Source organism: Tachysurus vachellii, chromosome 25 (assembly GCF_030014155.1).
Source record: "Tachysurus vachellii isolate PV-2020 chromosome 25, HZAU_Pvac_v1, whole genome shotgun sequence".
Lineage (NCBI taxonomy): Eukaryota > Metazoa > Chordata > Actinopteri > Siluriformes > Bagridae > Tachysurus > Tachysurus vachellii.
Window position 1 is genome coordinate 11,292,558 of NC_083484.1, and position 72,089 is coordinate 11,364,646.

The following is a 72,089-nucleotide window of genomic DNA, read 5'->3' on the forward strand; positions in this document are numbered from 1 at the left end:
GCCTTTACGGGGCATCGTGCACATGCATATGTTCCCCTGGGGCAATCATAGCTAATCCATCTGCTAGCATGATATGGAGGTTAAAGCATACAGACACGGTGAGACTATGAGCTACAAGATCACGATCAGACCTAGATTTCTAAGCTCTGAGTTAGCAATGCTACCCGCTGCACCACTGTGGTGCCAAGTCAGGTTTGTTTTCACTATAAATAAACCTACATGAGCAGGAACTTCTAAGTGGTTCATTGGTAAACATCATGAGTTTAGAGGCTTGTGTTGTGCTTTTTAGGATATGTGGTTACTCTTTGGTTAATTTTCTGTGTTAGAAAGCATAAGACTTTGATTTCAAATCTGAAAGGGACAATTTCCCCTTAAGGATGACCTTTATTATTTGGATGAAAGGCTTAAAACGAATAGACTTAACAGGCTGATGAAATATTATGTAGGATTCTTGAATCTTTGAATTCTCCGACCTTGCACCACATGTTTCTGGAATAGGCCTGGAGAATTCAACCTTGTCTAATAACAACAAAAGTTGTGTTCCTGGAATAGACCTGAATACATATTGTATATATATATATATATATATATATATATATATATAGAGAGAGAGAGAGAGAGAGAGAGAGAGAGAGTTCATTTTATGTCCACAGAAACAGACTGTAAAATGTATTTGCGTCTAATAAACAGTGAAGCGTTCATCTTCAAGCCCTTTGTACTGTTCTTCTTGGTTTCTTGATTGATTAATACAGGCAGACATGTTAAATTTTTTAGTTACTCACCACAGTGTTAGACAGATGCCCCAGAGCTATCAGGATGAAGACAGTTTAACAGTATTGGTGTTTTAAAGTGCTCCTATAAATAACTCCTACAAAAGATTTGCTGTTACGTCAAACCCAGGTTTACTGTGTGTACTGTTTCGAGTTAAATCTTTGTGTTCTGTTATTTTCTTATTTATACACATTCTGGTCAAGCTGTTCAGCTGTTGAAATTGTGAATTATTCCAGTGCAATTTTGAGATATAGAAATGGCAAATATTATTTCATCTTCATTAACCACTTCACCATATTATCCTCTAAAGAACATCATGGGAATGTTGGTGCAAGGTGGAAATTTACCCTGTAGGGGATTCCAGTCTATTACAGTGCACCATGTGCATATATATATATATATATATATATATATATATATATATATATATATATATATATATATATATATATATATATTCATACCTAGTGGCAATTTAGAGTCATCAATCCAAAGGCTTTGTATGATTACACAGAGTGTAACTTTACAGTCTGCAGCTGTCCAGTTATGGTGAACCTGTTCTTGGTTGACAGGATTGGAACCCATAGAACCATAGTGTTTGAGATGGATCATATGAGTTAATATTGACTTCTTGTCAGCTTAAATCATCCAGGCCATTCTGCTCTACCCTCTTATCAACAAGGCATGTCTGTGAAGTGCTGCTCGCTGAATATTTTAGTTTTCCTGTACCACTTTGTGTAAACACCTGCCACCGACATCCATTGAACAGCCACTGAAGATCCATTGAGCAGCCACCTAAGTCACTGAGATCCCTTTCTGACATTTGATGTGAACATTAACTGGAGCTTTTGATTCTCTGATCTCTGATGCACATACTGTACATACATACATTAGGCCACAGAATGTATTAATTCTTGCCCAGTGAGGGACACAAATCAGCTTGGCAGTCACTTTATGACATTTCTGCAAAGTATTCACAGTGTTAAATTCTATATGCATTCCAAAGTAAGTTACATTTAAAGTGATTGAGTAGAGAGCATCAGTTGTTGTCAATTTAAAAAAAAAAAAAACATTGAAGATGATTGCTAGGTTACATGGCTAATTTAATTAACTATTTCCTGAAATACTACATCAAGACATCATTCTAAATGATCAAATGAATGCAATCCAAATAAATGATTACTTAATAAGGATAATGAACAGTGACAGCTTCTGAGATTACTGTGACTGCTTAGAAACTCTAATAAATTTATATTGACTGAGAGTAATCATTTTCTCATTAGGTACTGATTTGTTTTTATTGACTTAGTCTTTCAGACCAAGTGCAACGCAACAGGGACGTGGTCAGGGTGCAGTTATAGATGACATAGAAGAGAACAAAAGAAAATTAAACGAATTCTCTGCCGAAGATTAAATGAGTTTGATTGATATCACTAAATTAAACTACTGAAGAAAGCTTTTTTTACACTGGTCATTGTTTAAATGTCACCAGGTAGCAAAAATCTTGCCTTAATGCCTGTCATAATGTATTGTTCTTGGAATGAGGACAGTGTAATAGAAGTATCGAACGTAAAACTAGCTGATATTCAAAAGGTCGAGTCGGTTGCTTCAGGCAAAAATTAGGTTGAAAAACATTTCAGACAGAAATATAAATAGGAATATTCTTGAAAGAACCATTCAGATACTCAAAGAAAAGGAATATGCTTAAACAAGAAGTACAACTTAGGGAGAATAATTGGTATAGTGCAAACTTTTACTGCAACACTTGAAAAAAAGAAGTGATGATTTTGGTGTAATAATAGTTATAGTTATAATAATCTTTTTTTCAACACTATATATTTGTCCAGTGATGTTTGATTTTAGCATCTATTTTCCCCCAACAGTCAAAACATCTCGCACTAGTCTGAATTCAATCTCTGCTTGAGAACATTGACTTTGGTCTCCCAGTGTGCTTTCCAGGACAACCTGATCTGTGTGAAATTCTAATATCTTGGTGACTTTTGAATAGAGACAAGAGGAAAAATGGATAAAAAAAACATGTGAAAGGCAGAGGGAGAAGAGAAGAAAGTGTTTTTGTTCAAAACAGAGTCGGCATCAAGCTCCTGCTATGCTTAGTGAGTCACATACACACGGTGTCAGCCAAGATCTCATCAGATTCAAATCAGACTTGTCACTGAAACCTTGGGTGTGTTGGGTTTGTGTCTGGGTTAGTGGCATCGAATGCTAGATGCATTCAAGAGCAATGCACTATACCACCTGGTAGCTCTTCAACTTCCACTTGAGAGCCTTTTGTGGTCTGCCAGATGAATCTTTCCTTTAAAATACCCAGTCAAAATGCACACATAACCATTGCCTGGACACTATCTGTATGTCTATCACCAGATGAGAACTACAACGTCTTTTTTTCGAGAGTCTATTGTATATCCATGTACTGTAGATATTATTCTCCCAATGTAAAGTAAGTAGAAATGGATCATTGGTAAAGACAAGCCAAATGGATTAATGAAAATAATGCTGGTATACAATTGCATTCCTTGGCCATCTTCCCATTGCTTTCTGAACCTCTTCTCATTTAGGATGAAAAATGAAGCTAAATTATAATGGATAACTTGTTTACTGCGTATATTTCAATAGGAAGGCCTGACTGAAGGGCCTGAATGCCCACATCTGTACTATAACAGGTTGGATAATTATGATATATCAACAGATACATAACTCTTTTTACCAGAAGCCAAAAAAATTTATTTAAGTTTTTGAAGTGTCGGTTTTTAGCATCAGTTTTTTTTGGCATGTCAGAATCCACTGTGTTTAATGGCTTAGATGAAAGTAGATATTTAGGGCTTTAAGAATTTGTAGTTTTTTATTACTATTTCTGTATTAACCAAGCCTACTAGGGGCAATTTTTTCATAAAAATATTCCCAAAAACAAAAAAATTAAATAATGATATCAATCCCATTTCTGTGTTTTGTGATTCCCTAAAATTTGAAGACATTCCACTAAACTTATCCAAAGTAACTTACATTTATCTCATTTAAACAACTAGGGGGGCTGGAGGATATGTCACACTTGCCTGTCTTCAAAACTTCAGAGCCCTGTTAAGGGCTTTGCTCAGGGGCCCACGAGTAGCAGATTGGTGTCCATGGGATTCAAACTCACTACTTTCTGATTAGTAATCCAATACCTTATCCACTGAGCTTCCACTTTACCACTTCTGTATAAATTTATCTGAAGAAGGTAAAATCCAAAGTAAAATCATCTCACACTGAAAGCCAACAGTGTGGAATGCCTGTGCATTGATAAAAAGAGTTTAATTAATTCTTTTTTTGCTGGCAGTATCTGTTGATTATTAGTGGCATCACTGAATTTTTGGTTGTCTTGGGTATTACAGGTAATATAGTACAAAGTTTTTGCCTTTTTTCTCATAAAAAAAAAATGCCAGATCTCTTCGGGACTATTTAGAATTTTGCTCATGGGGCTAACCAAGTATCCCCACAAAATCTAAACCATCCTATCTAAACCTTCCTATCATTCATTCATTCATTCATTCATTTATTCGTTTATTTAGTCATAACCAGCGGTGGGAGTAAGTCACACATGTGCAAGTCACAAGTAAGTCTCAAGTCTTGAATGTCAAGTCAAAGTCAAGTCAAGTCTTTTTTTAATTTTTGTCAAGCAAGTCTCAAGTTTTTGCGACTCAATTTGCGACTTTGAATTTGCGACTCAAGTCTGACTCGAGTCAAGTCATATGACTCGAGTCTCCCATCTCATTGCATCTTTTGTCCCTGGGCAATAAAGTTGATCATTAGCAGATAATACAGGTGAGGTCTGGCTCCATTAATAACATTAGTGAGTTTGGTAATTGCTTTTCAAAGTGATTTCAGCTCTGTCGTATGCAGCTGCTCAACAAGTGACATTAGTGACAAGTGACATCCTTTAATGAAGGACATTAAAATAAACTGTTTTCAGCAGTTAAAATTGATTTCAACCATGAACAGAGTACCATAAAATCTGCAACCATTTCCATATTTTTCAAAGGACATTAAATAATTGATATAATGGGGTTGTGATTTCAGTGAAATCCCATCCTTCATATTGGCAGAGTTCCTTGGATAAAAAAGGTTGTTTTTGAGAGTGGACAAATGTGAGGGGGAAACATATACAGAGAAAAAATATCAAAGATTTGTCAAAAGAACAAACATTATGTTTAATTATAACTGTGCAAATGAGAATCAATAGTGGCTTAAAACCCATAAAGTTACGTTAATCTGCTTCTCTCTTTCTACTGCTTCTCTCTTTCTACTGCTTCTCTCTTTCTACCCATCTCGAGGCATCCAGAAATTGTACAAGCTCCGATTGTCTTCTGTGCCATGAAAATTTTGGACCTCCACTGAGATGAGGCCGACTCTGTGAGGTTTACCAGCTCCAGTTGGACTCTGCTATACTAAAAAGGAGATGCCAACTCCATGTGGTCTTCGAGGACAACAATCTCCTCATCAATACATTTGTCGGACTGTATATTTATACTCACACCTCCAGTGTCACCCATATGAGGATGAAGTTCCCCTTTAAACCTGGTTCCTCTCAAGGTTACTTCCTTTACAATTCGAGGGAGTTTTTCCTCAACACAGTCACCTGAGTCACCTCAGACTTGCTCATTGAGGATAAATACAAACACATTTAAATATATCTAATATTAATCTTGAATTTTGTATTATATTAATCTTTATATTATTCTTATAATTACCTTTTGTTCTATGTTTACGTTGTGTAAAGCTGCTTTGAGACAATGTCAATTGTAAAAAGCGCTATACAATTAAATAAATTTACATTTGAATTTCAGTTATTTAAAATACCTTGATTAAGGAAAGTTGGACAAGCATTCCTTGTACGTGTGATTTCGAGATCATCAGTTTTCGAAATGTTTTTTATTTTAAAGGCGATCTGTGTGGGTTGAGTACAGAAAAGATGAGCATCATGATGAATCAGACAGATCTGGAGGGTGAGAAGAGCGCTAGAAGTGTGTCAAGATCTGTCACTGGCACCATGTAAGACAACAACAGAAAGTATACAACACATGAGAGATAAAGAAAAAGAATGCATATATATACAAATATTCATGCTCTTACCACACTGTGGTTTAAAATAGTGTACAGTGAGACCACAGAGGAAGTGAAAAACTATCAAGGCCTTCCCTTAGGCAGAAATGCACTGAAAGAGGGAAAACTCTGTCTGAGGGTTTGCCTCTTTCTTCTGTTCCACCAGGCATACACCTCAGAGGAGAACATCCTACTGTAAATATCAGAAATTATGCAAATGCGATTCTAACATTTGGTGCCTACACAGATGGACTGCAATAGCTGACCGTAACCTTGGATAAACCATCATCTTGATCTTGGTTGTGCTCCTTCCAGGTAAGTATGAATTGTTTTGTCTTTATTCAAAGACCCTTTGCAAGGCTGCAGAAGCATCTTGTATTGACTCTCAAAGTAAACACCCTTCCATGTGATTCCTTCTCAGGCTGAATGCTGAAATGACAAGTCTGCAGACAGATTGCCTAAAAAAAAAGTCAGGACATGCCGGTTGGGCCATAAGGCATGGAAAGGAAAAATGTCACATTTCACATTTTAGCAATACCCTGTATGTTGTCAAGACTGTCTCAAAGCTGTCGTTCAGAGCTATTGATTTAGAGATTATAACTGTGTTGGGAAGTAGCTTTTTTCTGTGAAGATTCTGCTGTAGATTTGGTTTCTGAACGTGACACATCAACTATGCAGTATGCAATTAGGATGTAAGCAATTCCCACATGATTTTATATCTTTGTATATCACTGACAATCCAGCACTTTTCTGAGGAGTAAAAAAAAACAGTAAAAGAAAAATGTCATTAGAGCTATTAATTTCCTTCCATTTCTCAGTTCCTTTTTGAAGAAGCACCACACGCCCAACTCCAACTTGCAGTTCTGCCTCATTAAACCTAAGAAGCAATTTATAGCTAAAAGTGTCTAATCATGGGAATGGGCCTTTCACCACTGTATAAATCATGCATCAGGACGTGCTTCCATTTTCCACCAGTCCCAATTTTCTCTTCTTTTTATGCACATGCTTTTGTCCTTTCTTTTCCACCTACCTTTCACCTTCATGTTTGTTGTTCCTCATGTAATTTCCGTATGCTACAAGCCCAATATAATCACTTTCTTTCTCACATCATCTCTTGAAAAGTGTCTGTTTTCCGGTGCTTCGGTTGGTGTCCTGTTTTCTTTGACACTGTGTAAACATTTTACTCTGTGAAATTGAATCATTTGTGTTTAAATCAAAGGGAAAATTATAGACATGAAATAATAAGTGAAAGAAGAGAACATGGTAGGAGAGAGTTGAAGAGCGGGCAAATTTTCACAAGTAAAATAAATATAAAACATTAGTAGGATGGGAGAGGAATAAGTAGTCAGGTGGTCATATGGTAAACCTTATGGAGACCATTATTTAAAGCAATTTTATAGGCATTGCACACAAATCTCTACATCCGGTTAATACATTTAAACTTTTCTATACCAAAATAAGTCTACCCAGTCATTTCCACTAATCATTAATTACAGTCAGATTGATGCATTCAAATTAATTTACTGATTTAGTCTCAAACCTGGTTGTTTCTCTAGACCAAGCATTATTTTCTGGAGATTGGAGACTTGATTATCTTAAAGAACAGCATTTGTGTTCTATTCTAGTTTCAGTAGGGATTAATCAGAAAATAAGACCGACACAAAACGTTTTATACGGTTTCAATTTAATACTGACATTTGGACTAAATTTAAAAAAACATAGTCACACTACCCTGGTTTGATGCTTAGTTCATTTCCTTATCTCATTGAACTGAGTCAAACGAACATTTATGTCAGCTACTGCACATGGTTTTATCAATAATCTTCCAGAGTTTTCGACCTTGATTAGATCACCCGCTGACCTGACAGAACCTACTGTAATCTGGTGAAAAACAATAAGAGAAAAAATATAGCACCGTTGTATAATGATTAAATGTGTACCTTAAAACAAATGACTTGGAAATTAGAATGTAAATGGTATGAAATTAACCCGGAAGTAATTCAATTAGCTTGAAAGCAGAGTCCCCTGAGCTATAGAAAGGCTCTTATCACTGCTAACTCAGCATACCTCTCCATCCTAATAGACGATTAATCTTAGATCCGTATTTAATATTGTAGTACATTGAACTAGGAATAAGAATTCAAGAGAAGTTAACACACGATCGGTATACATTAACAAAGACTTTATGAATTGTTTTGATGACAAAATTATAAATAAAGTAAAAAAAAAAAAAACAACCAAATTATATAAATGTAGATCATTTAATAACAGACAATGTTATCAGATTATAAAAGCAATTTGAATGCTTTACTTCCCTTCAGGTTACCAAATTATTTTCCTTTATTTCTTATCCAAATCAACTTAAACAGATACTCCCAGAAATAATTAAAACCCATTTAAAAAATCAATAGGACTATTAACAAAAAAAATCTTTAAACAAACAGTAATCAAATCCCTGATTAATAAACCCAACCTTGACCCCTATCAGCTGTCCAGTTATAATCCTTCATCAAACCTCCAAATTTCTTAAAATATTTGTAGTTCTGTAGTTATGCTCATACTTACGTACACATAAAATTCATGAAATTTAGGCCTCGTCACAGTATTGACAAAGCTCTGGTTAAAGTTATAAATGACCAAGTATTGGGTTCTGTTCAGTGCTGTGTCTCCTTACATGTGTTCCTAAGACCACAGACAGCTACAGGAAAGCTTTCTGATTACTTGTTAAATCTGTATAGCCTTTCAGATGCATCATGTGCAACAGTAAAAGACCTTTGTGCATGCTCATGCATTTGTTACCTTTACATTAGTTGTTTATACTGATGGATGTTCCAGGAGGTGCATAAACAATAGAAGTAGAAGCCTTTTTTGTCACATTACAGCACAGTGAAATTCTTTCTTTACATATCCTAACTTTTTTGGAAGTTGGGGTCAGAGCACAGGGTCAGCCATGATACAGCAACCCTGGAGCAGAGAGGGTTAAAAGCCTTGCTCGGAGGTCCAACAGTGACAGCTTGGCAGTGCGGGGCTTGAACCCCAATCATCTGATCAACAACCCAGAGCCTTAAACGCTTGAGCCATCACTGCCCAATCAGAATTTATGCAATTAAGATTCTTGCATTTGGGGAATTCGTAAAAGGTCAAGCACAGCTGAGCCTCATATTGGGCAACAACCTTCTTGATCATGGTATTACCCCTGCCAGGTAAGTATAAACAACCACCAGTTAGTCCAGAATGCAACAGCCAAAGACTTTACTAGAACCAAAAAGAAGCTACATCTTCCCTTTCTTATGCATGCTGCCATATCTCCAGTTAAATGTCACATTGATGATAAAATACTACCTTTGACATAAAAACAACAGAATGGACTCGTACAGTGCCTGGGTATTGTAGTGCACAGTAACTGAGCACAAATTTTCAGTCTTGTATGATCCGCAACACCTGCTTGAGGCTCATTGTTGCTTCCTTGAACAATGGAGAGAAAAACAGAAAGCAAAGCTTTCACTTCTAAAGCTTCTGGCACCCCCTCTTATTCATGCAGTCATAACTAGGTTTGCCAGAATCCCTGCATGCTGTGAGCAATGTACATCATAAGTTATTGCAGGACAAGTACCCCATCTCTCTCTCTCTCTCTCTCTCTCTCTCTCTAAACATTACTCCTGAGATATAAGTGATCCTGACTCCCTATGACTGCTAGACCTGCCTGAATCAAAATTATATTTCTACACCCAAGTGCGCTTAATTTTGCAAACTTGTTTCAATACAGTTCTTCCTGACATCACTGTCTACACTGTAATGCCTAATAAGAAACAGTGAAGCCTCTTATTTTTCTATCTTTTATAGCACATTTCATTTTGCATTTTTAAGTCTAAAAAAACAACTCAATGTTAGTAGGCATTGTGTGAGTGGGAAGCTAACATCTGTTATTTACTGGCACACTATTTCACCAAGTCTGTTTGATATGCAGTCATGCAGAGTAAGCAAGCTGCACTAATTTCTCAAGCAGAGTGCCAGCATTTGAGAATGGTGCATATATACTGCTGAGGGCAGTAGACCACTGAATACATTGAAGCAATTACTGAAAATCCAAATGGGAGCTTATCAGGTAGTGGAGGCAAAGGCAGATGCAAGTGTAGAATATGTATCAATTGAGGGACTAAAAGTAAATAACCATAAATGGGAACAGTGGATATAAGGCAAAAGCATCCAGACTACAAGCAAGACTTTGAATTTACTCTACAGTATATGGTGGTGAAGTGAGACAAAGGTGAGAGTGATTGAGATATATGACATGCTGGAGCTGATGGGTATTTCAATTCTCTGTGAAACAAGAGAGTGGGGCTATTTACACCTAGAAGTAGGATGAAGGATCAGTACCCTTAGTGGAGATAGGACAGTAGAGCAATGTCCTCCACAGAGCAAGTAGGTGGAGCAAGGTTCTCAGCAGAGCAAGAAGATGTGGATGATGGTTCTAGCTAAGTATGGAATCCCCTCCTTGAAAACTTTCCTTACATGGCACATGGCATGGCATCTCCACTGTTGCTTCCACATCAGACAGTTTTCCCCAAGAGGAAACCACAGCTCATGTTATGTACCAGAAGTTAGGTACACTAACAATAAGAAGGACGAATTCTGGGATAGCCTCAACCCATCAACCTCTGAGCCAACGTAAATGGCCACGTCAGGAAAAAAGCACTTAAAAGCACAACTAAGTACATTTGAATAGATTTAGTAGATTTTATTATAATTTAAATATACTTGTCCTAAGCTGTCCCAAAATAATAATAATAATAATAATAATAATAATAATAATAATAATAATAATAAGGGGGCATGGTGGCTTAGTGGTTAGCACGTTCGCCTCACACCTCCAGGGACGGGGTTCGATTCCTGCCTCCGCCTTGTGTGTGGAGTTTGCATGTTCTCCCCGTGCCTCTGGGGTTTCCTCCGGGTACTCCGGTTTCCTCCCCCGGTCCAAAGACATGCATGGTAGGTTGATTGGCATCTCGGAAAATTGTCCCTAGGGGTGTGATTGCGCGAGTGAATGAGAGTGTGTGTGTGCCCTGTGATGGGTTGGCACTCCGTCCAGGGTGTATCCTGCCTTGATGCCTGATGACGCCTGAGATAGGCACAGGCTCCCTGAACCCCGAGGTAGTTCGGATAAGCGGTAGAAGATGAATGAATGAATGAATAATAAAAAACAACATTACTGTGTGAAAAAGGTTTAACATACTAAATAAACTTTGTTTAAAAGTATGTTTATGTACACCTGTCTTTTACAAGGGACCTCTCATCCATTTTCATACATCTTGTCTTGTGTCTAGTCCTAGAAGAATAATAATCCTCTAATTAAAGTATCGCTAATGATATGCAAAAGATGTTTGCTGGGTACTTACTGAAGGAACTTCAATCAATTTGCCATATAACCAGAGGTTACAGAACAAATTAAAAAGAGTAAATTTATTTACTCATCTGCGAAAATGAATAACTTTTATGGGTTTGAGAGTTCTGTAAGACATATAAGTTGATTACAGAAACATCAATAGTCATTGACATTCTATTCACACCCTGTTTCTTTTTGATATGTTTCTGCTACAATTGCTGCTGGGATTGAAGATTATAAAATCTGCACTTGTTCTACTTCTCTTATGGATGATGTGCTGTTGGTATGGATTTCTGTGCTGGTGGTGGATTTCCATAGGCACAAACAAACTTCATTACCCCCAGTGATCATTCAGGGAAAGGACATTGTGAGAGTGGACTCTTACAAATACATGGGTGTTCATCTGAACAGCAAACTGGACTGGACAGACAATACTGCGGCAATATATAAGAAAGGACAGAGCAGACTCTTTCTGCTGAGGAGACTAATGCCCCTTTTCCACTAAAAAGAACCGAGTGCTGGTTCAGAGCTAGTGCTGGTGCTGGTTCAAAGTTGGTTCCACTGGCGAACCTTCTAAGAACAGGTTTGTCTTTCCACCGGCTATGGAGCCATCACAGAGCCGAGTCTGACGTCACTGTATACGTGTCACGTGTGCCAGCAACGTTAGCGCAGCAGCGGCAAACACAAACACATCAACAATGGAGGATCCAACGTGTACGTGCAGCTCCATGTAATCTGTATAAACGGAGGTTGTAATCGAGAAAGTACATAACATTATTTTATCATTAACACAGAAAAAAGCATGTAGCTACTTACTATCATGTTTGCTGATAATGTATCATATCGCGGTAAAGTAAAAGTGTATTAAACATTAGTATACTTAAGGTACATGTAAGGTACAGACCTTTTTGACTCTGTGGTGGCCTCAGCTGTATTCTATGGTGTGGTGTGCTGGTGCAGCAGCATCTCTACTGCACAAAGGAAGAGACTGGACAAGCTAATCAGGAAGGCCAGTTCAGTCCTGGGGATTCCTCTGGACACTGTACAGGAGGTGGGAGAAAGCAGGATGGTAGCAAAACTATCATCATTGCTGGAGAACGACTCTCACCCCCTTTATGAAACAGTTTCATTTCTGAGCAGCTCCTTCAGTGATAGACTGTTACATCCTAAGTGTCTGAAGGAGCGATACAGACGGTCTTTTCTCCCTGCTGCTATTAGACTTTACAATCAAAGCTTCTTCTAGTGAACCAGTCACCATAATTACACACTGTTATTACTGTTTAACTGCAATAATAACAATAACAAAGTATTTTAAACAACACATGCAATAACAGAAATTTAAAAAAACATGCAATATTACCTGTGTGCAATATGTCTGTCTGTATGTAACTACTTACTCGTGGTCTCTTTTTTCTTCGCTGTATTTATACATTATGTTGTGTTGTGTATATACTGTATATTATATTATGTCTTTCTTTTATTTATATATTTGCATTTCTTTCTTCTTGCTGCTGTAACAGAGAAATTTCCCCAGTGTGGGACAAATAAAGGTATAAAGTATCTTATCTTATTTTATCTTATCTTATCTTATCTCTTATTTGTCTGTCTATTCTTATGAAGAGAAAGTTTTGTCAGTGTTGATATGTAAACAAATCCAACTGTCTAGTCTATTCTGTATTTCTCAGATTAGCTGAGACACAATTAAAGCACTCACTCACTCATCTTCTACCGCTTATCCGAACTACCTCGGGTCACGGGGAGCCTGTGCCTATCTCAGACGTCATTGGGCATCAAGGCAGGATACACCCTGAACAAAGTGCCAACCCATCGCAGGGCACACACACACACTCATTCACTCACGCAATCACACACTACGGACAATTTTCCAGAGATGCCAATCAACCTACCATGCATGTCTTTGGACCGGGGGAGGAAACCAGAGTACCCAGAGGAAACCCCGAGGCACGGGGAGAACATGCAAACTCCACACACACAAGTCGGAGGCGGGAATCGAACCCCCAACCCTGGAGGTGTGAGGCGAACGTGCTAACCACTAAGCCACCGTGCCCCCCTCACAATTAAAGCAGTAAATAAAAAAAATATACATGTTTTGCAATCATTCTAATGTGTGTGATGAAATGGCAAGCAAGCAAGGCATATCAAGGCACATTATGCTGGGTTAGAAAGAAGTGTCCAAAAAAATTACTGTTTCTCAATATAGTTTTATTTTACTGCCTCATGTATTTTCCCTCTTAAACCTCTGAGTAATCAAATGTACTCAAGGCTTTGGGGAAAGAGGTCAAATGAAACTGCTGCAGGCTGGTAACAAACTGTATTAAAAAAAGAAATACACCAACATATAGAAACAAATCAGTGCTCTCAACTGTTTCATGGGTGCATACTGTATAATAGGAAGCTTTGGTTGTGGCAGATCTCTGGCCATGTTACAGTATTGATTAATATGAGATATAGAGTCACCACTCAGATCTAAAAGGCCCATTTCTTTCAAAATACCTTATATATATGGGGTCACATTAAGCGAATATGTGGTCCAAAGCTGATAAAAATATGGGCTCTGTCTCCACTACACCACTATATGAAAGTGTCTACATGGAGTATTTAAAGTTCAGTACACCTTTGGTATCCCACATTTGATACCAGATTAATCTTACTTATCAGCACAAAGTTTTCTGCACCATATACCAAAGGAGCATTTACTGAAAAACTATATGGCCAAATAATGTAGATCCCTGACTATTACAGCCATATGTGGGCCATATATTTTTATGATGTAGCATTATGATATCCCTTTACTAGAGACGTAGCTCGAGCCTGTTCCAGCATGAAGCTGTGCACAATGCAAGGTCCATAAAGGCATGGTTTGCCAAGGTGTGGTGTGGAACATATCAAGTGATCTGAATGATGCCCTCAACACTCCGTTGGGATGAATGGAAATGCTGACAGCACCTTAGGCCTGTTAGAGCAGCAAAGAGGGATATGGGAAGTGGCGTCTCAGTAGATCTTATTCTAATGACACTAGAGTTAAATGACTCGGATGGTGTTTCTTTTTTCAGTTCTGCCCCACTGTTCAAACTCCACTGTCCAATTTGCATGTTTTTTTGAGTACTGTTTATCTTTAGTGACATATTAAAAAAAGCACTTATTTATTTATACATATTTGCCATTTTTTTCACAGTTTTAATGAGACTAATGTCTTACATTATGTGATGCAGTGGTGACAGTCACCATGTTTGGGAGCATATGTCTGGCTTTAATGCAACTTTTGTTGCAGGTATATATAGTGGTAAAATATGGATAAAATTACTCACCTTACTTTGCAAGAGAAATCTTTAATAAAGCTGATAAAATAGGTTATAATCCATTTGCACTTTACCCTGAACTGCTGACCCAAGTAACTTTGTCTTTGCATGAACACATGGGGAAAATGCTGGGCACTTAAATTGGAACCATTTAACTCCATAATTCACACTGAGCTTCAGTGAGTGAAAATTCTGAGGGTAAAAGGTGCTGTGTTCATGAGAGAGGTCAGAGGAGATTAACCAGACTTCTTTGAGAAGACAAGAAGGCTATTGCCACTTAAATGACCACTCTTTGCAACCTTGGTGAGCAACAAAGGATGTCAGAACGCACAACATGCAATGAAACATTACCACAGATTTAACACATCTATGCCTCTTGCATGTCTCCCTCAAAGACATATTCTTTTTGTGCATATATTTTGGTATCTGCTATATCTGTTCTTTTTGAAGGTTGTGTTAAGGTTTCTTAAACTAAATGACAACTTCATAATACAAGAGCTATTACAAATCCCAGAGCAGTTCCTCTCCCCCTAGAGTTCTGATGTTCCCTGTAATCCCAAAATTCCGGTATTTTTTGGTAAATTCCTCTTTTCTACCCATCCCGAGGTATCCAGACATTGTACCAGCTCCAATCGTCTTCCGCGCGATGAAGATCTCGGACCTTCACTGAGATGAGGCCGACTCTGTGAGAATCCTGAGACATCTACAGATCTACCAGCTCCAGTTGGACTCTGTGATACTAAGAGGAGATCTGAACTCCATGTGATCCTTACACCAATACAGCATTTGTTTGACTGTATATTTGTAATCACACCCTCTAGTGTCACCCATATGAGGATGGGCCCCCGTTTGAGTCTGGTTCCTCTCAAGGTTTCTTCCTTAAGGGAGTTTTTCCTTGCCATTGCTGCCTGAGTCACCCCAGACTTGCTCATTGGTCATAAACACACATACATACATACATACATACATACATACATACATACATACATACATACATACATACATACTGTGAACTATATATATCTTGAATTTTTATTATATTAATTCTTTATACTTCTCCTTATGTTTACCTTCTGCTCTATGTTTATGTTCTGTAAAGCTGCTTTGAGACAATGTCCATTGTAAAAAGCTCTATACAAATAAACTTGAATTGAATTGAATTGAAATTAGGGCTGTCTGAGAAAAGTCTATTACCAAAGAAAAGGAAGCTGTGACAGGGTTTCTGATATAAGAGCAAGATTTGTATCTAGCTTTATCTTTTCCTCCAGGAATATTGAGAAACACAAGCCACTAGAAAACAAAACGTTCTTGATCTGAGGTCAAGTGTGACAAGATGTCTCATGAGTCTCCACTGAAGAAGGCAACATGAGCATCTGTTTTTTTAAAACTGGAATGCAAGCAATTATCCTCACTTCTAATTTTATTTACAGTTTTGCTTTTCATCTGAAGCCCTTGCTGAACTTCTGCTTCATGCATCTGTGCTTCATGAATCTGCGATTGAATCTTGAATTCAAAGCATCATCTGCCAGGCATCTGGGAGAATGCATCTGTGATAGGTCTCTTTCCCACCTGGTGTTTCCTGAGAGCATCTACAGTAAATTGGCTAGTTTAACATTAGGAAGACCCTTTATTTGATGCCTCAGTTGGTTCCAAGGTGCCACAGATATCTGTTGTATCTGTTCCAATGCTTTTCTCTTTGTCTAATGTGCATTTGAAATGTTTTTAGAATTTTATTATTATTATTATTATTTTTTTTGCGCAATGGTCTTGCTGAGAGGCTTTGTAATCCCAGTATTCCAATATATTTGGACATTTAGGGTTACTCAACACCAAAAAAAATTTTTTACTGGACTGTAGTAGAACCAATAAAAACAAAACAAAAACAAAGGTAAAAGTAATACTGTCTTCACAGCATTGGAATTTTGTGGCGTTTAAGCTAAAAAAAAGAGGCTCTTTTATAGCTATGTCCTCAATTTTCCTATCTTCCTTAGATTCTAATTTCACAGTTATTATTTGATCCAAAGATTTTTAACTTTGGTCCTGGAACCTATACCGTTTTCCTGGCTTTGATTGACACACTATCTTTCATGTCACTGCAAATTCTGGTGCGTCTACGTATATAAAACTAACACCATTGCATGAATATGCTTCATATGCTTTACATTGAAATAATTGTTGACAGCTGGTTAATGAATAATTTTCGAGGCACTAATTAAATACATCCTTGCTGTTTTGTCCTGGCAACAGAAAAAAAGATAAAAAAAAAAAAAAAAGAAAAGATAAAAAAAAAATCTTTGAAAATCCATCTTTCATGTTGTGAGCAGGCAGCAGTTTTTGGTCTGTGATCAAAAGTATAAAACATACTTTAACATCACTAACACAAGGCCCTTCAAACAAACATCAATACATTTGTAATAAATGGTATCTAAAAGGTTAAGATGTTATGCTTGCAATCCTTTAAAGGCAATCAAGATATGCCTTTCTCTTTCACTTTGTACATCACTGATGATTTGTCCTTGATGGTGTGAATATGGGCTCGCGTTATGTGTAAAGCAGAGTACAGCCTGCATGCACACAATACAGTGACTGCTTATAACAGTCACTAAGTAAAGTTAATGAGCCAGCCTTAATCTCTCACTGAACTTCAATCTTTTATTCAGTTTTGCATGAAGAGTTTAATTAGTTCAATATTAAACCTGTGTTACAGTGAGTTGCAAAAGTATTCACCCCCCTTAGTGTTGGTTTTATTTATCTGCAGTACAACCTGGAATTAAAATTTATTTTTTTGGGGGTTTGTACCATTGGATTTACACAACATGCTTATGAATTTTTCATTCATTCATTCATTCATTTTCTACCGCTTATCCGAACTACCTCGGGTCACGGGGAGCCTGTGCCTATCTCAGGCGTCATTGGGCATGAAGGCAGGATACACCCTGGACGGAGTGCCAACCCATCGCAGGGCACACACACACACTCATTCACTCACGCAATCACACACTACGGACAATTTTCCAGAGATGCCAATCAACCTACCATGCATGTCTTTGGACCGGGGGAGGAAACCGGAGTACCCGGAGGAAACCCCCGAGGCACAGGGAGAACATGCAAACTCCACACACACAAGGCTGAGGCGGGAATCGAACCCCCAACCCTGGAGGTGTGAGGCGAACGTGTTAACCACTAAGCCACCGTGCCCCCCTGCTTATGACTTTGAAGGTGCAAAATATTTTTTAACTAATAATAGTCAAACAAACCCACTTTTCTGTGAAACCCCTAAACAAGATTTATTCCAACCAAATAACTAGTTTCATAATTGGTTGATTAAGGTCCTCTTATGTGCAATCAGTGTAAAATTGTGTGTCACAAGGAAAACTGCATTTTTGGTGCAAACCTAACACTTCCCATCGCCTTGAGAACACCATCCTCAGAGTGAAGCATGGTGGTGTCAGCATCGTGCTGTGGGGATGCTATTCATCGAGAGGGACCGGAAAACTAGTCAGGATTGATGGAAAAATGGACGGCACTAGAGACAGGGCAATTTTTAAAGAAAACCTGTTTCATTTTTCCGCTCAAGATTTGAGACAGGGACAGAGGTTTACCTTGCAGCAGGACAGTCTGCTAAATCTACACTGAGTAGTTTTTTAAAGAAACATTGAAATGTCTTAGAATGGCCTAGTCAGCACCCATACCTTGATCCAGTTGAGAATCTATAGCATGACTTGAAGATTGCTGTGCACCAACCCAAACCAAATAACTCGAAGGAACTGGAGCAGTTAGGGGCAAAATCCCAGTGCCTAATTGTGCAAAGCTAATAGAGACAGACCCTGACACACTTGAAGAAAACTTATGCACCCTCAAGATTTCTGTTTGTCTCTCTTAATTATTGTTAATTTTACACCAACAAATTTTAATTCTTGGTTGTATTGCAGAAAAACAGGACAAACGCCCAGGGGGTGAATACTTTTGCAACCCACTGTAAGTGAAAATTTGGTCAGATTATTATTACCTTTTTCTTTTAAATGGAGTAGTCTAGACAGCATATTTATTCTGTTTTGCAACTGACTTAACAATTATCCTACAGGTCTTTGCACATTTATTTTATTTATCTGTTTCTTTGATGGAAAACATGACCGCAATAAAAAATACCAGTGATAAAATATTTTATTAATTCATGTTCATCTTAACCTTGACACAATAGATATGTGTTACACCACAAAAATGTAAGCAGATTGTCATCATTCCCACCCAACTCTTTCCATTACTATGTATTTGATGCATCTGCACAAACCCACTTTCTCATCATACTTGACTCAAATCTCATCCAGGTACAATGCTGTTCAGTGCCTTTTTTACTGCACATATCATCTTCACAGACTCATACTGAAGTTTTCAACAGAGAGAGAGAGAGAGAGAGAGAGAGAGAGAGAGAGAGAGAGAGAGAGAGAGAGAGAGAGAGAGAGAGAGAGAGAGAGAGAGAGAGAGGAAGAGAGAGAGAGGGAGAGAGAGAGAGAGGAAGAGAGAGAGAGTGAGAGAGAGAGAGAAAGAGAGAGAGAGAGAGAGAGAGAGAGAGAGAGAGAGAGAGAGAGAGAGCGAGAGAGAGAGAGAGCGAGAGAGAGAGAGAGAGAGAGCGAGAGAGTGAGAGAGAGCAAGAGAGTGAGAGAGCGAGAGAGAGAATGAGAGAGAGAGAGCGAGAGAGAGAGCACGAGAGAGCAAGAGAGAGTGAGAGAGAGAGAGAGAGAGAAAGAGAGAGAGAGAGCGAGCGAGAGAGAGAGAGCGAGAGAGAGAGAGAAAGAGAGAGAGAGAGAGAGAGAGAGAGAGAGAGAGAGAGAGAGAGAGAGAGAGAGAGAGAAAGAGAGCGAGAGAGAGAGAGAGAGCGAGAGAGTGAGAGAGCGAGAGAGAGAGAGAGAGCGAGAGAGAGAGAGAAAGAGAGAGAGAGAGAGAGAGAGCAAGAGAGAGAGAGAGCGAGAGAGAGAGAGAGCGAGAGAGAGAGAAAGAGAGAGAGAGAGAGAGAGAGAGAGAGCGAGAGAGTGAGAGAGCGAGAGAGAGAGAGAGAGAGCATGAGAGAGCAAGAGAGAGCACGAGAGAGCAAGAGAGAGAGAGAGAGAGAGAGAGAGAGAGAGAGCGAGAGAGAGAGAGAGCGAGAGAGAGAGAGAGAACGAGAACGAGAGCGAGAGAACAATTTTAATAGACAGAGTTTTAAAAGCAGGTTGTTCTCTGGAATGAAATAATTATTATGCAAAGCTTTAATTTTTCAACTCTTCCTAATCCTAAAAGTATATGTAATTAGCCCTAAAGTCCTATTGTTTAAAAGACTTGTCAGTTTGACAGTTATGAGTACAATATTATGTTAAGGTTCTTTTTTTTTGTAAGGCTCGGATGCAGTCAGACACCAGTGGAGACATTCAGCAATGTTGACAGCTTGAATAATTTGGGATTTAGCTCTTATGACATTTACCTTATGTCACCCAGAGGTGCATTTACATCCGTTCTACTATCTGCAAACTCTGTTATCCTACATAGGTGCTTTATTCATATAACATATGTCTAATCATATCGTTTTAAAATTATAGTTTTAAATGATATATTTAAAACCAATCAATCAATATTTGCACTTGTTAAAAATGCAATAAAACACTATATTATTATCAAATACTTCCATCAACAAAGTTCAAACAACCCATTGACCCCCTAATAAAGGCATTTAAAACAACACCTTTTTTATTATATAAAATAAATAAATAAATAAATAAATAATATATTGTAGATGTGTTTCTTTATCCAAAAAAAAGTGCCTTCATTACTTATATTAATTTACTGTATTTATCTAAGGGGTTTAATAAAGATATGGGGAGTGTTTTATATGCATATTTATGCATATTAATATTCATATTTATACTGTTGTTTATTGTTTTAACTGTTTATCACTGAATGGTCTTTATCTCAAGGACAGCATTAAATATCATCCTAAGTATACAATTAAATCTCAGGAGACATGAAATGCTTATTAGATTATTTTTATGCAAAATTAATGAGACTATAAAAGCAGTCAAGAATAAAGTATCCTGCTCACTGGGTCAGTTGTGGCTCTCTGGCTGTCCTGGGATTTTATCTCTCAGTCTTACTGTAAAATCACTAGTTCTGTGCTTCCAAAGGTTATTTTTTAATGATGTTAAATGTGATATTAAAAAGTAAAGAATAAAACAAACTTTAAAATACAATGAAAAAATAATGAAGTAAATGGATGTTTATATGAAACTATGATGTAGTTTTATACAAACTTAAATGTAGACGGAACATTTAGACATAATGCATGTGGGTGTAAAACAGGGGCAGAAAATATGGGTTGAGTTTTTAAATGTATGAATAGAAAGTAGGTACAGGTGAGAAGATTGGAAATGAGTTCCACACAAAAAGCCTGTCTCTTGTTTTGACAATATGAAGGGAAATCAAGAATGTGAAGAAGTGTCAGACGATCTGAAAGTGTGTGCTGGTGAGGATGGAAAAAGGAGGTCAAATAAGTCAGAGGTGGTTAGACCGTGCATGGAATTATTTAAGAACTATTTTACACTGTATACAAAAGCAAAGGGAGAGTCAGTGTAACTTGTTAAGTGTAAGAGGACTGGGAGTAAAGAACAGTATTGAAATAATACAGCCTGGAAGTAACAAAAGCATGGACAAGCATCTCTGCTGAACTGAGGGAAAGGGACAGAAAAGCTGGCACTGTTCTTAAGGTGAAAGTAAACTGTCTCGGTAATGTTATAAAAGTGTGAATTATATGATAACGTGACACCACGACTTCGAACCTGAGACAAGGTACAGTACATGTGATATAAATGAGAATAGTTGATGAGTGTGCTTTATTTTCTGTAGTATGGCTGAAGTCATGCAATCATTATAGGCTCAGATTTGTCATTGGTTTAGTATTAGAATTCATGTGATGAAATTCATTAAGTAATTCATTAAGTAATATATATATTTTAAATATATATATATTATATATATATTGTCGCTATTGGGTCGGAAACCTCGTATGTTCAAATCTTTCAATATTTTTTCACATATCATGCTATTGGTCAGTCCCCACGTGGGTCTGTTATTTTTTACAAGTTATTAACCAATCTAAAGTCTTGAAAATAGCTTGAGTGCAAATCTCTTAACGCCAATGGACACTTCAACTGTCCACCTCTTCTTCACTCTGCGGGAGAGTTTCACGGCATATCCTCAAGATTAAGAGTCGCAACGAATCAACACGTCTTCTGAGGTAAATGTCTTCAAAACACTGGGCTCAAAGAAAAAAAAATCTTGACCCCCGCTAGTTCTGGTGCTCGTCTGAGGACAGGAATTTAGCGCAAGACAATCCACTGCAACGCGGACTAAACCCTGTGTACTGCAGATAAGGTACAGCGTTTTTTTTAATTTCCTGAAAAATAACGGTTTTGGAGATACGAGGATTCCGCCCGACAGCGACGATATGTGAGGCAGTGTGTCAAGGCAGCATCAGGTCCAAAACAACCTGTATGTTCAGCAACGATCCCGTCAGATAAAATAAAGCGGTCATTTGTAACCCTGGGCAGTTTCTGTACTATAATTTGACCTAAAGCCAAACTCAACTCCTTTAGCAGTTTGTTGGAGGCCATGGCTTTCTAAGAACTGAAGTGATTGCGGCTAGTCGGTGTGAACAAAGCCAGAAATAGGTGAAGCATTGAAAGCTTTAGTTTTCGGTGAACATAATGAAGGATGACATGCCTTTACCAGAGAAGTGGGCATGGGATCCAGACAGAAAGTAATAGCTCTAGATGCCTTGATCAGCTTTCTGACAGAAATCTCCACAGGTATAAAAGTATGAACATGTCCATTAACAAAAGAAACTGAGACAACTGAAACTGAGAACTTCATTTGCAGGGATCAAATACATTTCCAAAAAAAAAATGTTTACTGAATGAAATGAATCAATATTTTCTATTTTGAAAATTCTATTTTCTGTTTTAAAAAATGCAGTGAAGATCTGGAGAAGGAGTCAGAAGAAAACTGCTATCAGGTAGTTTATTCATAATAATAGAGCTCTAGGATTTCTGAGGCCATTGCTAATGACAGTGGAGTAGTAATTCGTCTTTGCTTTCTTAAGTGCCTCCTTGTACTGTGTAACATATTCTTTATAGACAAGTGCATGCACTGTCAGGCTTGTCTTCCCGTTGAGGCATTTTAATTGGCACCCAGCTGCTTTCATACGCTGTAGTATCGAATACCCATGAACCAAGGGGCAGGATGCATGAAGGTCACAGCACATGTTTCTGAGGGGAGCAAGTTGATTAAGAGTAGTAGACAGGATATTATTGTAGTGCCTGACTAGGACCTTTAGGGATGGAGACTCAGGGATCGTAAACTGCTCAAGTATTCTCATTAAGACTGAAGGACTTATATATATATTTTTTCTTCAATTCTCAAAATGATGTTTCATTGTGTTAGGTTTTTGATTAATGAAGAGGAAAAACTATGGTGACTGAGGTTAAGAGCTGTAGTACCTAATGAGTACACAATATCCAAAGTGTGCCCTCTGGGTAAGGAAATTGATAATTAATTCAAATAACCAGAGGACATTTGGACACAATTAGCTGTAGCAACATGAATATTAAAATATCCTAAGAGGAGAATTGTACAATACATAAAACACAGAGATGGCTAATACTGCAAGGAATAGCTATTTCAGAGCCAATTTTCGCTTTGACAATGATGTGGGCCATACTTACAATGCTACTAGCATTTTGGTATAATTATTATGTACCTATCATGCTCTAGAGCTGAGATTTTAGCTGAAATGCTCTTTCATATCTAATACGTACTGTATCTGCAATGATTTTGAAATGCTATATCGCAGAATCTATGCATAATAGGATGAGACTAATCTCCATTCCAAGTTAATATTGGGTTTCCTTAGACGTATAGTGAATTTGGTGAGAATCGGATTTGGGGAAAATTTTCGGCCTAAAATTCGTTGACCCGCCGGGTTAGCCTTTTGAGTATTTTTTTTGACCAAAAATTTTTCATTGGCTGATCTTTTTACATTTTAACTATGTGAAAAGGGGGGTTAAAACTTGCATTTTGGTATAATAATTATGTACCTATCATGCTCTAGAGCTGAGATTTTAGCTGAAATGTTCTTTCATATCTAATACAGTATCTGCAATGATTTTGAAATAGTATATCGCAGAATCTATGCATAATAGGATGAAACTAATCTCCATCCCAAGTTAATATTGGGTTTCCTTATGTGTGAAAAGGGGGGTTAAAACTAGCATTTTGGTATAATTATGGGATGATTACATAATAGGATGAAACTGTTTCACCTTGTTTCGATGAAACATGATAGGACACAGTGTATTTATGTCAGAAATCTCGGAAGAAAGGGTTTATATTGTAATACAGTATCGGTAGTGACTTTGAAATGTTATATCGCAGAATCTATGCATAATAGGATGAAACTAATCTCCATCCCAAGTTAATATTGGGTTTCCTTACACCTATAGTGAATTTGGTGAGAATCGAATTTGGGGAAAATTTTCGGCCTAAAATTAGTTGACTCGCCGGGTTAGCGTTTTGAGAATTTTTTTGACCAAAAAATTTACGTTGTCTGATCTCTTTTACATTTTCACTATGTGAAAAGGGGGGTTAAAACTAGCATTTTGGTATAATTATTATGTACCTATCATGCTCTAGAGCTCAGATTTTAGCTGAAACGCTTTTTCATATCTAATACAGTATCGGCAATGACTTTGAAATGTTATATCGCAGAATCTATGCATAATAGGATGAAACTAATCTCCATCCCAAGTTAATATTGGGTTTCCTTACAGCTATAGTGAATTTGGTGAGAATCGGATTTGGGGAACCTTCAGCCTAAAATTCGTTGACCCGCCGGGTTAGCGTTTTGAGTATTTTTTTGACCAAAAAATTTACGTTGTCTGATCTCTTTTACATTTTCACTGTGTGAATAGGGGGTTTACAAATGGTATACAAATGATGCCGTATTGGTCACTGAGCAGCTTTTTTATAATGGAGATCCAATATGTATTTGGATAGATTCTGTATATTGATGAGCCTAATAAGAGTTTAGCAGCACCGTAGCATGTAGTCATACACCAAAATTCAAAAGTTACAATTCAGAACCTTCCGCTACACCCAGTCAATTCCAAGCAAGGGAAAGATGGTAAGAACCAAATATCATGAAGTAGAATGATTTACCATTAACCCATTTACCAACACAGACTAATAGACAACCCGTTAGCATGCTCAGAAAACATTACCATCCAGTGTTCAATACAAGAAACCAGTTAAGTTCACCTACCCAAGAGAGAACCAGAACAACACAGCAAAGTACCGTATTTTCCGCACTATAAGGCGCACCTAAGAGCCTTAAATTTTCTCAAAAATCGGCCTTGCGCCTAATAATCCGGTGCGCCTTATGTGTGCACTCGGTTCCAAAAATCTGTAAAAATGTTATTGTGCGACTTTGGTAAGCGCTCCGCTTGATTGACTGTCGGACCATTTCCTGCTGACACAGGGACGTGTCATACACTAATACATACACTACGTACGCTGGCAGCGATAAACCAATCAGAGAACATCAAGTAATACGTACAGTACGTACGCTTACCTCCGCCACGCCTACGGTAGGTATACTACCGGTATATTGCAAAACAACATTTGTTTCTTCCTAACCATTATGCGCTCCACAGTCCAGTCCAGTAGGTGGCGGTAAATGCACCTTAAGTTGGTTTGCCATCCGCCAATTAAAATCAGAAGAAGAAGACAACATTTGTTTGTCTAAGGACCCCCGAAAATGGCACCAGTGAAGAGACATGCTTACGAGGCACAATTCAAACTACAGGCTATCAGTTACGCGGTTGTAAATGGGAACAGAGCAGCTGCGAAAGATTTCAACATCAATGAATCTATGGTTTGAAAGTGGAAGAAGCAAGAAGATGAACTGCGTCAAGTTAAGAAGACACAGTAGATGGGGATCTTTAATGGATTTGTGGGAGAAGATTGATTAAAAAATAATGTGTGTGTATTGATAAATAGTAGAATAAAGTTGAACTAAACTCACTGTTACCTTTTTTGTAGACCGTATGTTTTAGCATGCGCCTTATAATACGATGCGCCTTATGTATGGGTTAAGTACAGAAATAGACCCCGTAATTGAGATTGTGCCTTATAATTCGGTGCGCTTTATAGTGCGGAAAATATGGCAATGACATTTTGGGTGCTTATATTAGGCCTGTAAATACCAGCCACTCTGTAATATAGAAATAATGTTTTCTAGAGCTCATCTGAGATCCATTTTGTGCAAAATGTAAGGCAGGTTGTGCTAGAATTGAGGTTGAAAGGTTAAGGGTAAGGGTGTTTCTGAAATTTGTCAAAGTAAGATCTGGTTGATTAGTGACAGCACACAGTAAAGTAAAGTAAAGTAAAAAAATAAATTCTATTCATTCTTATAGTAATTATATAACAAAACTCAATAGAAATGAAGAAAAGTGTATATCTGTATATATACCTCAAGAAAAGAAAAGGAAGCATACAGAGAGAAAAAACCTTTCATGAATGGCCCTGTGTGATTGGGTTTATGAAATATAGATGGGCCTAAAGCTCCTGTCTGTATTTCTTACTAAAATAAAAAATGAATAAGGGATTCCCTCCCAAATGGACTCAGGGTCTCTGATACTGCCTCTTGATTACCATTCTTCCACTTTGCTTCTTCAATATCTACTCTATCTGCCGTCTTTATTGCAATTTTCTGTCCCATTGTTTCTCTCTTAATTCCTCCTGTGATTTATTCTTTTTGACAGGATTTGCTTTCCTCTGTCATTTGTCTCTGTTTTTCCATCTTTCAGTGTGACTTTCTCTGTCTTTCTGTCCTTTTTTTTATTCTCATTTGTACTGAAGTGACAAAACACTTCCAGAAAGTGATGGACGGAAAGTCTCACCCATGAGTGAAGTGTAATGATAGGCCCACAAACCCATACTTCTCAGTCAATCCAGCTAAGTGACTAGAGACCGTGTGGGTGGTGAAATATGCATCACTATCCATCAGGATCTGACGATGCAGGAGGCAGAACCATTCCCTCACAGTCCAAAAGATCTACACTGCTGGCACCCACTACATTCTCCACAGCTGGATGAACTCCTGCATTGCTCCCTGGAGACTAGGTTTCATTCTGAGGTAATTCAACACCACTGATTGCATTGTATCCTCCATTTCACACATCCTGCTTTAATGAAATTCTCTCACTAGGCAGAAAAGGAAATTTAAATACATCATGAATCTTGATGAAGGCTTTCAGTCATGCAGCTCATTTTAAATTGTCTAGCAGTCTCATGAACATTTAGGGGTTTTTTTTGTTTCCCTTGCATTTGCTCTAGCTTTGCTCTGACCACTCCTTCCTGATTATTGTTCTCACGTGTCTCTTGTCCCTTGTGTAGATCTAAGGAAGTGTTTATATTTTGTATCAGGGATGAGCTAAAATATTAATTAGAATAAAATATTCAAATTGAACAGGTACAAGAAGAAGGGATAATTGCCACCAGGATGCATTATGGCAAGCCAGAGGAGGCAGTGTGATGCTCTTGGTCCTAGCTAAACAATATTGCAGACCATGTCCACCTCTTCATGGCAACCGTATTCTCAAATGGCTTTGACCTTTTTCACCAGGATAATGTGTGCTGCCATACTGTATAAATTATTCAGGAATGGTTTTGTCCTTTTCCTCGCATGTTGCTAAAGTGACACGCTCATGTCGGTTCCTTCTCTCTAACATTAGAAGGATTCGGCCATTTTTGTCCACACAGGCTGCTCAGGTACTTGTTCAGTCTCTTGTCATCTAAATACTGGACTACTGTAATTCACTGCTGGCAGGTCTACCTATGACCGCAATTCGTCCTCTACAAATGATCCAAAATGCAGCTGCACAACTTGTCTTCAACCTGCCTAAGTTCTCACACACCACCTGCTGCACGCATCACATTCAAAACACTGATGCTTGCCTACAAAGCCAAAAACGGACCAGATCCCTCTTACCTCAAAGCCCTCATCACTCCTCGCACTGCACCTCGCAACCTCAGAGCTACCAGCATTGCTCGACTGGTCCCACCGTCTCTAATGGTAAGAAGTAAGTATACAACAAAACATTTTTCTGTTCTGGCAACAAGGTCCGGACAGCTGAGTCACTGGCTATCTGTAAACAATGGTTGAAGACCTAGTTCTTCATGAAATACTTTAAGTATTAATACTTAGCACTTTCTCCCCTCTTTGTTGTATGTGTGTACTGTATAATAAATAAATAAATAAATAAATAAACTTTGAACAGTAATTTAGGCTCGTGGTATCTTAAGTCTGTAACCTAGTGAACCAGAGTTAATGTATTCAATGATATAGACTTAAAAGCACTTTTGTACATCGCTCTAGATAAGGGCATCTGCCAAATGCTGTAAATGTAAATGTAACTGTAAATGTAAATATAGAAAATGACAAGAGGAGGACATAAATAAAGAGTAAATAAGTACTTTCATCCATTACCCCTGCCTTCTCAGTCACTGCTGATAATGTAATGGATGCGTCATTGACATAGATGTGTCAGCAACTGGAGATCAGATCCAGGCGCCATTTAACTCTCTGTAATCACTTGACAGGACTGTCACTGGAAGCTTGTATAAATCATCATAAGAAAGAAATCAGCTCCAGGTTCTCACTTCTTCATACCACTCTCTGTCATTTTCTCATAATTGTGGTCCAGTCACATGTCTAAAATGAAAATGCCTAAAAATATTGTTATGCAGCAAATCATCTTCACTATCATATTTAACTATCTAAAACAAATGCTCGAATTGTGAGAAAATTACATTTAACAAGAAAGGTTTTCAGGCTTTATCTTTAGGCAGGCTAACTGCATTTGCCATCGCATCTTTTTAAACAAGCAAGGTTAAAAAGCAAGCTAAATAAAATGATCTCATTCATTTTGGTGAAATATAGCCACATTTTCTAAAATTAGAGATGACAAAGTAAATTGCTGGCTGAAAAACAATTTTACATATTTAGCCAGAAGCTTAGCTATGTTTTTCAAAAAACATTGTTTCAGAAGCATGTGACTTCTGAACTACTTCTGTCACTACAGTTTTTACTTTTGACTGTTTTCTGAATGTAAACTATAAATAGATTTAATGGGACATAGGACATAACCCAATCAAGTCAGCTAGTACCGCATGGAGATACACAGGACTGCTGTGGATAGACATTTGATGGCTTCAGCTCAAAGGAATTTAGGTTAAATCTATAATTAATTCAGAAATTATGCTGATGCTCATACATACAGTATTGTTGCTCAAAAGCACCTGGTTACACAATTCCACTGATTATATACAACTCTACAATTTAATCACACTATCTGCTGTCACCCAGATCAGGATTCCAGCTTCCCATTTGAAAGTCTGGTTCCTTTCATGGTTTCTTCCTCATATCATCTCAGGACGTTCTTCCTTGAGACCGTTGCCTTTGGCCTGCTCATTAGGGATACAATACAAGCTTTAAACATTGTCAATTTTATTCTGAATTATTATATTCATGTAAAGCTGCTTTTAGAAAATGTCTATTATTAAAAGAGCTATACAACGGTGGGTAAGAAAAATAATTAAAGGACAGAATTGTGCATAAGCTATCCTACAAACATGTAAAGGGTGGTTAGGGGTGGTGGGCAGTTAGGGGGTGGTGGTGGGGTAGGTTTTGGCCAATAGATAAAAATTGCATGCAGAAAAGAATATGTTTCATGGTAGAGGATCTCTGATGCTGAGATGCTGTTGTTTTCTCCAAGGTCCTGGCAGTCTTATTAAGATACATGGCATCATGGATAACATTTTTAAATGAAGATGATGATTGAATTAAATGAAGATGTTGCTTATACCACTAATAACTTGGATAAATAAAGAGGAAATAAGTAATAGAAGTGATAGCTCACGGCTTGTTCACAGTGAAAATACGTCTAAAGTAGAGAGTCCTTTTCATTTTTTTCATACACCTTAAAAGCACAAGCACTTTCATATAAATTCATGACGAGTGTATCACAAATGCCCCTGCAGAGGCAATGTGCTTCATTGATTTGAGCCCAACAGTGAGAAAAGGTTCCTCTCTCCACTCTTGTCTGTGGGAATCCATGTGAATCAAGGCAAGTTTAGTGTTCATGATAGGAGAAAGTACTGTTGAGATGCTAGACCACCTACTGTGTACCAGAGAGCTGCCTCATTGCACAGTCACGCAGAGGGTAGTGTTGCTGGCTCACAGCCCACACGGGTCTCTGATTTGATCCTGAGCTCTGTCTGTGTGGAGTTTAGCATGTTCGTTCTGTGTTCTCTTGGGTCTTTCTTCCTACCGCCATGCCCCTAGGTGGTTTGGCGATTCTAAACTGCACTAACACACTACTCTACACCTAGACATAGCTCTGTGTGCAGGTCCCCGGTGATGGACTAGCATCCCATTAAGGAAGTCTACCCAATTTACACCCATTGTTTGGGGAATAAGCTCCACATTCACCATGACCCTAATAAAGGGTTGACTGAATGAAAGCAGCTCTTTGCAGGTTGATATAATTTGTGATCTATTTTTACTTTTAGAATAAGAGAAAAAAAAGATGAAGAGATAGACAAAGAACATTCATTCATTCATTCATTCATTCATCTTCTACCGCTTATCCGAACTACCTTGGGTCACGGGGAGCCTGTGCTCAGGCGAGACAAAGAACAGTGTATGGAAATAATTGAGTGGCAACATGTTCATCCAATCTGACTTAAATGATGTGTCACTTTATGTCTCACCAATTTGAATAGCCATCTGGGTTCAGCTATGAAGAAGCTGATGACTACAGCATTAATGGATCTCCAGATGGAGCTACATCCACTCAAGCTCATACATGCATACACCCAATTACACAGTATTCAGGAAGTATAAAGTAGAGAGGGAGCCTGAGTGGTATATAATGGCACATTTTCCTTATTTTTGCAATACTCTGTCTGCGACCGCAGCTGGAATTTTCCATTGTACTGGCATGTATTTGCAGTTGGACGTGCTCACTGTCATGACATGTATCTGCAGTTGGACATGCTCACTGTCATGACATGTATCTGCAGTTGGACGTGCTCACTGTCATGACATGTATCTGCAGCTGGACGTGATCGCTGTCATGACATGTATCTGCAGTTAGACGTGCTCACTGTCATGACATGTATCTGCAGCTGGACGTGCTCACTGTCATGACATGTATCTGCAGTTAGACGTGCTCACTGTCATGACATGTATCTGCAGCTGGACGTGATCGCTGTCATGACATGTATCTGCAGTTAGACGTGCTCACTGTCATGACATGTATCTGCAGTTGGACGTGCTCACTGTCATGACATGTATATGCAGTTAGACGTGCTCACTGTCATGACATGTATCTGCAGTTAGACGTGCTCACTGTCATGACATGTATCTGCAGCTGGACGTGATCGCTGTCATGACATGTATCTGCAGTTAGACGTGCTCACTGTCATGACATGTATCTGCAGCTGGACGTGATCGCTGTCATGACATGTATCTGCAGCTGGACGTGCTCACTGTCATGACATGTATCTGCAGTTGGACGTGCTCACTGTCATGACATGTATATGCAGTTAGACGTGCTCACTGTCATGACATGTATATGCAGTTAGACGTGCTCACTGTCATGACATGTATATGCAGTTAGACGTGCTCACTGTCATGACATGTATCTGCAGTTAGACGTGCTCACTGTCATGACATGTATCTGCAGTTGGACGTGCTCACTGTCATGACATGTATCCGCAGTTGGACGTGCTCACTGTCATGACATGTATCTGCAGTTAGACGTGCTCACTGTCATGACATGTATCTGCAGTTAGACGTGCTCACTGTCATGACATGTATCTGCAGTTAGACGTGCTCATTGCCTCAGCCAATCAATCACCCGGACAAGTCCAAGACCAAGTAATGAAGCAGTTCTCCAAAATGCACATTGTACCAAAATGCAACACTGTTAGGTTGAAAACCAGAAAACCTTACAGAGACAAAATCTGGGTGGCTATATAAATAAATAAATAAATAAATAAATAAATAGTTAATAACTTAGCTTTTTAGCTTTTTAGCACTAAAATTTTACATTTATTGCCTCACTTCCTAGTACACAGTCTTGCCTAGCTCCACAGGTTTCAGCCTTGTTGGTATTTGATAGCCCACTGACAAAGGAAAGACACAAAATACACTGCCATTAACCACCCACAGGGGTGTAGAATCACTTATTACATGCTGACTCTACACAGCTGACATGTGGCCGTGCCTCTACTTCCAAACTCCTCCCACTGCTCAACTTATGCAGCTGTGTAAACCAACAACCTTCTTCACTTAATTATTTATGTACCTTCTGAATTTAAAGTCACTAGCTAAATTTTTTGGATTTTGTCATTTGAATGTGTGCCTAAAACATGTTTCAGGGAGGAATACTGTGGTTAAAATAAACAAGTCAGCCTGGTCAGTGTGGACAGCTTGGAGACACATGGGACTGACATTTGATGGCTTGAGCTGGAAGGAGTTTACGTAGCAATTGTGCTAATGATAAGTTGCTCAAAAGCTCCTGGGGTCTCATTTATAAAGCGTGCATACGCACAAAACGGGGCTGGAAACGTGCGTACGCCAGTTTTCGCGCAAAGGTTGTGATCTATAAAAAACAAAGTTGACGGGAAAATGTGCGCACCTTTAAGCAAACTTTGAGCACATTCTGTAGACAAAGGGAATTGGCGACACAGATGGTGAGGTCGTGAACTGAAGTTAGATTGTAGAAAATACATGCGAGAAGAACGATTATAAGAATTAATGACATTGAATTTTCACTCCATTTCATACGTTATATCCACATTATCATGAAGATTAAATCCAACAATGTTATTTGTGCCGATTGTTTTAGGCTATATACATCTAGTAAAATCCAAACGTAATTCAAATTGTATTAAAAATAAAATAATAATAATAATAATCAGCGCTACTCCATCCAGGGTGTATCCTGCCTTGATGCCCGATGACGCCTGAGATAGGCACAGGCTCCCCGTGACCCGAGGTAGTTCGGAGTGCCAACCCATCGCAGTGCACACACACTCACTCATTCACGCACGCAATCACACACTAGGGACAATTTTCCATCTGAAAATGAATTTGCTTATGTTAATAGAAAGCATGTGCATTCTATTAATGTGCAAATCATATGTGACTCCAACATGACCCTCACAAACATTGTGGCACGCTGGCCTGGTTCAACACATGATTCCTTTATCTTGACACATAACAGTGTAGGGAACAGACTAACAGTACGTGATGGCTGGCTTCTTGGTGAGTTTAACAATATTAAAAAGTAGAAACTGTAACAATTTTGTTTTTAATATAATTATAACTATGTTGCTTTTAATATAATTATAACCTGCAGGCGACAGTGGCTACCCCCTGAGACGCTGGCTCCTCAACCCATTTTTAAACCCGCAGAGCGCAGAGAAAACTCATTGTAACAAGGTCCACTCTCGTGCCCGCGCAGTGATTTGCATTGACTATTTATGGTTAAAAATGGGCGTGTACAGGGCGGGATTTCACGTACGCACATCTGTGGGTGATCTGTGATTTATAAAGGGAACATTGCTTAGAGGAGTGTTTTATAATATATATACGCACGGTTTTATAAATCGGAATTTTTTTTTGACGTACGCCATTTTTGGATTTTGGGCGTACGTAAACTTTTAGTAGGGATCCTACGCACAGTTTTATAAATGAGACCCCTGATCTGTGCATTGTTCTAAAATTGCCACATCTGTGGATATATAAGGGTCTTAGCAAAAAGTCTTTTTTTTGGCAAACAATTATGCTAGCTCAAACGAGGCAGCTTTGACTTCGACTGGCACTGTAATTTGATGCATCATTGTCCAACTTTGAGTAATCAGACTTGTTAAGTTGAATCAGCTGAATTGGGGGCTTTGAGTTTCTTATTAATTCTACAGATTTCAAAATGTCATCGTACCGGTGCCTTGAAACATATAACACACTGTGGACATGTTTATTTATTAGGATGCACATTTCATGACTTTTCTGACTTTTTGGTCCGCCAATAATAGATTTAGCAGCTGTCTGAGGCTCACACCACCCCAGGAAAGCGTCCTGCAAGTGGAAAATGCCAGCTGTTGGGTTTGAAGTTTCAGGCTTCTGATTATTTTTTGAGTAAAACAATGAGTGTTTGATAATCAGATGCCTAATTTAAGATACGACAAGTATTCCACAAAGATTCTCTTGTATTAAATAATACATATTTGATCACTCTATAGATACTATGTGCCTTAACATACCCAGCTGAAAGGAACAGACATTTTTTGGCCTGTTCTCTGGTACAATTATCACATTCAGACTACGCTATTTAACCCTGAGAGCAAATGTGATACCCAAGAAATCATATGAAAGAACACATAAGAGAGGCAGATGCTCTTCCATGAATAAAAAATGGAATAAATCAGATGACCAGCTGCTCTGAGATGAAGTGAACTCACAGGTCTGGAGTGTGTTAATAACTGTGAGACAGATGAAAAAGTGTGAGTATGTACACATTTCAAATACACAGCAATACATGGTGGATAATAATAGGTCAGGTCATTTTTCAGCAGAGGTAGTCATCTTCACATTTATTTAAAAAATTTTGTGTCCCAGATTTTTTTCCAGACTAAAAAAAATCGAAATAAAAAAAATCTAGCATAGTTCATTGTTCTTCCCCTCAAAGGGCACACAATTAATTATAAAAAATGTAATTAAAGACTTCATTCAGGTTGGCGAACAACCTAAATATTATTACTTCAACCCCTCAACCCTATTACTTTTCAAGCTAGTCTTAAAACGTATTATTATTCTTTACTTTGGATTCGTTTTGATTAATTATGTACTGACATTATTGTTGTTTATTTATTTTTTATCATTTGTTTTTTATTGTAAAAAAGCTTTAGGCCAACTCTTCAGTTAAATGCGCTCTAAAATAAGGTTTGATTTGACTTGACTTGACAACCCATCGAGTTCCACTAATTTAATTGGACAGGTGGTGTTCCAAGAGTGTTTATATTTAGCGTATCCGCATTAGGACGTTTCACTGTTTGTATCACACATAAAATTACAATTCTATCAACAGTCCTATTGAAACCGTTTCTACACTAGTGTTAGCAAACTTTACAATTTTCATGAATATAATTTCTGACATTAAATATATTTTTCAGACGAAAATGAAAACAAAGAAGGAAAGACAGATTCATCGGATGTATAGGGATTGTGAGAGATGTATAGGGAAGCTTGCTGATGGGCTGTGAGTGAGTGTGGCTTCTTTGGGATTTTGAAAATTTCCATTCATGGAAAATAAATAAACGTAGTTAACAAGAAATGTCAGACTTTTAATTGCACTGTTAAACGAGAAAAACAGCAGGAGATGTTGCTCATGTCTACGGAAATTGAGTAGTGAAATGGGATGCCAGAAAAAAAAAACAAAGAGAAGATAAAAGAAATCCAACACAAAAGATAAACATACACAAATAGTTTAGAGTTTAAGACAAAATTGTGTGCATTTTTAGATATTATCTTAGAAAAATACCATATGTTGAAATCTAGGGTCAGTTAAATTGTGATATTATGTAGGGCGCTCCTTTAGAAACCTCTTTTCTCTATTTCTTTGGACTAGATTCATTTAAAATTAAAACTTTCTATGTTTCCTATGCACAAACTATTCTTCCATAATATAGAAGGTTATATGAAATATAAAAGTTTCAACTTTTTTTTGCTAGAGTTTCAGTGGAAAGTGCTCAAAATGTTGGTGAATATTCATACAACCAGACTGCCAGACACTGTACTGTAGATGAATTAGGTAGAAAGAAATAGCACTTCCTTGGTCATGGAAGTTTTGAAACATTAGTAAAACCTCAGGTCCAGTGATGTTTCTTTCACACATAGGAAGAGCAGTAGACAGGTTAGTAAACATTCACTGATGAAGTCTCAGGGACTTACTAGTTATATACAGTGCTATCAGTTTATGACAGGTTTGCCAACCTAGAATATCTAGTCTCCATACATACTGTAAGGTATCACCTTATATTTTGTATTTTATAATTTTTTTTTTAGCAAAACCTAATTATTAACGAAACATCTTTTACGTTATTGACATTTTTTAAACAAACAACAGAGTCATTTCTCCCACTCATGGTGTTATGTATGTAATTGCTTGTCCATTACAATCTCACATCAGCGTCAAAATGCAGCCATGAGAATGAGTTCAACTCGAAATAGTAATAACGTCCATTCACATTTACGTCATTGGGCAGGAACCCTTATCTAGAAAAACTGAACAATTCGAGGGGTAAAGACCTTGCTCAAGCATCCAGTGCTGACACCATGGTGGACCTGGGATTTGAAACTATAATGCGAGCCCAAGCAATGACACTTCCTCTACTGTGCTTGGCTAAGTCAAATCTAAGTCAAGTCAAGAAGCTTTTCTTTCATTTCATCCATATATATATCTGACAGAACATAGTGAACAGAGACAACGTTTCTCCAGGTCCATGGTGCTACGTAGAACATAGACAAAGCCACATGTTGACTTGTTTTTCCATGCAGTTATCACAACATTTCTGTCAAAAGCTGCTGTTGTTTTTCCCTGGTTTAATTCTCAATGCTTGTGCAATTGCTCTGATCGAGTTTTTGATCTTTTTCAAATTGCCTTGCTTTTCTCCCATAGGCAGTTCTCTGGTCTTCATTTTGATTAATCCTTTTTAGAATCAAACATAGTCATCACAGGTGAAACCCAGGACTCAAACCAAGAGTAGATAGCTAGAGCTACAACTATAAATTGTTCAAAGAATCGACCTAGCACAGCACACCTAGTGTGAGGGATGTGGTAGCTTAGTAGTTAAGGCACTGGATTACCAATTGAAAGGTTCTGAGTTTGAATCCCATGACCACTAATCTGCCACTGCTGGGCCCCTGAGCAAAACCCTTAACCCTCAAATGCTCAGCTGTATAAAATGAGATAAAAATGTAAGTCGCTCTGGATAAGGGCGTCTACCAAATGCTGTAAATGTTAACAAGAAATCCATTTTCCAAATTCAAAAAGCAAAGTGCCATGTTCTGGTTTTGTTTGTTTGTTTGTTTGTTTTTTGTTTTTTTTTAACACATCTAGATGTAAATATCAGGAAATGTAAGCTAAAACATTGATTTATATTCAATATTGCCTTCTTGTTTCCTCTCTTAAATGAATCTCTTCTTAGTTACTTCCTTTGGAGAAGCAGAAAAATGGTGCATAGAATAGAAGTATAGACTAGAGGAAACAAACACAAATACATTTATCAAATAATATGTTCTTGTTTGTTGAAGCGTGACTGCAAATCAAACTTAGCGAATTCAATAACTGTTGACTAATTAAAATCAATTATGGATGACTAATTGCTGATATACAGTAGAACAATGATTATTGTTTAATGATGATCACACACTTATATGTTCATGTTTTTGCTTAAAAAAGATGATGCTCATTAACAGCACTTTAATTATAAGGCAAGGCATATAAATCTAATGCAAGGATTTTATGTGTACCTATTTTTCTTATAATTGCATCATTAATTTGGTCACCGATTAGTTTTTTTGGGAGCGGCAAAGCATTTATAGCAGTACAAAAAAAATACTTCCACATAAGTAACTATCCACACAGGCTGCTCAGGTACTTGTTCAGTCTCTTGTCATTTCAAGACTGGACTACTGCAACTCACTGCTGACAGGTCTACCTATGAATGCAATTTGTCCTCTGAAAATGATCCAAAATGCAGCTGTACCACTTGTTTGCAACCTGCCTAAGTTCTCCCATACCACCCTACTCCTGCGATCCTCCACTGCCTTCCGGTAGTGGCAGATGTCAGATTAAAAAAAGCCAAAAATGGACCAGCTCCCTCTTATCTCAAAGCTCTTATCACTCCACTCACTAAAATCTACCAGCACTGCTCAACTGGTCCCACCATCTCTCAGGGTAAGAGGTTGGTATACAGCAAGACTGGAGGTGTTGGAATGAACATCCAACAGATGTCTGAACATCTGAGTCACTGGCTTTCTTTAAACGACGGGTGAAATCCTACCGCTTAATCTAGCACTTATTTTCCCTGTTTGTCTTAAGTTTAGATTTTAAAAAAGCTTTAGGTTGATGGTATCCTAATTCTGTGACCTACAGTATTGAACCGTTGTTAGAGACTTTTGTACATCGCTCTGGAAAAGGGCGTCTGGCAAATGCCATAAATTAAAATTGGGTTTTGGGAGTTTGGAGCAAACAGATGGACATGAGGAGAACATTTGAAACAAAACACAGACAGTAACCTACCTCATGACCATGAAATGGTGAGGCAGGAATGATACCGATACACCCTTGATATTATACTCTGAAAGACTGCTAACTGCATCACCTTTTTGGTTTTGGTTTTATTTTCATTTTCAAAACTACCCAATCAGGAGTGTGATGTCACTGTGATTGATAGAACAGGAGAATAAAGCATCACAGGGAAAGAGAACAGTTTCGGTGAAGCTGAAGGTGGCGCAGATGTGAATGTATGGGTGTGGGCTGTGTGTACCTCAGGAGTCTGTTACTACATCTGTCTCACAAGCTGAAGACCCAACGGTGTTGGTGTAATGTAACAGGATATCATAAGAAGATACACATGGCACTTTAGGGATTGGAAAAAAAGGTAGAATATTAAAGAATACAGAGAAATAGGTCTGGAGAAGAATACTTGCAATCCTGGGTATAAAAAAGACAGACTTCCCAAAAAGATGCTAATAATTGGCTAAATAAAGATGGTTAGGTTGAGAATTGAATAAATATACTGAATAAACATCAGTTTTAGAAGAGAAAACAATTGATGACAATCCATTGACAATCCATTGATATCTGATCAAAGGTGGGATAAAGAAAAATAATCGGCATGTAAACCTTTGTATCAGTTACATTCAGAATATGCTGCATACCATGTGGCTAAAATGTAGTAATAATATTGCTGAACACAAGCACTACCCCTTTATTAGATAAGATTAGATAGACAACATTTGAATGACGGTTTGCCGATCATGCTATAATGCAGAGGTGGGAGTAAGTCACACATGTGCAAGTCTCAAGTAAGTCTCAAGCAAGTCCGAGTCATTTTTTGTGAGAGTCAAGTCAAGTCAAGTCACTGCTTTATGTCAAGCAATTCAAGTCAAGTCGTAGCATGAGTCAAGCAAGTCACTGGCAAGTCATACAGATGTTTGATGATTTAACTAAATGTATATATTAAAGTTTTTATGGACTATGAGAGTTTTATTTGCACCAAAAAATGATTATATGCATTTATTTTTAAAAGCTGTCCACATACATGTGAGTTGTGAATACAATAAAAATCTAAAAATGAATAAAAATCAAAACTACAAAGCCTAAGATGTAAATGTAACTGAAATAAGGCCAACATAAAAGCATGAAAAGTTTCAATATGCCTCAAACATGGCAGAAGACCATGGAAAAGTATCTAAAAAAGTACAATGGTTTCTATGCAACAAAATGGCATTTTTTGAACAGGCATTCCCTTTTAATGGGACATGAACACATCCTTAAATTAGATCCTTCCTTTTTAACAACAGAATAACAACAACAATCAATCACGTCAATCAAAAAATGTAAATTATTGAATCACACAAACCTTGAAGTGAATTAACTATTGGAGAGAGAGAGAGAGAGAGAGAGAGAGAGAGAGATGATTGGAGTGAGTGTAATTTATTAATATTAAAGGGATAGTTCACCTAAAAATGAAAATTCTGTCATCATTTTCTCACCATCATGATGTTACAAAACTGTATAAATTTCCTTGTTTACATGAACACACACGTAGATATTTTAAGGAATGTTTGTAACCAAACCCTTCATGAGCCCCATTCACTTCCATAGTGGGAAAAAAGAATACTATGGAAGTGAATGGGGCTCATGAAGGGTTTGGTTACAAACATTCCTTAAAATATCTTCCTCCGTGTTCATCAAAACAAAGAAATACAGGTTTGTAACATCATGAGGGTGAGAAAATGATGAAAGAATTTTTTTATCTTTGGGTGAAAGATAATGCGAGACAAGAATATGGCTGTGCTTGCAACTCTGAGGTTTTTATTTTAATATTTATATTTATGTTTTTTATATACATGTGCATCCCCATAAAAAATCCATACGCTTTTCACTCAAAGCCTAACACTGAAGACCAATTACAAGTGCTATTGCAAAAAAGCTGACATTTCCACATGAACAGTGACCAACCATTTACACTACATTGCACTTGAAAAAAGTTTATATGATAAAACTTTGTCATTCAATTGTGAGCGATGTGGTCGCATACTTCTGTTCTTCTCTTCTCATCTTGCACAAAATCCCGGTACCCGAACTTAATTATTTTTGGTGTAGCGCCTTCCATGTTTCGTCACGACTGTTAATCTTTATTAGTTAGTGCCCGCGCTCCCTCTGCTTGCCTGCTGCGTCACGTGGTATATTACGCTCTTGCGTGCGTTTAAAAACAGATTAAAAAAAACAAACAAAAAAACAAGTTGTTTCGAGTCATTTAACTCAAGTCCGAGTCAAGTCTCAAGTCATGAATGTCAAGTCAAAGTCAAGTCGAGTCTTTTTTTAATATTTGTCAAGCAAGTCTCAAGTCTCAAATGTGCGACTTAAGTCTGACTCGAGTCAAGTCATATGATTCGAGTCCACCATCTCTGCTATAACGTAACACTAAATTAATTAACATGTGACGATGCAGAACTCCATTGTTACCTGCTTTTAGCACTTTTTTGGTAAGGGTGACTGAAAAAGCCTTTCTTTGCGTGTGCATTATTTCAGATATGATTATATGTAATATGCAATCCTATGATTCATTTAAACAGTCCATTCAGAATCCATAAGGGAAAGGAATTTGTTTAAATTAGTGCTGGTTTCCCATCATGCTATGGGAAAGTTTGATTGAGTCTTTGTTTGATCTCCAGTGTCCAGTCTAAAGAACTGGCTGCATGCAGTTCCCTTGAACTGAAATTACTTCTGAAATGGAGAGAGCAGGTGAATGAGAAAGAGACTAATCTTTTCATTTCGTACTCAGGGACACTCTACCAGAAAGAATATACACACACATCACACACGCAGGGCCCTGAAATATCCTATTGACAGCCTCTTTTGAAACCAGATGCATTGCTCAAGACCAGTGAATTTCATGCTTTACGTGGTAGGCCAAGTGACTTATTCTTCTCTTCTATGAAACAAGGGTTAAGAGACGTGACTTGACTGAATAAGGAAATAAATCTGAAGTTTCCATCTACATGTTGTATGAAACATAAACAGCAACAGAGCTACAGTAAATTCAAGCCGGTTTATTTCATGTTCTGATTGCATTCGCAAAAACACAAACAAAGGGGCAGTGTGTAAAAGGTAGGGTCTAATTGGGATCAGCCTTTTTTTTTAAACAAAACCTGATGTGGGGGGCATGAGTGTGTGTGTGTGCCCTGCGATGGGTTGGCACTCCGTCCAGGGTGTATCCTGCCTTGATGCCCGGTGACGCCCGGTGACGCCTGAAAACCTGATGTAAACCCATTCAACAACACCAAATGTCAAAATGAGAGACCAAAGTGATTTATGAAGGTCAAAAAGGTGTTGAAAGCGACGTGTACAGGCAGCCTTCAAGTTTTCGAGGGACTAGCGGGTTTTGGAATACTGCGTGGAAGGTTGGGAGTTTTAATCCCCGGGCCACCTTTGGGCCCTTATGAAAGGCCCAGTAAATGTCTACCACAGATCTATGATAGGAGCTGAGAATGAGACAATGTGCTTAAACTGATGATAATCTTTAGGAGGCACAATGGTGCGGCAGGAACTGTCGTTGTCTCACACCTTAAGGGCACTATGTTTGATGGAAACCCATACAAAAAGTGTAGCATGGTTGGTTGTGGTAGCATCTTGTGATGTGGATGCTTTTCATCAATAGGGACAGCAAACAAGGAACTTACTATCCTACTATACAACCTACACAAGACAATGCAGACGATGAGATACAATATGGACAATATGTATTGTACAATATATAGCAACAGTTGTGTGTGTAATATATACAGATGATTGATGACTGACAGTCCTGATAATGCAGTACTTATAGATATGAAGCAGTGAATATAATTATGGTGAGTTGTTGATCAGGGTGATTGCCTGGGGAAAGAAACTGTTCCTGTGTCTGGCAGTTTTAGTAAGCAAAGTTCTGTAGCGCCTGCCAGAAAGGAGGAGCTGAAAGAGGATGTGTCCAGATCTATGTAATGTACTAGTCCAAATCTATGTAATTATGTTTGATTACCATTGTGAATAATTCCTTGTGCTTTTACCTAGCTGCATTTCTAAAAAAAACACTTGCATTTACTTTGATAAAATGGTTTGCTTTATTTCCAGTTTTTTCGTTGGTTGAAATCAACTTTTAATCCAAGCCAAACTCCAGATCAGTTTACTGGGTCTGTCTTCAAAGTGATTTGATTGGTTTTGTTGAAAACTTAGCCAGCTAAGGAGTGATTTGATTGGCTTCATATGCTCCATTCATAACAATAATTATTATATTAATCCAGAATCTATAGGTTGGTCTCAAGCTTAGTGGTTAGCACGCTCGCCTCACACCTCCAGGGTCGGGGTTCGATTCCCGCCTCCACCTTGTGTGTGTGGAGTTTGCATATTCTCCCCGTGCCTCGTGGGTTTCCTACGGGTACTCCGGTTTCCTCCCCCGGTCCAAAGACATGCATGGTAGGTTGATTGGCATCTCTGGAAAATTGTCCCTAGTGTGTGATTGCGTGAGTGAATGAGTGTGTGTGTGTGCCCTGCGATGGGTTGGCACTCCGTCCAGGGTGTATCCTGCCTGGATGCCCGATGACGCCTGAGATAGGCACAGGCTCCCCGTGACCCGAGGTAGTTCGGATAAGCGGTAGAAGATGAATGAATGAATGAAATCTACAGTATTTATGGACTATGAGTTTTATTTGCACCAAAAAATTATTATATACATTTATTTTTAAAAGGTGTCCACATACAGGTGAGTTGTAAATACAATAAAAATCTAAAAATGAATAAAAATCAAAACTACAAAGCCTAAGATGTAAATGTAGCTGAAATAAGGCCAACATAAAAGCATGAAAAGTTTCAATATGCCTCAAACATGGCAGAAGACCATGGAAAAGTATATATATATATATATATATATATATATATATATATATATATATATATATATATATAAAAGTACAATGGTCTCTATGCAACAAAACGGCATTTTTTGAACAGGTATTCCCTTTTAATGGGACATGAACACATCCTTAAATTAGATTCTTCATTTTTAACAACAGAATAACAACAACAATCAATCACGTCAATCAAAAAATGTAAATTATTGAATCACACAAACCTTGAAGTGAATTAACTATTGGAGAGAGAGAGAGAGAGAGAGAGAGAGAGAGAGAGAGAGAGAGAGAGATGATTGGAGTGAGTGTAATTTATTAATTAAAGGGATAGTTCACCTAAAAATGAAAATTCTGTCATAATTTTCTCACCCTCATGATGTTACAAACCTGTATAAATTTCCTTGTTTACATGAACACACACGTAGATATTTTGAGGAATGTTTGTAACCAAACCATTCATGAGCCCCATTCACTTCCATAGTGGGAAAAAAGAATACTATGGAAGTGAATGGGGCTCATGAAGGGTTTGGTTACAAACATTCCTTAAAATATCTTCCTCCGTGTTCATCTAAACAAAGAAATTTATACAGGTTTGTAACATCATGAGGGTGAGAAAATTATGAAAGATATTTTTTTTATTTTTGGGTGAACTATCCCTTTAAATTGAATGTGTGTGCGTGTGCATACGAGACAAGAATATGGCTGTGCTTGCAACTCTGAGGTTTTTATTTTTATATATATATTTATGTTTTTTATATACATGTGCATCCCCATAAACGATCCATACGCTTTTCACTCAAAGCCTAACACTGAAGACCAATTATAAGTGCTATTGCAAAAAAGCTTTCCACATAAACAGTGACCAACCATTTACAATACATTGCGCTTGCAAAAATTTTTATTTCATAGAACTTCAATTGTGTCATTCAATTGTGAGCGATGTGGTCGCATACTTCTGTTCTTCTCATCTTGCACAAAATCCCGGTACCCGAACTTAATTATTTTTGGTGTGGCGCCTTCCATGTTTCGTCACGACTGTTAATGTTTATTAGTTAGTGCTGCGTCACGTGGTTAGATTACGCTCTTGCGTGCGTTTAAAAACAGATTTTAAAAAACAAACAAATTTCGAGTCATTTAACTCAAGTCCGAGTCAAGTCTCAAGTCATGAATGTCAAGTCAAAGTCAAGTCGAGTCTTTTTTAATATTTGTCAAGCAAGTCTCAAGTCTCAAATGTGCGACTTAAGTCCGACTCGAGTCGAGTCGAGTCATATGACTCAAGTCCCCCATCTCTGTTGATTTGTCTAATAAACATCAAATCCGCCTACTAGCAGCATAGAGAAGTTTATGTATAAAAGTTTCAAAAGAAAAAACAAATCTTTTACACATATATTTAAAGTAAATAATGATATCAAACCCACTTCTGCTCTCTGAGATTTGCTCATAAGCATCTAAAATATGAAGGTTCTATTTTTAACCACTAAAATTCTCTTATCCCAGTAGACGTCTCACACTGAAAAATAATGATCGTTAGGTTATGAGAACGTTCAGGGAGGAGATAAATGCCTTAGTTACTCTTAATTAAGAAATCTGGTTTGTCAGTGTGTACAGCCATGTACTGTATGTGCACATTTCTATGCATAGAAAGTGTTTTATCAAGTTTTTCCTTGCGTTGAGGATGTGAATATATTTACTCACATTCTTGACCATGCGTATGCAAGAATAAAGTGTGACCGCGAGTAAACTGATTATGAGGCACACTCATCTCACATATCAATCATATCAGCATAATTACTTAGAGAGTAGTTACTTTTTTTTTTTTTTTTACAGACAGGTGACATGTGAAATGTAAGGTAAAATAGTATAAAGGCAATTTAACATATTCATTGGGATGATACGTTGTTTGAAGATTTGGTTCATGCATTTTTGCAAATGGATGGATGTGTTTTTAAGGAACGTTAAAAAAATCTGTGGTGACTGACGAGTGGATCACCAGTGGACTTTTTTTTATGCCCAGTGCAATTTCTGTTTATCTCTGTACTGGAGTTTTTAGCCACAAGCACATTTCAAAGGGAAATTGGAGATGGGTCTGGCATTTCCTATCCAACGATGAGTCAACTGATGACACGTTTTATATGCATTCATATTGCTCACACTAGAATGCGTTGCATTTCAACTGTAAACAAGGAAAAAGACAGAAAAAATGACAACTTTTTATACCATCAGTTGTTTTCTTAATGCAACTAAGGCAACAGAATGTAAACATACTCTTAAAATGTCAAAATAAATGAATAAACTACTTGTGATGTTAGTTTTAAGTTTGCTCTACTTTTACTGTTACAATTCTACTTCATTGTCACAGTCAGTGTTTACCATATATGGTGTTGTTTACCATATATGGTGATTTGTGGGAGTTTCTGTATGAAAATAATTGGTAGCTGTACCAGCACATCAATTCAGAATGTGTGAGATTTATCAATGTCCGTTGCATACAGCTGTTTACACACGTGATAAATTTACTTGTGTGTACCAGCAGAGCTTGTTCTATACACGGTTTGATTAACGAGACCCCTGATTACGATGCCATGGCAGTAGGGATGTGGTTAAGCACCGGCTATGAATGGGAGGAGTCATGAAGGATGAGCGGAATGATGAATGATGGTCTACACCTGTTTGTGGTTTATGGTAGCCTATTTATGTGCTTCTTTTTCTCCTCAGTAAGCTGCCAGATGCCTGAGAACAAGCTGGAGCTGACCATATCTTCTGCCCTGACCTGACATAGGCTGACCTGGATTAGAGCTGGACAGCAAGATTCTGCAAGTAATTAAAAAAATAAGTTGGTATGTGTGTGTGCATAAGAGCGCACAAAGGCATCGAGCTAAAAGCAGTCATTAATTATAATACTAATTAAAAATTCCATAGCAAAATTTACAAAAAACACCAATTCTGTGCTGCAGACCTCCCATGTTTTGTCCATCTGGTCCAACCTTGCCTGGTTTGCTTTGTGCATTGCTTGCAAAGCCAAATCATTAGATACTACTCCCTCAAATAAACTGGGGCCAAATTTGGAAGGAGTCGACCACAATCTAACTGAATCAAACACTATTCAAGGTACCAACCCATCACTGCTGACTAAAAGTTAGTGAAAACATTAGTGATTTTTCTCTGTTGTAATCTCCCCAGCTTTAAGGGAAATTTCAGGAAGTTTTCTCTTTTCATAAGGCACAAGTAATAGTAATCAGCACTTTAAGAGTACTAGAACTGTGGCAGCACATTAGAAAATACAAAAGACTCTTGGCAGTAGCATTCACGTTTAATGAAGTCTGAATATATTACACACTCAAGCGACAAACTGCACACTATACAAGTCATTCTATACTGCAGGATGAGAGAGAGAGAGAGAGAGAGAGAGAGAGAGAGAGAGAGACGGAAGACTAGAATTAGTCATTAGTCATTATTAAAGGTGGGGTGTCCGTTGTTTGAAAGCCAATGTTGACATTTGAAATTACCAAAACAAACACGCCTCTAACCCAAATGGGTCCCACCCCTGTATTGATAGCTCTGCCCACACATACATACGTAACCCAGGCAACTAATGGAAAGAAATGTGTCTTTATCATAGCTGAAGGGAAGAACAATACGATTGCAGATAAACAAACAAGCAAAAATCACACACAAGTATAATCATGCACTGAACGGCATATATTAGTTCTGTGAAACAAAGCAAAACCGTTACTAACCTATCAAGAAGGAAAAAAGCAACCTTGGCATCCCATCGCAGGCCTTCCTGCTCCTTCATTTCTCTCCAGCGCTGGAAAGCTGATCCTATATTAACACGGGTCCTACTTCTTGCCTTATCGTAAGCCTTTCTTCACTTTCTTTCTTTGTTTTTATCTGCCAAGTCAATGTTAAAACTGCTTTCTGCTAATGTCACACACTCTCTCCGCCCATATAGACAAGACCCGCCATTTCTGCTCATTGGTTACACATTAGTTTTGTTTTTGGTTTGTTTGGCATCCCAACACAGTTTTCTGAAGCATTTCTTAAACGACGGAGACACCACCTTTAAGAGGACGTATATTCAAGACTCATCACCCCGTTTTATCTGGAAGTGTTTAACGTGGCACTAGGGAAGACAACACAACTGACAATGTACAGTATTATCTAACTAATGGTACCTTATCTTATTTAATGGTACCTTATCTTATTTAACAAAATAAGAGATCTCCTCACAGTTGTTTCACTGTGATTCATCTGTAACAGGTATGAAGACAGTAACGAGAACAAAAATTAAAACATGAGAAAGGGTCAGATGAGAAACACAAGATAAATCAGGGAATAAATAAACAAATTAATACAGGACTCGAGAAAGGTGAACACGTTAGGGGAACCAATCAACTATAAGACAGGGGCAGATACAAAGGCATGTGACTAAACAACAAGATGCAATTTGAAGGTACTTAAAACAAATAAGACAATGTTCTGTCACTATTTTTATTATATACCAGAGATTGGGGACTTGAGTCATATGACTTGACTGAGTCTTGAGACTTGCTTGACAAATATTAAAAAAGACTCGACATGACTGTGACTTAACATTCATGACTTGAGACTTGACTCGGACTTGAGTTAAATGACTCAGATGGTGAACTCGACTTGACTCGAGTCAGACTTAAGTCACAAATTTGAGACTTGCTTGACAAATATTAAAAAACTAAAGACTCGACTTGACTTTGACTTGACATTCATGACTTGAGACTTACTTGTGACTTGCACATGTGTGACTTACCCCCACCTCTGTTATATACTCTGTTATAATAATTTCTGTATTTACTTAATATTCCATAGTATGTCCTGAGAATTATGCATGTATTTCAACTTATAAAGCTTGAAATATAAAAATGTTACCACATTTAGCACACTATTTAGACCCTTTCTACACTTTCTATACACTCCAGAAATGGCTTATTTACTATTAATAATGCTAGATATGAATTCCCACATTAGGGACATTAGGGACAGTAGGGACAGTAGGGCTTTCATCTACAAATACCACTGATTTAGGACCTTCAATCTCTTCCAGAGTGTCAGGTGGCACTTCTACAAGGCTAAAGGATTAACTGATATGATGGAGAAAGGACCAGACAAATGAAGATAATGCAATCTGAATGTCTGAGTTCAGATTAGGTTTGTTCTGTTAGACTGTAGAACACACACTGACTAAAATTAGGACTATTAGAATTCAATACCTGCGAGAACTTTAAAGTTGCTGATTAGCACAGCAGGTGCAATGATCTGTAATTGTTAATGTCTTCATAAGAAGTGAGACGTTTTGCTGAGATTTTTTCTCCCATCTGTTATATTTGAAATCATCATTAAAGATACACAAACGTAGAACACGCTAAGCTTTTTTTTAAACAACAGAATAAACATAACCATGCTGTGTGTGTGTGTGTGTGTGCGTGTGTGTGTATGTGCGGTTTGCTTTTTTTAACCCCTCACAGCACTGGACAGAAACATAAGATGGGTAAATCTCACTTTACTATTAGAGTCATTCATTCATCTTCTACCGCTTATCCGAACTACCTCAGGTCACGGGGAGCCTGTGCCAATCTCAGGCGTCATTGGGCATCAAGGCAGGATACACCCTGGACGGAGTGCCAACCCATCGCAGGGCACACACACACTCATTCACTCACGCAATCACACACTAGGGACAATTTTACTATTAGAGTCAGATTCATGAAATTATTTCTGGTGTCAAGAATATTTTTCTGAAAGTTTTTGTTAAATACTAACTAGTATTGAACTACTATCAAATAAATCTGACATTTTGATAAGCATTTGTCATTAAAGTATAGAAGTCTTACTTTTTTTTAACATATTCATAACAACACAGTGGAATTCTTTTCTTCGCATATCCTAGTTTAGGAAGTTGGGGTCAGAGCACAGGATCTGCCATGATACAATGCCCCTGAAGCAGAGAGGGTTAATGGCCTTGTTCAAGCACAAAACACAGCAGCTCAGCAGTTCTGGGACAAACCTTCTGATCAACAACCCTGATCCTTAATTGTTTGAGCCACCACTGACCTGCCGGAGCTAAGTGTGTTAGGTGTTAGGGATGTGGTTTATTGTAAAATCAAGGTTTCCAAGCAAAAACAAAGGAAACCTTCAGAAATCCAAGCACATTTAAATAAAGGATTCAAGATACTTACATTGTGAAAAATCCTTGTTATTTGACATTCATTGTGTACCAACAGAATTGGTCTGTTCAACATGCAGAGTTATATTACTTGATGGAAATACACTGGTGACGGTTCTCCACAGTGTACGTAGCTTATATGTTTTCTGTGTCTCATACAAGTAGCCTGATAGAAACATGTTAAGAGCACACCCCCTCCCCACTCCCTCCTCTTCACCCTCTCAACCACTAGGGGGTTCTCTAACACAGTGCAAGACACTCACAATCAGTGTTTTCCTTAATACACTGCAGCATTATAAATATCAGGCACTACACTCTGTTCTCTGTTGCTTTGGACTTGTACAAGGGATTTACCCTATAAAGCTTATCATCTAAGTTAATGTTGTCTTTCTGGCCTGCGGGTCTTTACAGATAGGACAGTTTCTTATCTTGCACCTAGATTTCATCCTTTCTATAACCTGTGGACTCGCTCCTGTTTTCCACTTCTGATTTTATCCTGTTTCTTAGCCAGTGTGTACCATGAATGTTATGAGATCATGAAGTGTTTAGGTTTTACTAAGGGCCCAGTCCTTTTTCACCAATTCTTTGTATAAAAGTGAACAATATCGATTCGAACAGTTTGAGCAGCGCTGTTTCAAATTTTTAAAATACAGCAACATAGCATTAGCATTGTATTTTGCACCAATGTATAACAATGACATAATCTAATTAGCTTCCCAAACAACGGCTTTTAACTATCAGGTTTAAACTTTTACCCCAAACTCTAATGTTGAGCTATAATATTACCATGATTACATTAACTGTGAACGTTTTTGGTAATTATGGTTAGTATAGAATAAATCGTAATACCACCAAATAAGGTTTAAACTGATATAGTATGATATCGATGATTAGTACAGTTCAATTCATGATTCTGCTCTGGTTGTATTATGGTGCATTATTTCTCTTTAGTACCACTTTTGTCCTAGTCAGATCACGGTGGTTGTGGAGCCGCTCCTGGGTACACAGTCATGGGTACAAATAAGGCAAATTCACTCTGGATGGAATGCCAAACTATTCATATGATGCTTTATACAGACAAGAAAAATATTCACCTTATTCTGCTGAGACACGCACCAAGAACGTACCAGATATGTCCATTTATCATATCTACTATTTCCCCCAAAAAAAGTGAACAGTAATATTTAGTAAAGAATAAAGTGACGGTTACAATGTTGAGTCTGGGTGCAGTAGTTGTTTAAAGAAAATCATCAGACTGGAGCAGCTAATTAAAACCAGGAATAAACTTGTTGACTACTAGTGTACAGTAAGGAAAGACAGCAACTGGGGTAGTAGCCAGGGTAAGAAACAGGACAGGAGGTAAACCAAGGTGCTACAGAGCAATACAAAGACATACCAACAAGGCACACAAGTAGGAGGATGGGGGATGAGATAAGGACTTTGAATGACAGAAATCTGTCAACAGAACATACTGTACAATAACTAAAACTATAATGGATCTTCAGCAAAGTTTGTAAGGACCTGGATGGTCTGAGAATCTAGTAGACCAAGATGCATGGAGAGGGGGGTAGATGTTACAGAACAGTGTACATTTGACAAAAAGGCTTAGGCAGTTTTGGAAATAAAAGCCATGGTTGAAGTGGACAGGCATTTTCAAGCAATAACCACCAAGATCATCTGCCCAGCAGTTCATAGTTTTGGTAGGACCTCTATACCATGAACAATAGAGAAAATCAGATCCATTAGCTCAGACAGAAGCTAAAACGCTAGCTAAGCTGATTCAAAGTGGAAAGGAAAGGATAGCTCACTATGAACTGTGCAGTTTCCTTCAGAAGAAACTGATGATCTTGAGAAGGGCAAAGTGGCATCAAAGACAGAGGAACTAGAAGCACAATAGACAGAGGAACTAGAAGCACAATCTCAACTGAAAGGAGATCAACCAGCATACCAGAACCTCCTTTGCCTTTTTTTTGGAGCCTTTTCTTTTCAGTGGCACTACAGTAGAAGCTGTGGCTATTACACATTGATACAGGCCAAAAAGACTGCTTTAGCATCATGCTGGAGAAAAACTTACAAAATATAACAGAGAACCATTAGGGCATGGTAACAACCAGCTTTTTCTCTGCATGCAGTCGACATTTTTGTCCTTCTACTGAAAAGTTGTGCACTAGGACTGATTGTTAGTAGTTTTATTTGTAGTCTCTAGCTGTGTACGTGTCCAGCAATATGCATGCTCAAGCTGTGTAGCCAGCAGTCAAGGGACCTGGTGCGTGAGAATGAGGTCTGACAATGCAATAGACACAAACAGCACTTTCATATACTACTATTTTAACACTTTGTATAGGAAACTGAAAGATGTCTCTTAAGCTTTCAGTGTGCTAATTGACTGCTTTGAAGCATGCAAGACATAAAAATGTAGAGCCTATTGATTAAAGTGTTAACTTAACCTTAACTTTAGTGACATCATGTCAACTCTATGCGCCTTGCCAAAATCCTGATGGTTACACCTTTATTGTTTATTGATTGTTCTGGCCTTAAATGAGGTTGTGTGACATCACCAATGAGTCAAAAACTGTAACAAACGCATGCACATACTGTATGTGGGTCTTCCCCAAAAGTTGGAATCTCACAGTGCGTCTTTATATGTTGTAGCATTGTGAATTCTCTTCCTAGTATGTTGTGATGTGATGTGATGTGAACAAAGTCCACAAAGCCAAGGTTGATTTGGACAGAGCACAGAGCCCTGATCTCAACCCCATTCTGAGCGCTCTAAAGCACTACATGCCAGGCCTCCTTGCCCTTCTTGCCCTCCATCAGTGCCTGACTTCACTAATGCTCTTGCAACTAGATGGCCAAATCCCCGAAGTCACATTCCCAAATCTTGTGGAAAACCGTTCTAGAAGAGTGGAGATTATTATAGCGATATGAAAAGTACATAATTTATGAAGCTGCCTTCTGATCACCATCTCTCACTGCTACTTTCAGATATAATATATCTGCATATATTCAGGTATAATAAATTGCATATTCATAAATCTTTTTGCAGCATTTATATAAGATGTTCGACTTTTCAAATTTTCTCTCGACCACTCAGTAGGTCATGTTTGGAGACATGCTTAAACACACCTTTCTCTACGGCACTATTGTACGTATCTCACTTTAATGCTTGTAAAGGCATGAACTATACAGTATGTGTGTGTATGGGTATACTGTGTAAATGCTAGATTTACAGGTCTCAAAATAAACATGAGTAAATTGAAACGGCAAATCATAGCAACAGCAGTTAATGCATGGAAAAAGATATAGAAAGGTCTAGGGCAAACACAAGCAATACTTTATATGACACAAGCTCTCAAAATGTTAATAATTATAATGTTAATAATAATAATCAAATCACAAACACCCTGTCTGTTTTTCACAGACCCCAATTTGAGCACTAAAGACATTTACATCATTTAGCAGACGCCCTTATCCAGAGCGACTTACTGTACATTTTTATAAAACTGAGGATTAAGGGCCTTGCTCAATGGCCCACCAGTGGCAGCTTGGTGGACGTAGGAGTCGAACTCACAACCTTCCGATTGATAGCCCAACACCTTAACCACTAGGCTACCACATCCCCTACAGACAGTTACATAAGGATCACCTGGGACTACCAACAACAATGCAAGGTAAATGCAATGCAAAGGTAAGGCAATAACCAAATATATGTCTTCTTAGGTTTAAGTGTAATTGCATATGACTTCCTTTAATGCAACAAGCCTCACAAAACTGTTACTCACAAGTCAAGTCAGTCTGTATGGTCATCTCAGCCATATACAATGTAAAGTATACAGTAAGATAAAAATATAACCTATGAGTATTTCTCAGATTTTTTTATAGCACTATTTGAGGAGGGAAGTGAACTTTTTATTTAGACTTAATTGAACAAACTGATTTATATACACTATTGTGCTTGTTACCTTTGAATCAACGTTGTTTGAAAGGCACAGTTATTTTCACAGTTTTAGTCAATATTGAACATATAGGAGCAGGAATTAACAGCCTTGGATACAAAAAAAGGGCACAATAACTCTTGGGGGAAAGAATTAAAACAACCTATAACTATATAGTTATATCTTAATAATTCAGATCACAGTAGTACAGAACAGGGCTCTAAAACAGCCCATTTATGTCTGTGAAAATGAGTTGTGTGAGTATTTATAGTTACTAAAGCCTAGGCACGATGTAAAAGTGCTGGTATAAATCAATGGGAAAATATGTCACTGCTTCTTATGCACATTGTCACATTGCAGCACTGCTAACTTTACATTCCTGTTCTATTATACAATTATTCTTTCTAAATCCCCTCAAACACACCTAGTTTTTCAGAACGTACAAGCAAATTAAATCAGACTGTAAGAGTTTAAATATAGTTTTAATCAGAATTCAAGTATAGAGAAGAGGCTTAGGGAATTTCAGTCTCAACAATATACTGTACTGTATATATACAGTATTATACAGTATATACCATATTTATATATATATATATATATATATATATATATATATATATATATATATATATATATATATATATATATATATATACTGTATTTGATTATCAGTTACATCTGCCATAATAATAATAATAATAATAATAATAATAATAACCTGGTCTTAGATAATTTTATACTCTTAAGCTAAAGAATTTTATTTGGTCAGTGACTTTTCTGATCAAATACTCATCGCATTATTATAACATACTGTACAGAGAGAGCGGTAAGCTGAAATAAGTGTAAGTGGTGTTGAAGGGCTGCGTTTGGCTTCAATGATTTTTGTAATATATGCAAAAATATTAATGAGGGAAGGAGATGAGAGCCTGGAAACTGTCATTCAGTGCTCCACAGCAGAAAGTGTGTGTATATGTGTGTGTGTGTGTGTGTGTGTGTGTGTGTGTGTGTGTGTGTATTTGCATTAACTTTGAGGCAACCCCACATTTACAACAGCTGTTCTTAAATTACTATCAAACCTGTCAACAGCTGTGACAGCTCCACCCCACTCAGCCTGCTAGTACTGTCAATCCAGTGGGATGAACATAGATAAAGAAGCAGTATGTGCATATATACGTGTGCACACAGGCTTACACACACACACATACACACACAGGTCCCACAATTAAGTTCTTGCATTGATTAAATACTAGAACAATACCAGCTAAATCCCTTTACAGTCGATGTCTTAATTAGGGCTTATATGCCAATAGAAAGGGAATTTTCTGGCTCTGTTATATCTGAAATGATGAGAGAGGTGAGGTGAGGTGAGATGAGATAAGAAGAGATGAGATGAGAAGTACCTTTATTAATGACCTGTAGGGAAAATTCAAATGGATCAAATGATTAAATGAGGAGCGAGCTGTTTTCACACATCATGGGCTTTCACTGAGATAGGCTGGTCTAAAAGTTCAGCATATCTACAATATCTATAATGATGCTATCTGTATTCCTAAATATGCACTGAAACTACACACACAATAATTCATATTTCCACAATCATATTCATATCATCAGTCATTGTATTATTGTATTCATTTTCTACAATTTGTCTATTTTTCTTTCCTTGTACAGTTTCATTCTAGAATTTAAATTCTATTTTATTTCATTTTACCCTTAGATTATTGCCTATTTTTTATTTTTAACTCTATTGTTTTATTTTATAACTCTATATTATTTGTATAACATTGTCAGTCATAAAAAATTATTTTACTGTATGTCGTGCTGGATTGAATCCGCTGGATTTCAAGTATGCGAAGTATGTGGAAGCTTTGTGATTAATGCATTGGACTCCTAATCGGGAGGTTGTGAGTTTGAATCCCAAATCCACCAAGCTGCCTCTGCTTGGCACCTGAGTAAGACCCTTAACCCTTAGGACACTGTAAATGTATTCTGTATTGATGATTCAGAGGTAGCTGGTATGAAATTCATGTGTGGAGCTTTAATATAATCCACAACAGAGTAAACAAATCCAAAATAGAAACAAGGTCAGTAAAAGCACAGAGAGGAATGTTTGCTAACAAAACAATCTAAGAAATGCACAAAATCCAGAAATGAGAAACAAAACAGGCCGGTGCAGTGGTGAATGATTGGTACATAGCATACACTAACAATTTTTGCATTGGTGCAAAGCGTGAGCTCAGGTTAAAAGTCCTAAAACCCCGAAATGAACTTGAACCTGAAAGTGCACAGAATTCAGAGGTAGGCTCTCTCTGGCATATATGAGAGAGAGTCGTCGCAGGAATTGCTACAATTTTATCATGTACATTCATGTACAAAATTAATCATGTACATTCACTGTACTTTTCCATTTCTTTACATGGTATTAGCTTTCACTGTTATACTGCATGTTTTAGACAAGCCAGATGTGGGGCAACAAATGTGGGGCAAACAAGCCAGATGTGGAGCTTAATAAATGTGTAAAGAATATTAGCCATCGGATGCTGAGAAACATCCTCCTATTTAATTCCAACAAAACAGAAGTACTAGGGCCACAGGCAGCAAAAAGCAAGCTTCCTGATTACATAGTAAATCTGGATGGCCATTCAATTGCATCATATACAGCAGTAAAAGACCTTGGTGTGATTATTGACTGCAGCCTCTCATTTGAAGCTCATGCATATAATACTATTATAGCATTTTTTCTTCAAATGAAATATTGCTAAGATAAGAAATAGAATCTCACAATTTAGTTCATCTTTTTGTGCAATGACTAGTTGTATAAACTGTTGTATAATGTTTCTAGTTAGTTCAGAGCCCTTACTAGAACCAGAAAACACCCATTTTTTTCACATTGCATTAGCCTCCAGTAAAATTTCAAAGTGACTAATAAATACTACTAGCGACTAATTAACATGTTACTTATGAACATGTTTATTATTATCCACAATTATTATCCACCATGCCTGCTTGCAATACTTCAAATAATGAAAGCTTCATGCACAGTCACGGTCCAAAGACAATAAGGGCATTATAATAATGTACTATATGATCAAATTAATAAATTACTTTCAACACAAAGTTTAAGTGACAGAACAATATTTTAACAGTGAGCACATCAATCAGTATAACAATGACAGTAAAAAAAATTAAATGAGGAAATGAGAGAACTTGATGTTCTTTTCCCAAAATCTCAAAGCTATTGCATCTTCCTGGTGAATGTGTGAATGGTGTGATATTCCATTTACTTTATGGGGTAAATGAGTTCAGGTAACCTGTTAGTGAATATTGTGGAACATTATTGTGGAAAAATTATTATTCTTTTTTTAATGATGTGCAAAGAGTCTTGAGCTTAATAATAATAATAATAATAATAATAATAATAATAATAATAATAATAATAATAATAAATCATTTAACACTGGTGTACTGTTCACTTTAAATATGCTCCCAAACAAAATAGAATATAGGGGGAAAAAAGTGCAATAGAGAGACTACAGGCTAAGCCTTGGCACAGAATATATGAGCCAATTTAATTGCGAGTGCTTGCCTAAGATTGCAGCACATAACAAATTCAGCTTTGCCCTAAGTAAAAAAAAAAAAAATTACATTTCAAGGCTTTAAATAATACAGTTCCTCCACTGGTTAGTGAATTTGTTTAACAGAAGCAAAAGACACCAATAACACATTCTATTAAGTTTCATTACATTTTCGTTTAACATAATTTAACTTAAAATAAAAATCAACTATAATATATCAAGCAGTCTCAGTGATTACACCAGGTCATTAGAAGGCAGTAGCGTTTCACATTTTCTACATCACTTGTTCTATCATTCTTTATCTTAGTTTTACTTGCTTTGTTCTCTCTTATTTGTCCATTGTATTATCTTACTACTTACTACTTGGGATTGAACCAAACACCTGCATTTTTGTTTTTATCATTAACAAAGTGCCTATAATGCTAAGTGGAATTGTTAGGTCTTCTTCTTCTTCTTTTTCTTCTTCTTCTTCTTTGCACTTAAACATACTGGAAGACAAAGGCTGTAAAAATAAGTTAATCAGATGGTGAAGAATTCTTACTCAGCTACTCAGATAAGTAAGGAGACACGCATCAACTAATAGGGTTAGTATAACACATGCATTCATGTTTTCCTGGAAGAAACCCTGATATCAGTGATGTGTAGAATTTATATCCATTGTACACAGAAAGCACACAAGGTGGCGAGGGCAGGGTTAAGAGCTAATGGAAGTGAATGGGAGGAGGAAGAACAAATAAGGAGCATGTAACAAGTGATTTCTTTCTTATAACTATGTGTAGAGCAAGAGAGAGAGAGAGAGTGAGAGAGAGCGAGAGAGAGCGAGAGACAGAGAGAGAGGTCGGTTTTCCAAAACGAGTTCATAAATTAGTCTCATAAAAGTGAGTGCTCTCAACACAGTAGTGTAACATGTACATATCATATTAGCCCCGGCTTTAAAGAATTACTCAGAATACTGTAGATATGAATATTGTGCCTTTACAAATTGTTGCCAGTACTGTAAACTAAACAAAAATGGATAAATGAAAAAGAATTCAGTTTGGTTTGCTGATTTAGTTCTCTGTTTTCCTGGGATTTTTAATATAAAAGTAGTGCTATGTGGATGTGGTTGCCTAGTTGTTTTAGTGGTTTTAACATGAAACGTTGTTGGACATCTGATTGGAAGGTTGTGAGTTCAAATCCCAGGTCTATCAAGGTGCCACAGCTGGGCCCTTGAGCAAGGCCCTTAACTCTTAATTTCTCAGTTATATAAAATATAAGTCACTCTGTGTCACTGAGTGTCTGCCAAATGCCTTAAATGTAATATTAAAAATGTAATATCCAAATTTTAACAGGTCTTACAAACACCTGTCTCTCCATGTTGTAAGGTCAGTGTGTGTACGAGCGTTTACATTCATTTGTAATCTTACACAAACTCAGAGTCCCCAGAGAAGTTAAATGTCTGCACATGTCGTGTGTAACTCGCACAGACAATGACAATTCTGAAATAGTAGAGAAGCCACAGGAGTGTATATAGGTGTCAAAACTGTGTTATGGGAACAAATTTAATATTTGCAGGGCCTTTCCCTTTCCCTCTTGGCTCTGAGAGGTGTGTCAAAACCCAACATACCCAGTGGCAGCAGAAGATTAATGTCTTCGTCAGGGAGAGAAAGAGACGGAACGATGGAGAGCGGGCGAGTCGAAAGCGCCTCACTGTACCACTAAAGCAAGCATAATACAATTTTAGATTGCATTGAAACTAGTAGGAGTTAATTATCTCTAAAGATGAGGGCATTTAATTAAGAAAAAAACCACTCAGGGCTATACACATACTCTAAACACAAATGCACACTTTCACAATCTAAAAACTGATTAATTCCTTTTGTGTTTTTTTTCTTTCTGACCACACATGCAAAAATGGCTGGGAACAGCATCTGTTGTTTTTTTCTTTAAATTTTCTACACTCTCACTCTCATGTATTTTACACACACACACACACGCACACACGCACACACACACACACACACACACACACACATGCCCACGCCCCTTGTAATCAGCCACTCTCTCATTATTTATCTTGAAATAACCAAAGCCCATGGTTAAGCTCCAACTTCCTCATGATTCTCGAGTCTGCAGTGAAAATTTGCAAACATGTATATCTAGATTTAAACATGTCGTTATTCAATCTGTGTGAACAGTTTAATTGTAATACAAATAACAGCATAGATTTCTGAATTTAGTATTATATAGTATGCTGTAATGCACTCAAACGTGCATGAACTCCAAAGGTTTATGCAAAATCTGGTGATCTCTGTTACAGTATCTCAGCATGATTTCACTATATTTCAAAGAGCACCTTGTGATGTTACCAAACGCTTGGCTTTCTGAGGAAAGTCTACGATGGTCAGCAATCTTTGATCTTGAATCTTGAATCTTTCTTCACATAGATGGAATAGCATGTTTCTGATGAATGGAGTGGTACTTTGTCAGGTTGTTGTTGATTCAGTGCAGGTCCCCGACTCCAGATTAGGCAAAACAGCCCAAGACTTAATTATTCCCACCAGCATGCTTCACTGTTGCCAAAAAAAAAACATTTTTCCCCCTAATCTGAAGTATGAACTGTTTCACAGTCAATTGTTAATGCAGAATATAGCAAAATACAGTGAATTTTCTTAAAATAAATCACACGCTACGAATAAATGAAATGAAATTGATGAGATGTCTTATCCACCAGCGTGACGTCAGCTGTCTTCGAATTCTTTTCTCATCCAGCATCAGAGATCAGCTTCTTCTTCTAGTTCATGAAGTTTCTGAAAAAATTCAACAAACTGTATTTTTCGACTGAATAAATGCATCAGCTGGCTATTTGGAGCAACAACCTTCTGACGAATAGATCAACTCCGCATGAGTGTCGACTGAGCAGATGATTCAATGGCTTAATTGCACAAATGTTCTTATTTGCTTTTCAGTTGTAACATTGCTCCTGCTTTCCACATACTCAATTTCCAGACATTTGTATGCTATTACTTTAACCACCCTATTAGATACCATTCATACCAAGTTATTTTATGGGGACTTTTTAAGACATACCTGGCAACTCTAGGCCATTTTTAAAAGATTTTTCAGTTTTTGTTGATTGACATGTTAATTAGCGTGTTTGTACAAAGAGAGTTTGTAGTCTCTCTTTAGGTTCTTAACCCTGTATAAACTGAATTATTAATAAATAAATAAATGATTAATAAATAAATGATTTATTTTACAGCCGTAAGTATGATATAAAATGAATCAGGACTCTGTTGGCTTTCAGTGTGACACGTGTGTTTTTCCCTCTGTTGGATAACCTTACATAGAATTTTTGTTTAGTAAAGATAACACTTTTAGATGCTTATGAACCAGCACCTGGGGCATCACAGAGAGCAGAAATGGGTTTGATATCATCATTTACCTTGAAGAAAGAAACATTTGTGCGAAAAAAAAGAAAGAAACGTATTTTTTTTGGAACTTCTGGAAAAAGAAATAAACATCAGGATTTATATATTTATATATTTCTGTATATATATATACTGTTTATATACTGTATAATTTTTAGATTGATCTGCTCGTCCCTACATGTGATCGATCTTTCATTACCACTTCGCACTCCAGTCTGGACATTACATTGATCACTCTCAGCTAATTACTGACTCCTGTTTCCTGTTACAGTCATTACACGTTTCCAGTGTCTTTATTTACGCTTCTTCTTTCACATCACTTCACTTCATTACAAGATCGTTGCAAGACACCTCAGTGTGTCTCTGATTCGCTTGCTTTTGTATTGCAAATAGTAAGTAATATTTTGTTTAGCCTACAATAACTTCCTCTTTCTAGGATGTTTGGGCAATCAAAGTACATTTATACGCATTTGTGGAAATCTATACCTGCTGTTCAGAATATCGACCGAATGGCGCACAGTTGTGAATAATGTGATATGATGGGCAAATCTTTCTGCAGAAAGCACTATTGATTATTTTCAGGCACATAGCCTCCAGATGGCTCTTCCAAATCACTGAATGATTGATTTTCACCCATTCTGATTATTATATTTAGGGTTTTTTTTTAATCTTACGTTTGATTGTCTTCTCTCTCTCTCTGTTATAAAATCCAGTCCATATCCCTGGAAAGAAATATAATGAAGTCCTCTATAATTAACATGGCCACGCATTCCAGTTTAATGAGGATGTGAGCAAGAGGATTAAAATAATTCTTTTGAAAAAAAGATAAAAGATTCTTTCTATTTAATATTGCAAAACCCTTCATTACTTGTCTCTCATGTCACAGTAGTGATAGCAGAAAAAAATCCAAACTGACTGACTGTAGAATTCCTGGATTACTTGATTCTAATAGAGACCCGATTCTGCTTCTCTGTCCACTTCGTGAGGTGACTCTCAGGATAGAAATTTAATTAATTTTTTTATATTATTATTATTATTATTATTATTATTTTTTTTTTTTACTAATTAATGTAAATAATTAAAGAAATACAATAATCTCTTACTAGTTGTGCAAATTATGTGCAAAGTACACACACATTTGACTTTGACAATGATGAAGGGCTGGGAAAAATAAATATTGGGAAACTTAACTCTAAACCTAAAACTTAGAGTTATTGTCTCACTCAAATGAAGGTATTTGTTTTCTCAATTCATTCATTAATAAACACAGACCTGCCCCGACCAGCAAATTTCTGAAAGGACTGATTTCTGTGAATCTCATATAAATTAAATATCAAATACAAGTCCTAAAAGAAGTGAGAGAAGATCATTAAGTGATCATGCTTTAGCTGCTTCTGGCTCTCCTGCAGAAATGGAACAATGATCCACTCCAAGTTTCGTATTGGTTGAAGTAATTTAGTGACACTTGTTTTCGGATTGCGTAGGAAACCCTTCCACAATCCCACTAAGGAATGTGTCCTAGATTGCACGGGTTAGTTTCCATCGTTGTCTTCTTTTAGTCACTCATATTTAAGTCTTTCAACTTTTTAACCAGCTCTTCAACTTTTTGTATTTTCACATCGATTTTCCTTTGTCTATTTGCCTTATGTCTCTCTTTTCTTTTCCTATTTCTGTCTGTCTTCTGACGGATAAGTTAACAATTGTTTAAGGTGCATCTTTGTATTTAATTGGGTTTGTTGGCTGAGAACCAGTATTGGAGCCTAGGAAGATTCTTGCAACTCCATCCTGTAGCTGCCAGGGTCTTACAAAATTGTATAAAATACATACTTAAGTTGAAATACCTTGGTATGTTTGTTCAGAAGCATCATGCAATGTCCTGGTATTATGGTGAACGGTTACAGAGGAATTTATCTGATGGAAGCGTTAAGAATTATGATGAGGTCTAATAAAAATGCACCAAAGAACGTTATATGTTGCGTCAGATATGTCCAGCTGGCATATGCAATTGTGCTAAATCTTTTAATGTGTAGTGTGTGTGTGAGTCTGTGTGTGTGTGTGAGAGAGAGAGAGAGAGAGAGAGAGAGTTTCAGACACTCTTGGTTAATCCGGATCGATCATTAGCTCTATTGTGGCCTATTCCTTTCATACATTCTGTATTATAAAGCTTTGTGATTGGAAACACGCACTGAATTGCTTTCAGAGGTATATTCCATGCACCCAGGCCAGAAGTGCATTTACCCCATTTACACATTAGCACAGCATAGAGTCAGTTCTCTCATTCAGCTAGGCTTGGACTTCCATTTACACCCAGTAATGCTTTCAGAATAAGTGACATGAAGTGTACAGTTCAGAGAAAAGGGACCACGTGTCACTAACAGTAGGCTGCTTTTTTTGTGCTTTTACACGCGGCATGGTAGTCAGATAGTTATGTAAAACTTCATGAGATTTCCAGTTCATACAGTATGCAGCTTTCAATTTTAAAACGCAACATGTGGAGATCTTAATGTGTGGGAATAAGGCATGGAGAATAAGATCATTAGGTTGAGAGAATGAGATAATTAAGTTGTGGACTTAGCTTAATCACACAAGGGTGCAGCCACCTATTAATAAGCCACAATTCTTTATTGTTAATTATTATATTCATTAATAATGCTTTTTTTTCTTCAGTAAAGTGGTTCTTTTTTTAAAAAATGTTTATCCTTTCATTTTTTAGCAAGAATCAAAAGAAAAGTGTAAAAGACAGTAGTGAGACCAGCTCTGCTGTATGGGTTAGAGACTGTAGCAGTGAGGAAAAGACACGAGGCAGAGATGGGGATGTTGAGGTTCTCTTTAGGAGTGACGAGGATGGACAGGATTAGGAACGAGCACATCAGAGGGACAGCTCAGGTTGGCTGTTTTGGGGACAAGGTCAGAGAGGCTTGATTGAGATGGTTTGGTAGAAGGAGGTTGGAGATGGAGCTGCCAGGTAAGCGGTCAAGACGAAGGCCAAAGAGGAGATATACTACTGTATATGGACGTGTTAAATGAGTACAGGAAGTTAATTGGTGTGAGAGTAGAGGATGCAGAGGATGGAGTTAGGTGGAAAGTGACGATTCGCCTTGGTGACCCCTAACAGGAAAAGCCAAAAGTAGAAGACGAATTAATGAATAAATAAACAAGCAAATAAATGAACAATTTAAACATCTTTTTTTCTTGACTTAATGATCTTGTGACCATATATTAATAAGTTATGCCACATGATTGTATTTGCAGGGTCCTCACCACCACCTGCTCAGATTTGGATTTTCATTTCTTATGGCCACACAAATAGAAAGATACTGAACCAATTGGGATAAAAATATTTGTGCACTGTAGAGAGATGGCAGCAGACAAAGTTGTAAAGCTCAAATGCTAATCAGAAGAGATAGAAAATTTTCTATCAGGCAACTGAACAAATGTTGTGGAATTAATAAACAGTTTTCTATTTAGTGAGCAGTGATCACTCAAGAATGACAAGGCTTCGAAGATGCTGTGGCTGACATTTCTGAGCAAAAATGATGACTCTTATTGAAAAGTGATGAGTTAGAGCAGAAAATCATCCTAGGAGTGTGTGTGTGTGTGTGTGTGTGTGTGTGTGTGTGTGTGTGTGTGTGTGTGTGCGTGGCTCGCCAGTTAATCAGGTGAGGTACAGAGTTGGAGTGGGAGGCTAAATCCTGCCACACTGCTTTAACCTGACACATAACTGCACTAATGAATTGTACGGCATCCTATTTTCCACTGCAATTCCCCACCATTTAAATATAGAGAGTAGTTTGTGGAAGCTTAGAGGTGTGGTACAAGTTGTCAGATTTTAATGGACCCTTTATTATGTATACCCTTTATTATCTGTACCTATACCCTTTATCCATTTTATCAATTACATCTGCTATAAATGTGCATTTTCTTTGGTGCACACAGCCTACCAATAATATCTGACCAATAGGATAAGTTATTATAATAAACTGATATTATTTAGGTGACAGATTACTCTCGTGATTCTCGTCACAGCGGTGACACTGACAGGGTAGTGGCATGTTAATGGATGTGGTGCTGGAAAGAGTGTCATATATGTACAACAGTGTTATTTTTCTACATCAGTGTCACTGCAGAGATGAGAAACTGACATTGATGTTCCTCAGCTTGCAACACGACTGCTGTTGGTTTTGGACAGTTTCTCAAGCTAAATATTTTTTTTAACCAAAATTCCATGTTTAAATATAGAAAAGGATAGTAAATTTTTATTAGTAGTAATAGTAGTACAGTAGTATTGTTGTTGTTGTTGTTGTTGGTGGTGGTGGTGGTGTTATTATAGGGGGCCAAGCACCAAAGGTTTGTACAGTAGGCACACTATTGTTATTCCAGAATGTTCCTCTACTCTTCTTCTTTAGTCTACGATAACCAATCAGTAAAAGCTTGTGATATATGGAACACGTATCCATATTCATGGAACAAGGAACCAAGTATCCAAGGATACATTCTGACCAAATTTGGGCCAAGTGTCAACAACACTCTAGTGCCACCATCAGTTCAAATTTTAGCCTAATGCTTATTGGTCATAACATTTGAACCATGTCCAAAAGGTAAAAGAAAAGCATTCCACAACAACTTTTGTCTAAATCTTACTAAATTTAGCAATTTAGAATTTTGATACTTTGAACAGTCTGCCCATTATGAACCAACAAATCTGACAACAAACAGGAGGCTGTATTTTAGGAACAAATTTGTCCATTGACACAAAACTTCATATGCATCTTTAGAACCATGGCCTGAAGCTATGCACCAAACTTTGTGCCAGTACCACCTACTGGTCAAACATCTTTGCTCATTTCTCTCTCTGAACAAATGTTATTAAAGGAAATTGCAAATAATTCTCCAGATATAAGATTGGTGCGTATTTTTGGCAAGTGGGAAAGAAGGCCCAAACTGATGAAAAAAAAGAATCACATCAGATCTTTTAGATGTGCAGTAGCAATCATGCCCACATGTCCACCCTGCTGTGCAGTTGTTCGTTTAGACCTTTCCTCATATAGTCAGAGAATTCCACCATTGTCTGTAGTCAAATCCTGGGAATCACGTCTGAAACTACAAATCACTCATGAATCCCTTTGACTAAATGTATGGCACTGCTTTCCCCTGATTACCCTGGCAACAACTGTAGCATGTCTGTGAATGTCTGCCTCACTGATTTGGCCCCTGTAGATGCTGCTTGCACCTTTAATGATCATTAATATTATTTGTGCATGATGCTCTGCAATAGACAGGCACACCATTCAGAGTGTATTCCCACTTCCATCAGAAGTCATTCTGTCTCTTGAGAGACAATAAAACAAAAGTCCCAAAATAATTCAAGACAATAGGGTTTAAATTCCTGTGTGGCTGTATATCATTACCATACATACTTTATTTATATTCAAAATCAGTGGCCCATCTTATAAAGCCTGCCTGCCCATTATCTCCATCACTCCAGAAAGAACTTCCCACAGGAGACTTCGTTAAAAATCCTGCTGTAGTGTTTAACACCTGCGCTAAACATTTAGTTAAATGCTGCTGATTAATATGGAACAGTTTTTACATTCACACAAACATGACAAAGAAATTTTAAGTTTTGAAAAATGTCCTTAACAAAATCATGGTGCACAATAAACATTAAGTTTTGTTCTGTTCTGGGGAATTTTTGTGTTTAAGCCCCTCTGGGGCTGAGACAAGAAAAGTAAGAAGAAGTAGAAGGAAGAAGAAGAAGAAAGGAAGGAGAAGGAAAAAGAAGAAAGGAAGGAAGGAAAAAGAAGAAAGGAAAGAGAAGGAAGAAGAAGAAAGGAAAGAGAAGGAAGAAGAAGAAAGGAAGGAAGGAAAGAAGGAGAAAAAGAAGGAAGGAAAAAGAAGGAAGGAAGGAAGGAAGGAAGGAAGGAAGAAAGGAAGGAAAAAAAGAAGGAAGGAACGAAGGAAGAAAGGAAGGAAGGAAGAAGAAAGAAGGAAGGAAGGAAGGAAGGAAGGAAGAAAAAGGAAGGAAGGAAGAAGAAGAAAGAGAAAAAGAAGAAAGGAGAAGGAGAAAAAGAAGGAAGGAAGGAAGGAAATGTTGCAGTTAATGTTATTATATGTTTGTTGTGAAGTCAGGTATATTTTGAGGTACGACAGCCCCTAAAGGAAGCTGTTTAATTCAGCTACACACAGACAAGCCCTAAACTGCTTATGCTGGAGTGTATTCAGCTCAATCATCAATCCCGACTAGCAATTTGTGCATGGAAAAATAAAACATTCTGTAATCTATGTGGGCACTTTTGTGTATTTTTGAGCATGTTTTTGTATGTTTCCATGTAGAAAAATCACCAAAAGACATGTTCATTTGCATACATGAGAGAGTAAGTAGGATTACTGTGTAACAATTAATTGACATGGCTACATGCCATGTGTGCTAGCTTCAATTGCTGTCATTGGTCCTGTCATTGACAACTTTCTCATCCATTCATCATTTTATGATATCCTTTCAAAAAAAGTGTACAGTATGTATTAGGCCTCATTTATAAAGCTGGATACAAATGGATTTGTCAATAACTTTTATGTGCAAGCCTTTATAAAAAAAACATTGTTTTCATGATGCTCTTGAGTGTGTGTTAGTTCCATTAAAAGACTCCAAAGTTGGCACACTTTAGAAGGTGAGTGTGCAAGAACCCACAAGCAGTGAAAAAAAAGACTGAGAGAAGAAGAACAAACCAGCTGGAAGGGTGTTATATAAAGCATGGGAAATGATTCTGAAAGATCGAAGCAAAGAGGAGGAAGAGAGAGAAGGTGCAAGAGAGAGAGAGACTGAACATGCTTTACAACTGGTAAAAAAAAAAAGTGAGATACAAGAGTGGTCTGAGGTAGTTTATATTAGATATTGGGTAGTTTATATTAAAATGCTCACTGTAAGACCTTGGCCGTCATCCATGATATGTTCGCCAGATGATGTGTCTATATAGGCCAGTTTCTGTAGAATGTACCACTTTGAAGCCAGACTGGTGAAAGCTTGTCTGAGGGGAGGTTGAAATCACCAGAGACTGTCAGAGGTGTGCGGTCAGAAGGAGAAGCACTGAGAAGTATGTCCATTACATCCAGGAGGTCTCCTAGTGGACCAGGAGAATAATAGATGAATAATAATCTCCTGGGATTTTCACTATCAGTCTCTAGATGTTACCCATGATTCAAAAGAGCAATGTCACAGAAATCACAATTTTCCCCAATCCGATATTAGATGTTCTCATTAACTGAAATGCTTGACCAGCATAAATTTATGCATTTTGCTACTGCCACATGATTGTCTGATTGGATAAATGCATAAATGGGCAAGTGTACAGATGATTCTATTAGTGGATGGTGCATGTATAAAGAGTTAAATCTATGATTTGGCATGAGTATTGCAATCATAAATAAATTGTTGTGGTGTATGCATGTGTGTGTTTGGGGTAAGGGGTGGCAGAGAATGGGGAGGTATAGAGGTATAGAGAATGCATAGCTCAAAGCTTCTCCAAAGTGTTCATCATCAGCTGGACATGCTGCATAATGAGACGCCAAACTGCATTGGCCAGAGCTGCTGGGTCATCATAAGGCTCCACAGGCTGTGAAAACAGAACTTCAAGAAGTACTGTCTGATGACCCTACAGTATCACTGACTTAGAGATGCAAAGCTGACAATTTGTGTATCATGGCATCAGAAGATATTCAACACTTACGTAAGGCACTGAAATACAGCGTTGCTGCAGGCTCCCACATGCAAAAGTCAAACATACTGAACAGAGCCATCAGTCTCTCCAAGAATCCTCCCTCAAACTTTGAAAAAGAAAGCTCCATTAATGGCATATATTATCAGTGTGAAAATATGGGAAAACATTCAAGCATCACTTTTAAATCTCTTGATAAGACACTTACTGTCTCGGGTGCTAAGCTGTTGCTAAAGTAGCCGAAGAGAAGCAGTTCATACAAAACATCTATAAAGTTGTAATGGAGCTGCACAGAGGAGAAGAAATATGTTACATATACATGAGTTTACATGTTGGAGTCCTGTGTTGTATGATATGAAAATCTTTTAAATTTAAACAGGTCATCAAACACAAGCATTTACAAGCTTACATAAGCTTAGAGCTCTGCGATTCCTGGTTAGATTTTGCCCTCAGGAATCAAATCAGAACCTTGTAGGCCAACTGTACATGACCTGCATCCTGTTAAAACAAAACAAAAACACATTTCTATAACTCACTTTGGCTATGGTGTTTTTACCCCCAACCAGAACCGGTATGAAAGCATAATCATGTCCTGTTCTCCATTAAAGATACACAGATGATGTAACAGGCTACATTTTATACTATTACGTACCCAAGAGCCATCTTTATTGTGTACATTTAGTTTTAATATTTATCTAAAAACTAAAACTAACATCTAACAACTAAAGCTAAAATCTAACACTCACATTAAATTTTAAAGCCTGTCATTCAGGGCAATAGCAGCATACTGTATGTAGATACACATCAGTACCTCAAAGTCGCTCGGTCTCTGTGAATCATTCTGAGGAGTTTCAACTTCTTCCTTCACCCAAGCAGAGATGTCCACCTTCCCATCTGTAGTCACATGTAGGTGTGTGATGGTCACCTTTTTAAAGGTGTGCTGTTAAAAAAAAAATAAAGCTATAATACAAAAAAGCTATAAATTGACACTGCAGAAAAATAAATAAACAGGCAAACCTCTGAAAGTTACTATCTACATAATGCACTTCATGTCAGTGTAATAAATTTACCACATAATCTGCAAGTGCCATCATGACAGATGCTTCCATGGGGTTACAAGAAATGTATTCTGTAACAATTCCAGATAGACTCTTAAGAGAACAATTTAAAGTGAACACAATTAGTCACTGCAATTAACCAAAGTTTTGTGATGCCATAACAAATAATCCCTTACCTTAATGACAGTGAAATTGTCCTCAATTCGGGGTATCATAAATGTAATTACCTCAGAATGTCTACTGACTAGAAAGAGAAACACAAATCTAAACATTACATCTTTTAAAATAAGGGTGTTTGCATCTCAACTGTTGCTCTGTAAAATACCAGACTGGGAGCTAAAGAAATCACCAGAGAGGAACTGAGTAGTTTTCAGGGGCTGTCCAGCTTTCCAGCAGAAGAGGCTGTGAAAAGAAGAGCATGAGGTTTCTAAGTGCTTCTTGTCATAGCAGTCTCATCCGAAAACGTCTAACTTTCTGTCACATGGAAAATCCAGAGATCGTTTTTAGTAAAACGAAAGCATTTAGCTAACAGTTACATTGATCATTCATGGGGAAGCATTAATAATATAAGAGAATTTTTTACCATCTATTGATTTTAATGTTGGGGGGGCACGGTGGCTTAGTGGTTAGCACGTTCGCCTCACACCTCCAGGGTTGGGGGTTCGATTCCCGCCTCCGCCTTGTGTGTGTGGAGTTTGCATGTTCTCCCCGTGCCTCGGGGGTTTCCTTCGGGTACTCCGGTTTCCTCCCCCGGTCCAAAGACATGCATGGTAGGTTGATTGGCATCTCTGGAAAATTGTCCGTAGTGTGTGATTGTGTGAGTGAATGAGAGTGTGTGTGTGCCCTGTGATGGGTTGGCACTCCGTCCAGGGTGTATCCTGCCTTGATGCCCGATGACGCCTGAGATCAGGCTCCCCGTGACCCGAGGTAGTTCGGATAAGCGGTAGAAGATGAATGAATGAATGATTTTAATGTTTCACTCTACATAATACAACATTTAGCTACCAAGCTAAGTAGCCAGGATTGCTAGCAGTAAAGCTAATGTTAGACCACACACAGAATTGATACTTTAACACTAGCAGGTCGAGGATTTTTCTAATTAGAGAGACTGGTTATGTTTCTAACTGCTAACTGCAAGCAAAAGTATAAAGTAATTAAATCTTTCTCAGAGTTTTTGTGACACCATACAATTTGCACAATCTAGCTGAACCTGCTGAACTTCGATTTATATATGTTAAAGTTTGTAATTCATAACCACAAATTCCTACCTTTAAAAAACATGATTCTGGGTTTAATTGACAACACTTACTGAGCAAAGCTTTCTATAAAAACTGGAATTTTCCTGTAAGTTCTTGGAAGCAATGACTGACTCGAGAGTGACGAGCAAACAAAGAGAAAGAAACCGCGGCAAATGTGGTTGGATATACTGTATAAGAATCTGAACAATTCTCTGTTTTGTATATTACATTTGTTATATTGTTTTATTTCTTCAATTGAAAGAAGTGGTAAAGAGTCTGTCGTTGAATAACAATAAAATTAATTTATACCACAGTGCTAGGCACCTGTTTCAGAGGTTCTCCAAACGGACCCAGCACATCTTGTGGATTGTTCCCGGTATGCAGTGGTTAGTACCTACCAGTAGTAGTCCAAGGAATGACAACTAGTGAACTCATAACAGGGTTAAGAGCACACAAGGCTCAGTGATGTGCTTGGGGAGCGATGTTTAGTCTGTCTGGTCTGATCTCACAGAAGAAATATTGAAGCGCAAAGTTCTGAAAATTAAATGCAATGAAAATTTCTACTGCCAAACACTCCTACAGAGAGCATCAGAACTGGACCATGTGATGGGAACTGGACCATGGAGCAATGGAAGAAGATGGCCTGGTTTGATGAATCCTGTTTCCTTTTATATGACTTTATATGGTGAATAGATAGCACTAGGGGAAAAATACAAGCTAACAGAGGCAGTGTGATGCTCGACAATTTTTTTCTTGATAACCTTTGGTCCTGGTATTTATGTGAATGGTACTTTGACATATACCACCTACCTAAATAATGTTGCAGTCCAAGTACAGCCTTACAGCTGTGGCCTCTTTCAGCATGTTAATGTGCCCCACTGCACTGCAAAAATTGGTTGGAATGGCTTGAGGAACATGACAAAAACTGTTAGAAATGAAAATCTGATTAATATTAACATTTAGTCTGAGGGCATTAAAATTATTCATTTGGCTGCATTATAGGCTTTATAAAGCTTCATAAGAAGTATTGGAATGTGGCCCTGAAATCATTTTAAGGTCTTGCTGCGTTTACTTTATGGTTGTTTGAAGAATGTAAATGAAATGTGAATGAAATCCAAGAATAGAGAGGAATGATTTTGCCCCAAATTTTATTATACAGAATACCTGTTGAATATACCATACAGCCCATGGAGTGAACCACAGTGCCATTATCTGTATTTATTGGAACTCCAGTTATCTGATTACCTGAAGCAAGATTGGTCTAAAAATTCCAGACATAGAAAAACAAGCACTCTCGGCATGCAGTGTAAATTCTGGCTCGGACAGTTCTTCATCCTCCGCCACATGACTCCATTAGTCTCAATTAGAGTTGTGTTTTTGTTTTTTTAACCCTGCTCATGCAGTTATCATTTTTGTTTGGACATGCATGTGATATGAACCAATGAATTTCTATCCTCTATTTCCTATTTCAGCCTAGTAGCCTAATTTTCACCACCATTACCCTGACCAGGCACCTGCTAACAATGATTAAATGAACATTGATTACATGTAAATGCATTGTTCAGTGCCACATGTTCATGTGGGTAAACATTGTCTTTGTTTGTCCTGTGAAGTTTATATCTAATTGCTCACACATTCCTGCATGAACGTACTGTATAATCCTCCTGCTTGCACGACATTTTTGAGGGCTCTCAGAAGACTGCAGTGCACCTATATTCCAAACCCAATGACCTGTGAATCATTCTGTCAAGGTTTTATTGATAAAGTTCAAAATAAAATACAAACACATTATTCAAATGAGTTTGTATTTATCTCTAATGAAAACTCAATTAGATGGAAGAGGAAGAAACCTTGAGAGGAACCAGACGGAAAAGAGAATCTCATCCTCATTTGGGTGACACTTGGGTGTGATTATAAACTGTTATAAACACCAGAGAGTGTTATTATGAATAACGTCCTTTCTACAGTCAAATACAGTCCGACAATTGTGTATTGATCAGGAGGTTGTTGTCCCCAAATACCACATGCAGTAGGCATCTTCTCGTTGAAGCTCTGAAA